Here is a 72,089-nt window from a genome sequence, read left to right on the forward strand (position 1 = left end):
ACACTCTTCCTCTATATGTCTCCAAGAGGGTGAACTTGTTGTTGTATTTTGCCATACCCACACAGCTTTTAACTGATATTCCCAGTAATACAACTGGAAGTCAAGTAGAGTAAGTCCTCCTTCTGAGTATGGTTTGCAGTTGTGAGTTTCACTCTGAGGGGTTTCCCTTTCCACAAAAATAAAGAAACATTCCTATTAAGTTGTTTGAAAAAAAAACTTTGGGAATAGGAAAAGGCAAGGTTTGAAAAAGGTACAATAATGTTGGTAATATATTCATCTTTACACAATTGACCCACCCAATAAGAGAAATTGGTAAATCCCACCATCTATCCAGTTCTTCCCCAACCTTTTTGTGAAGTGGAGTATAGTTCAGTTGATGTGTCTTAACATTATCAGAAGGAATTTTGCAACCCAAGATATGTAATTTCCTTAGTTCTCCAAGAAAATGGCTGGTCTAAGATTGGGACCTGCATAGCTACCCTGTTAAAAGGCATAATTATACTCTTCGATAGGTTTATTTTATGTCCTGAAAAGGTCCGATATTCTTTCAGGATGTCAACTAATGCTCGGAGTGACATTTCTGGTTTAGTGCAGTAAAGCAAAATGTCATCAGCATATAGCGAGATCAGATGTTCACGCCCACCTTTACAAATACCATGGATGGATGGATGAAATCTAAAATCTTCTGCCAGTGGCTCTATAGCTCCCCAAAAAAGGAGAGGACTAGCGGGACAACCCTGTCTTGTGCCACGTGATAGGGAGAACTGGGAGGAAACATTTCCATTAGTCAGGATCTGAGCTACCGGACATTTGTACAGTAATCTAATCAGACCTACATACTTAGGTCTAATATTCATCCTCTGTAAAACCTCAAACAGGTGGTTCCATTCTATGCGGTGTAATGCTGCATCTAATGAAGCCTCCACTACAGGTTCTTGGTCATTCTCTACATAATGCATAGTATTAAATCATCTTCTGATACTTTCAGGAGATGAGCGGTTTCTTACGAAGCCTGCTAAGTCCATATCAACCAAGTCAGGAAGAACCTTATCTAGTCTAAGAGCTATGAGTTTTGCAAGAATCTTATATGAAGTGCTCAATAAAGATATTGGTCTATATGATCCACAAAGCAGAGGATCTTTCCCAGGTTTTAACAAAAGTGTGATCAGTGCCTGTTCAAGTGTGTCTGGGAGCTTTTCTGTCTCTATGGCATAATTAAATTGCAAAGAGGCTCATTTAGTTTGGGTAAAAAGGATTGATAGAATTCAATAAGGAAGCCATCTCTCTGGTGATTTTCCCTCAGCAGTGTTGAAAATGGATTCCCTAATTTCCCCGGATGTAATCTCTTTCTCCAAGTGCTCTCCATCCTCATCAGTTAAAGTTTGTGAATTGAGTTTGTTCAAAAACTCATGCATTGTGGCAGGGGCATCCCCTTCAGACTTTTGTACTTTACAATGTTTCATAAAACTCCCTAAAGACTAGATTAATTTCCTCAGGACTGTGAACAACTGTGTTATTGGGCAGCTTAATAGAGCTAATATCTCTACTAGCTTCCTCTCGCCTTATCTGCCAAGCAAGCAACTGTCCTGCTTTATCTTCATGTTCATAGTAGTTTTGCTTTGTTCTCCAAAGAGCGTTTTAGGCTTTGTGGGTCGTCAGGGTGTTATATTCCAATCGGTTTGAGTCAAATTTTTGTTGAGTTGAGTCGTCAAATGTTATACTATGTTTATTTTCTCTAATTTCTTTATCCAACAAATCTACTTGAGCCTTATACAGCAACTTGTCCTAAAAGCTAATGTTAGATAGCTAAGTTATTTTGTCAGTACAATTTATCTTAAACTAAATTATATTATTTGCCCCCGCAGATATGCATGGAGAGCTGTGCATAAAATTAAGGGAGAGGCAGAGTTGTGATTGGTGCTAAAAAAATATGTCATTATGAGTGTTCAGAAATATTACAAATGTGGGATTATTTAGTAAGTTTGTGCCAGACCTCCACCTTCTTGAGGGTGGTTGTGTTTTACTGACTGGTACTGAAGCCAGCAGGTCAGAATGATCTGATATACATTTTGGGAAATAGTTACACCCAGTAGTAAACTTCCCTTGGCTACAGGAATAAGAAGTATGTCAATTCCAGAGTAACTGTTATGAACAGGGGAGTAAAATTAGTATTCTTTAACCTTTGGTTGTGAAATCTCCATAAATCCACAAGTCAAACATTTTTCATTTTTGCTTTTAACATTTTAGATGCCTGTGTGAGGTTGATACTAATAGTGACTGGGCATTTAGTACCCCAAATGTTAAGTGTCACAAAGATATAGTTATTAGGTGCAGACATCTTTAAAGAAAATAAGAAATAGGGAAGAAGATAGAAACAAAATTGCGTTGAGTGTATACAAAAGTATAAAATAGGAAACATCTCCTGAGCTAATACCCTGACCCTACCAAAAACCCGCCCAACCCCATCCCCAATCTAGGGAGTTAAATAACTCATACTCTTAGACGCTATTCTTTAAGCTAGATGTACAGTTGAAGTCAGAAATTTACATACACAGAGGTTGGAGTCATTAAAACTCATTTTTCAACCACTCCACAAATGTCTTGTTAACAAACTAAAGTTTTTACAAGTCGGTTAGGACAGCTACTTTGTGCATGACACAATACATTTCTCCAACAATTGTTTACAGACAGATTATTTCACTTATAATTCACTGTATCACAATTCCAGTGGGTCAGAAGATTACATACACTTAGTTGACTGTGCCTTTGAACAGCTTGGAAAATTCCAGAAAACCTGAAAGGCCACCCAGCAAGGAAGAAGCCACTATTCCAAAACCGCCATAAAAAAAAGCCAGACTACGGTTTGCAACTGCACATTGGGACACATTGGGTAATTTTTGGAGAAATGTCCTCTGTTTTAATGAAACAAAAATAGAACTGTTTGGCCATAATGACCATCGTTATTTTTGGAGGAAAAGAGGGAGGCTTGCAAGCCGAAGAACACCATCCCAACCGTGAAGCATGGGTGTGGCAGCATCATGTTGTGGGGGTGCTTTGCTGCAAGAGGGACTGGTGCACTTCACAAAATAGATGGCATCATATGGAAAAAGAGTTGTGTGGCTATATTGAAGCAACATCTCAAGACATCCATCAGGAAGTTAAAGCTTGGTCACAAATTGGTCTTCCAAATGGACAATGGCCCCAAGCATACTTCCAAAGTTGTGGCAAAATGGTTTAAGGACAACAAAGTCAAGGTACTGGAGTGGCCATCACAAAGCTCTGACCTCAATCCTATATAGGACATTTGTAGGCAGAACTGAAAAAGCATGTGCATTCCTTTTGTATTGTGGGTAGTTGTCTTTGTTAGGGGCATTATAGCCTAAGTAAGCTTCACGGTCGTTTCCTTGTTCTTTGTTTTGTTGGCAACATTTATCAAATAAAGATATGTACGCTCACCATGCTGCACCTTGGTCCGGTCATTTTCACGACGACAGCGATCGTGACACTCTTCGACTATTATTCTGACATTTCACATTCTTAAAATAAAGTGGTGATCCTAACTGACCTAAGACAGGGATGTTTTACTAGGATTAAAATGTCAGGAATTGTGAAAAACTGAGTTTAAACGTATTTGTCTAAGGTGCATGTAAACTTCCAACTTCAACTGTACCAGCTATGCATAGCATCGCTCAAATTAGGTAATTCTAAATGATATGTATATGGCATTAGAAGTGCATTGACTGTTCCTTGTAACATGAAAATATTGTTAGACAAGTAATAAAATACCATTTGAATCAAAGAGACAGACATCGGCAACAATAATGACCGGACTATTTAGCCCCACTTGAGCATGTCTCAACAACAACAAAAACAGAGGATGTGTTCAGAGTCACCAACAGAGCCTACCCGCACACCCAAATTTCAACCAATCGGCATTCCCCAATGCGCCCTGTAAAAGCATGCCGCGCGGCGACAAAAGCGGTGACCACAAATGCACCCAAGCAGCACAGGAAAAAGACATCAAGCTATGATGAATAAATTAAAACCTTTACCAGACGATAACTACCATCCCTCAAATATAAAATAGGGACAAGTAGATAAACAATCACCATCCTCCTGAGTTCACCCTCCCCTCAAAATATTATATATATATATATATATATATATATATATATATATATATATATATATATATATATATATATATACATACACCCATGTAGGCACATACACAACTGTAAAGCGTTCAGCTAGCTGGCAATTAGACGGCCAGCCAGTGAGTAGTTTATCCCTGTCTCGGTATCACTAACACCAGCATACATCTCTAACAATAAACAAGCCAGCAAATGTAATAGTACCTAACATTCCCTTATGTAATATAAACAACATAGTTAGGCTTGAAACCCAGTCAAAAGCCACATAACTATTTAACCAAACCTGACTGGACCTTATGTGTAAAATAAAAGTATACAGTGCCTTGCGAAAGTATTCGGCCCCCTTGAACTTTGCGACCTTTTGCCACATTTCAGGCTTCAAACATAAAGATATAAAACTGTATTTTTTTTGTGAAGAATCAACAACAAGTGGGACACAATCATGAAGTGGAACGACATTTATTGGATATTTCAAACTTTTTTAACAAAGCAAAAACTGAAAAAATGGGTGTGCAAAATTATTCAGCCCCCTTAAGTTAATACTTTGTAGCGCCACCTTTTGCTGCGATTACAGCTGTAAGTCGGTTGGGGTATGTCTCTATCAGTTTTGCACATCGAGAGACTGCAATTTTTTCCCATTCCTCCTTGCAAAACAGCTCGAGCTCAGTGAGGTTGGATGGAGAGCATTTGTGAACAGCAGTTTTCAGTTCTTTCCACAGATTCTCGATTGGATTCAGGTCTGGACTTTGACTTGGCCATTCTAACACCTGGATATGTTTATTTTTGAACCATTCCATTGTAGATTTTGCTTTATGTTTTGGATCATTGTCTTGTTGGAAGACAAATCTCCGTCCCAGTCTCAGGTCTTTTGCAGACTCCATCAGGTTTTCTTCCAGAATGGTCCTGTATTTGGCTCTATCCATTTTCCCATCAATTTTAACCATCTTCCCTGTCCCTGCTGAAGAAAGCAGGCCCAAACCATGATGCTACCACCACCATGTTTGACAGTGGGGATGGTGTGTTCAGGGTGATGAGCTGTGTTGCTTTTACGCCAAACATAACGTTTTGCATTGTTGCCAAAAAGTTACATTTTGGTTTCATCTGACCAGAGCACCTTCTTCCACATGTTTGGTATGTCTCCCAGGTGGCTTGTGGCAAACTTTAAACAACACTTTTTATGGATATCTTTAAGAAATGGCTTTCTTCTTGCCCCTCTTCCATAAAGGCCAGATTTGTGCAATATACGACTGATTGTTGTCCTATGGACAGAGTCTCCCACCTCAGCTGTAGATCTCTGCAGTTCATCCAGAGTGATCATGGGCCTCTTTAGAGGGACGGCCAGGTCTTGGTAGATTTGCAGTGGTCTGATACTCCTTCCATTTCAATATTATCGCTTGCACAGTGCTCCTTGGGATGTTTAATGCTTGGGAAATCTTTTTGTATCCAAATCTGGCTTTAAACTTCTTCACAACAGTATCTCGGACCTGCCTTGTGAGTTCCTTGTTCTTCATGATGCTCTCTGCGCTTTTGACGGACCTCTGAGACTATCACAGTGCAGGTGCATTTATACGGAGACTTGATTACACACAGGTGGATTGTATTTATCATCATTAGTCATTTAGGTCAACATTGGATCATTCAGAGATCCTCACTGAACTTCTGGAGAGAGTTTGCTGCACTGAAAGTAAAGGGGCTGAATAATTTTGCACACCTAATTTTTCAGTTTTTGATTTGTTAAAAAAGTTTGAAATATCCAATAAATCCAACAACCACTTCATGATTGTGTCCCACTTGTTGTTGATTCTTCACAAAAAAATACAGTTTTATATCTTTATGTTTGAAGCCTGAAATGTGGCAAAAGGTCGCAAAGTTCAAGGGGGCCGAATACTTTCGCAAGGCACTGTATGAGATGAGTATGTAAACAAAGTGGCATAGTTTAAAGTGGCTAGTGATAAATGTTTTACATAAAGATACAGTAGATGATATAGAGTACAGTATATACATATGAGATAATATAATGTTTACATACCCTACATTATTTAAGTAGCATTGTTTAAAGTGGCTAGTGATACATTTTACATCAATTCCCATCAATTCCCATTATTAAAGTGGCTGGAGTTGAGTCAGTGTGTTGGCAGCAGCCACTCAATGTTAGTGGTGGCTGTTTAACAGTCTGATGGCCTTGAGATAGAAGCTGTTTTTCAGTCTCTCGGTCCCAGCTTTGATGCACCTGTACGTACCTCGCCTTCTGGATGATAGCGGGGTGAACAGGCAGTGGCTCGGGTGGTTGTTGTTCTTGATGATCTTTATGGCCTTCCTGTGACATCGGGTGGAGTAGGTGTCCTAGAGGGCAGGTAGTTTGCCCCCGGTGATGGGTTGTGCAGACCTCACTACCCTCTGGAGAGACTTACGGTTGTGGGCGGAGCAGTTGCCGTACCAGGCGGTGATACAGCCAGACAGGATGCTCTCGATTGTGCATCTGTAGAAGTTGCTTTTGGTGACAAGCCGAATTTCTTCAGCCTCCTGAGGTTGAAGAGGCTCTGCTGCACCTTCTTCACAATGCTATCTGTGTGGGTGGACCAATTCAGTTTGTCTGTGATGTGTACGCCGAGGAACTTAAAACTTACTACCCTCTCCACTACTGTTCCATCGATGTGGATAGGGGGGTGTTCCCTCTGCTGTTTCCTGAAGTCCACAATCATCTCCTTAGTTTTGTTGACGTTGAGTGTGAGGTTATTTTCCTGACACCACACTCCGAGGGCCCTCACCTCCTCCCTGTAGGCCGTCCCGTCGTTGTTGGTAATCAAGCCTACCACTGTTGTGTCATCCGCAAACTTGATGATTAAGTTGGAGGCGTGCGTGGCCACGCAGTCGTGGGTGAACAGGGAGTACAGGAGAGGGCTCAGAACGCACCCTTGTGGGGCCCCAGTGTTGAGGATCAGTGGGGTGGAGATGTTGTTACCTACCCTCACCACCTGGGGCGGCCCGTCAGGAAGTCCAGTACCCAGTTGCACAGGGCGGGGTCGAGACCCAGGGTCTCGAGCTTGATGACGAGTTTGGAGGGTACTATGATGTTAAATGCTGAGCTGTAGTCGATGAACAGCATTCTCACATAGGTATTCCTCTTGTCCAGATGGGCTAGGGCAGTGTGCAGTGTGGTTGAGATTGCATCGTCTGTGGACCTATTTGGGCGGTAAGCAAATTGGAGTGGGTCTAGGGTGTCAGGTAGGGTGGAGGTGATATGGTCCTTGACTAGTCTCTCAAAGCATTTCATGATGACGGAAGTGAGTGCTACGGGGCGGTAGTCATTTAGCTCAGTTACCTTAGCTTTCTTGGGAACAGGAACAGTGGTGGCCCTCTTGAAGCATGTGGGAACAGCAGACTGGGATAGGGATTGATTGAATATGTCCGTAAACACACCAGCCAGCTGGTCTGCGCATGCTCTGAGGGCACGGCTGGGGATTCCGTCTGGGCCTGCAGCCTTACGAGGGTTAACACGTTTAAATGTTTTACTCACCTCGGCTGCAGTGAAGGAGAGTCCGCATGTTTTGGTTGCGGGCCGTGTCAGTGGCACTGTATTGTCCTCAAAGCGGGCAAAAAAGTTATTTAGTCTGCCTGGGAGCAAGACATCCTGGTCAATGACTGGGCTGGTTTTCTTTTTGTAATCCGTGATTAACTGTAGACCCTGCCACATACCTCTTGTGTCTGAGCCGTTGAATTGTGATTCTACTTCTACTACGCTTAGCTTGTTTGATTGCCTTGCGGAGGGAATAGCTACACTGTTTGTATTCGGTCATGTTTCCGGTCACCTTGCCCTGATTAAAAGCAGTGGTTGGCGCTTTCAGTTTCACGCAAATGCTGCCATCAATCCACGGTTTCTGGTTTGGGAATGTTTTAATCGTTGCTATGGGAACGACATCTTCAACGCACGTTCTAATGAACTCGCTTACCGAATCAGCGTATTCGTCAATGTTGTCGTTTGACGCAATACGAAACATATCCCAGTCCACGTGATGGAAGCAGTCTTGGAGCGTGGAATCAGATTGGTCGGACCAGCGTTGAACAGACCTCAGCGCGGGAGCTTCTTGTTTTAGCTTCTGTCTGTAGGCAGGGAGCAACAAAATGGAGTCGTGGTCAGCTTTTCAGAAAGGAGAGCGGGGGGGGCCTTATATGCGTCGCGGAAGTTAGAATAGCAATGATCCAAGGTTTTTCCAGCCCTGGTTGCGCAATCGATATGCTGATACAATTTAGGGAGTCTTGTTTTCAGATTGGCCTTGTTAAAATCCCCAGCTACAATGAATGCAGCCTCCGGATATGTGGATTCCAGTTTGCAAAGAGTCAAATAAAGTTCGTTCAGAGCCATCGATGTGTCTGCTTGGGGGGGGAATATATACGGCTGTGATTATAATCGAAGAGAATTCCCTTGGTAGATAATGCGGTCGACATTTGATTGTGAGGAATTCTAAATCAGGTGAACAGAAGGACTTGAGTTCCTGTATGTTGTTGTGACCACACCACGTCTCGTTAACCATAAAGCATACGACCCCGCCCCTCTTCTTACGAGAAAGATGTTTGTTTCTGTCGGCGCGATGCGTGGAGAAACCAGCTGGCTGCACCGACTCCGATAGCGTCTCTCGAGTGAGCCATGTTTCCGTGAAGCAAAGAACGTTACAGTCTCTGATGTCCCTCTGGAATGCTACCCTTGCTCGGATTTCATCAACCTTGTTGTCAAGAGACTGGACATTGGCGAGAAGTATGCTAGGGAGTGGTGGTCGATGTGCCCGTCTCCGGAGTCTGACCAGAAGACCGCTTCGTTTCCCTCTTTTACGAAGTAGTTTTTTGGGGTCGCCGGCTGGGATTCATTCCGTTGTCCTGGGTGAAAGGCAGAACACAGGATCCACTTCGCGAAAGTCATATTCTTGGTCGTACTGATGGTGAGTTGACGCTGCTCTTATATTCAGTAGTTCTTCTCGACTGTATGTAATGAAACCTAAGATGACCTGGGGTACCAATGTAAGAAATAACACGTAAAAAAACAAAAAACTGCATAGTTTCCTAGGAACGCGAAGCGAGGCGGCCATCTCTGTCGGCGCCGGAATCTAAGTGAGTTTCAGAGATTGTCAGAATATGAATGTCATCTGTTACTAGCAAATTATTGATTTCATGAACCTTGTTTCTTAAGCTACATATGTTATTTTTAGCACTTTTCTGAGATGGTTGATTGATTCAATTAGCAGAAGTGCTTAGCAGAAGTAGACATGCTCATGTTATTTATGTTAGTGCAGGTTGTGCTGCACACAGTGGACACCCTACTAGGGAACACCACCTCATTGCTAACAGTACAACTCTGGTTCATCGGCACATGATTACAGCATACAATAGCTGTAGGATCAGCAGAGGCATTCAAGGCAGTAAGAGTGGCATAAATTAGGTTACTTGCATTCTGTCTTCCAATTCCCCTGGGATAATTTACATTTGCTGAAGCATTATGACAACTCAGCGATACAATGGTAGGGATTAACTGAACTGGGGTCATTTATAATTAATTGTCTCAACACAGCCTTATAATGCTGTGAATGGAGCCAGGAACCCAAATGACGAGCTTTGTTTCCAGAAAGTATCAAAATTGTCAATAAATGTTACACCCACAGAGCTGCAATAGTCTCCTAGTCAGGACTAAAAGTCTGATGAAGTGTTCAATGCCATGATTTAGGGAGGGCACAGGGCCAGATGTTATGGGGCATTTGTTGGTGTCAAGCAGAGACCTAATCAGTTCTTTAAAATCCATCTTCAGCTGTTCTGAACTGCCCTTCATAATGTCATTGAATCCCACATTAACTATGATAGAAGACATTTCCTGTTGCATGTTTAAAATGTTTGGAAGCAGCCTAATGATGTTCTGTACTTGTGCTCCTGGATAGCACACAGTTTTTGCTCCAGGGACTGATACATTTCTCACTATTGAACTGCAATGGCCGGAGAAGGGGATGGAGAATTCCGCCCATTCCTACCCCTCACACAATTTGCTCAGACCAGAGAGAGCGAAAGAGAGAGAGGGGGGAGCGAGAGAAAGGGAGAAAGGGGAGAGGGAGTGAGAAAGGGGAGAGGGAGGGAAGGAGAAGGGGGGAGTGGAAGGGAGGGAGAGTGAAAGGTACTTTAAACATGGACTCGGTACAAGCACAACACGCTGCCTTATGGTTTTAACAATAGTGGGGGTGTGCTGGGGAGTTTTACCCACTGTGAGACATGGACACAGAACAAACAGGCTTGTGGTCACCGTCAGAGCCAAGGGGACTCACAGAGGATTTACAGCTGAACTGAGTTACTTTAAGCATCAACGCACATATGCACCGCACCACACACACACACACACACACACACACACACACACACACACACACACACACCACTGAGACAAGCCAAGTCCCACTGCAAACACCCACAAACATGCTGTCTGTATCGGAAGACTCCTACACACACACAGACACACAGACTCACACACAGACTCCCCCACTGGGCCTTGGCCCTGGTGGGAGTGAGAAAGATATGTCTCTGTTTACCCGTCTGCTTGCACGTTACTAATGGCCTTCTGCTGGAAGAGCTCCTTTACTTGGTATTACTACTACTACTGCACCACTGTATAAATACTGCTCTGCCTCAGTACTTAATTACAAGTAGGCTTTCCTTTGAACACTGTCCTAGGCCTGAATCATGACCTGAGATGTAGCCTACGCACGTCCTGTAACTCAAATGTTGTGTAAATCAAGACATTGAAATCAATTGAGTACCACAGTAGGAGTCATAATACCCAGAAAACCTAGCAGTAAAACCAAGAAATGGTTCCAATCGTTTTTCCACCATTCTTTTTTCTGTATGGGATTTTAGAACTGCTTCATATAAGGTCTGTGTTTTGTGTAGGCTTACCCTGGCTTGACATTTTGATAACCGTCTAAATCTCTCTCGGACAAGGTAACTTTGATCAATATAGTTGCTCGTAATTATCCCCCCCAAAATGAAACGCTAATTAGTCGCTAATGTGGCTTTCATACAGAACTACACATCCTGTCGCAAGCTTTGACGTTCTCACTCAAGGCTCGGTGGGAAAAACTCTCCACATTTCTCCATGCAAACTTTCATCAACAAGTATCAAGTAACCTAGCAAGTAGATATTATAGCCTTTTTAGATTCTCATGTAAATAATTGATATTGTGTATTTCTCGTGTGTATTATTATTTTTAGCATTTATCAAATTACCTAGCTAGCTACCTTAGCATTTTTTAATTACAATAATCTTTTGAATTACCCTCTGGCCTTTGTAGCTAACCTTAGGTCTCTCGGTTGATCAGAAGCAAGGATGGTTTTGTGCTATGTACCGGATTGTAACAACTACTCCATTAAGCATACATTTCCATTTGATTGTTTTCCAACCTCTGTAAGCGAGAGGCATCGCTGGAGCTGTGTGATAAGGTAACCCCTGTTTGTGAGCTGCTAACAAAGCTATTTTGGCTAAATCAAAGATCTGTGGTTATCTAGATGATTGTGAAAATTTGCTAGATAACACGTTACCTTCCTTTAAAGTACAAATAAAACCAGCATAGGCTAGCATAATGACTGTTGTGACTTTGTCCTTTGTGAGCTAGCCATCTAGTTAAGGTTAGCTCATGGTTTGCGTAGTCATACTTTTTCACATGGTGACATACTAGCTAACATTAGCCCACCAGGGCAGGGATATAGCTAGATAAATATTGCCTTGTTGGCTAGCTAGTTAGGCACCTTGCTTGGCTAGTTGGCTACATTGGCTAACATTAGCTAGTTAACGTTGCACCGTATCTCACGTGGTGTAGTCTGACTTTCCCAACAGGCGCATGTGCCTAATGTTAGCGATTAGTGCTACGAGCTAACGTTAAATATCCCTGCCCTGGTGGACTAGTTAGCATGTCACCACCCGTGGGGTCTGACTACACAAACGATGAACTAGCATAACTAGATAGCTAAACATTTGCTAAATATCCCTAAATATCCACCATGTGGAAAAATAACTACACGAACAGTGAGCTAACGTTAACTAGCTGGCTACTGTACCTAGCTCACAAAGGACTTGTTCCACGAGTCCGGTTTTGTTCCACAAGTACATGACTAATCAAATAACCTGTGACGTCAGTTATACATGTCAGCAAGGATGATAATTAAGCTAGCTTGAGGCTAGTACTTTTCAGACTGGGCTAGTAGACAATGTGCCAAACTAGCCTGACACAACAGGGAAATGGCTATAAATAAAAATAAATAAAAAATTTAAAACAGGGAAATGGCTAGTAGAAAATGTGCCAAACTAGCCTGACAGAGTAGTGAAGTTTTGCATTCCACAGATGTAGTACCTGAATGTTACCCGGGCAAGTAGAAATCATGGTCTGCTGGCCAGTGCCCAAAATCCTTATGTTGTTATGTTATGTTGCCTATCACTGTTGGTCCTCCTCAGTGACCTCACGGCTGAGGGTTTTAACTTTCCTCTTGAGAATTAGAATCAGAAGTACAGTCGTATAGCTCATCGCAATACTTCACCTCTTTGATCAAATAGCACCCTAGACTCTCCTGATCATCTAATTGAGCATTCCAGATAATTTCTCCATCCCAGCAGAAATGTAGTAGGATTTTTAGATGTACAGATAGACCAAAGCCAGTCCATATCAGTCAAGTCCGTGTGTTATGGTATTTTAATATATATAATCAACTTAGCTAGCTAGTAAAAGTGACTTTCAGATGGGCAGACCTGAAAACCACAGTGACAACACTTGGGTCAGCAGCTGCCATTTTCTGTTGGGAAAGAGAAATGGCCCTGTATTTAACAGAAAAGGTACTGTAGCTCATCCACCATGGCAGAAGAGAAAGATCCAAATTGTTGCTTGGGAAACAAAAACAAACAATGAGGCTCACCTCACGAGAAGCAGTGCATGGTCAATACTACCCTATTCAAGGAGATCTGCTCGAAGTGATCAAAGTGTGCTCTCTCACTCTGGGGGTAAGACATAATTTAAACATTACCGATATAAATTCCCACTGTGCCCATGATAAAATGCTATCTGAATTGTGTTGTACTACAATGAAACTGAGGAGATGGACTCCACCAGCCTTCATGATTGAACTTACGTTAATTACATTACTTTAGTTAGCTGCTTTGAACAAAACTTGAATGTAATATAACCTATTCTAGGACCCTATTGTTTGTGTATGATCTTTATTAATTGTTCACTTGTTTTTCAACAATGCCAGGTACAGGCAGGGATGACTGCAGCCTTCAGCAAGTAACATACATATAAATTCCCAATGTGCCCACGATAAAGTGAACTACTACTTTAGTTGGCTGCTTTGCGCAAAACTTGTATGTAATATAACCTATTCTGGGAACCTAGTGTGTATGTATGAACTTTGTGGAATATTTTTTGACCATTGGCTTCCCTGAATAGAGGTACTGACAGAAGCAGCAATATGAGTTTGTCAGAGGTCGTCAATCTGGATGGGGATGGAGGCTTTGGTGGTCCACACAACGAAGAAGCAGATGTCCCTTCCAGTGATGTGGAGCTGATCTTGGACCTCGTGCCATTAAAACTTCTTCGGGATCTGTGTCCCTTCCACGGGACGGTTGAGCTAACGTAGGCTAATGCGATAAGCATGAGGTTGTAAGTAACAAGAAAATTTGCCAGGACATAGACATATCTGATATTGGAAGAAAGCTTAAATTCTTATTAATCTAACTGCACTGTCCAATTTACAGTAGCTATTACAGTGAAATAATACCATGCTACTGTTTGAGGAGAGTGCACAATTTTGAACATGAAACGTTATTAATAAACAAATTAGGCATATTTAGGCAGTCTTTGAAACAACATTTTGAACAGAAATGCAAAGGTTCATTGGATCAGTCTAAAACTTTGCACATACACTGATGCCACCTAGTGGCCAAAATTTAAATTGCAACTCTTAAGGATCCACCCCTTTTTTTCAATTTTCACCTAAAATGACATACCCAAATCTAACTATCTGTAACTCAGGCCCTGAAGCAAAAATATACATTTTCTTGGTACCATTTGAAAGGAAACACTTTGATGTTTGTGGAGATGTTAAAGGAATGTAGGAATATAACACAATATATCTGGTAAAAGATGTCTGATACAGACAGGGATGACAGGGAGGGCAGCGGTTGTTCTGGCCCTGGTACCACTCTGAATAAATAAATACTGTGCCTTTGAATATTTGTCTCTGGTCGTGCAACTACAATACAGGCTAGATGTCTAAACAAAGACAGTTTTGAATGTCAGTACATTTTTTTATTCATTCTCATCAATGACACCATTCTAGAACTGAGCTATCATTCATCTAAGTCTGGTATCCGGGGTAATCTGGTTAATTATTATATAATTACTTAAGTGTCTATTTTCTTGTAGAATGTTGACAGCTGTATAGAACACATTGTATTAATAAGATGCTCAAACTTAATAGCTACACCCACCGACACAGGATCAACTTTATCCCTCATGCTGGCCCTGACCAAACAGTTAAGATGCCCCTTACTATAGATGCACTTCTCCACATGGCCAGACTTATAGTGGTCTTCTCCCCTTTAAATGCTCTTATGCTCATCCTTGAAAAATGCCATAACGTCAGAAACGGACATCAAAGTCGACATGCTGTACAAACAATTATCTAGACTAAGTAATACAAGATAATTTTTTGATCTACTGCTCTACTAACTAGCTAGCTAGTGTAGTCAGTGGCTAACTAAGCCAGAGAAAGGTGATGGAAGAAGTTCAACACTTTATTCAAATCATTTTAATACAGCACATGAATTCATCATGGATTGGACACAGATCTCTCTTCGGCGAGCCCAAACCCCCTGATACAGTACATGACCAAAATTATGTGGAGAACTGCTCGTCAAACATCTCATTCCTAAAGCAGGGGCATTAATATGGAGTTGTTCCCTCTTTTGCTGCTATAACAGCTTCCACTCCCCTGGGAAGGCTTTCCACTTAATGTTGGAACATTGCTGCGGGGAATTGCTTCCATTCAGCAACAAGAGCATTAGTGAGGTCGGGAGCTGATGTTGAGCGATTAGGCCTGGCTCGCAGTCGGCATTCCAATTCATCCCAAAGGTGTTCGATGGGGTTGAGGTCAGGGTTCCATGCAGGCCAGTTCTTCCACACCAATCTTGACATACCATGTACTGGAACTAAGGGGCCTAACCCAAACCATGAAAAACAGTCCCAGACCATTATTCCTCCTCCACCAAACTTTACAGTTGGTACTATGCATTGGAGCAGGTATCGTTGTCCTGGAATCCGCCAAACCTTAGTGCTGATTTTGACACCACCGATCACCACAATTTTTTGGAGAGATAGAAAACCCTAATTGGTCGACACGGACAAGTTCTTGCCTGGTTTCGATCTTATCTGTCGGAAAGATATCAGTTCATCTCTGTGGAAGGTTTGTCCTCTGACAAATCAATTGTATGTTTTGGTGTGCCTCAAGGTTCTGTTTTAGGACCACTATTGTTTTCACTATATATTCTACCTCTTTCACTGCTATGCGGACGACACACAGCTGTACATTTCGCTGAAACATGGTGAAGCCCCAAAATGTCATACCCTGGAAGCCTGTGTTTCAGACATTAGGAAGTGGATGGCAGCAAATGTTTTACTTTTGAACTCGGACAAAACAGAGATGCTTGTTCTAGGTCCCAAGAAGCAAAGAGATCTTCTGTTGGATCTGACAATTCATCTTGATGGTTGTAGTCGTGTAAAATGAAACTGTGAAGGAAATTTGATCATATTACTCCAGTGCTAGCCTCCCTACACTGGCTTCCTGTCAAGGCAAGGGCTGATTTCAAGGTTTTACTGCTAACCTACAAAGCATTACATGGGCTTGCTCCTACCTATCTCTCTGATTTGGTCCTGCCGTACATACCTACGCGTACGGTCACAAGACGCAGGCCTCCTAATTGTCCCTAGAATTTCTAAGCAAACAGCTGGAGGCCGGGCTTTCTCCTATAGAGCTCCATTTTTATGGAATGGTCTGCCTACCCATGTGAGAGACGCAAACTAGGTCTCAACCTTTAAGTCTTCACTGAAGACTCATCTCTTCAGAAGGTCCTACGATTGAGTGTAGTCTGGCCCAGGGATGCGAAGGTGAACGGCAAGTCACTGAACTGCCAAACTGCCCTTGCTCCTTCTGCCTGGCCGGCTCCCCTCTCTCCACTGGGATTCTCTGCCTCTGAAACTATTACGGAGCTGAGACACTGGCTTACTAGTGCTCTTCATGCCTTTCCTAGGAGGGGTGCGTCACTTGAGTGGGTTGAGTCACTAACATGATCTTCCTGTTTGGTTTTGCGCCCCTTCTGGCTCGTGCAGTGGAGGAGATATTTGTGGGCTATACTAAGCCCTGTCCACCACTCCCCCCCGCCCCCTACACCACTAGGGTCAGTTTGTTATATCTGGTGTAATTCTCCTGTCTTATCTGGTGTCCTGTGTGGATTTAAGTATGCTCCCTCTAATACTCTCTCCCGGAGGACCTGAGCCCTAGGACCATGTCTCAGGACTACCTGGCCTGATGACTCCTGACTGTCCCCAGTCCACCTGGTCGTACTGCTGCTCCAGTTTCAACTGTTCTGTCTGCGGCTATGGAACCCTGACCTGATCACCGGACATGCCACCTTGTCCCGGACCTGCTGTTTTCGATTCTCTCATTTGATTTGAGTGCTCAGGGTCCCATCTAGCTAAGAATTTAGCTCCAGTTTTTGACATACAGTGGGGAGAACAAGTATTTGATACACAGAACTACATTTTTGGTACAGAAACCTTTGTTTGCAATTACAGAGATCATACATTTCCTGTAGTTCTTGAGCAGGTTTGCACACACTGCTGCAGGGATTTTGGCCCCCTCCTCCATACAGACCTTCAGGTTTCGGGGCTGTCGCTGGGCAATACAGACTTTCAGCTCCCTCCAAATATGTTCTATTGGGTTCAGGTCTGGAGACTGGCTAGGCCACTCCAGGACCTTGAGATGTTTCTTACGGAGCCACTCCTTAGTTGCCCTGGCTGTGTGTTTCGGGTCGTTGTCATGCTGGAAGACCAAGCCACGACCCATCTTCAATGCTCTTACTGAGGGAAGGAGGTTGTTGGCCAAGATCTTGCAATAAAATTGCCCCATCCATCCTCCCCTCAATACGGTGCAGTCGTCCTGTCCCCTTTGCAGAAAAGCATCCTCAAAGAATTATGTTTCCACCTCCATGCTTCACGGTTGGGATGTTGATCTTGGGGTTGTACTCATCCTTCTTCTTCCTCCAAACACGGAGAGTGGAGTTTAGACCAAAAAGCTCTATTTTTGTCTCATCAGACCACATGACCTTCTCCCATTCCTCCTCTGGATCATCCAGATGGTCATTGGCAAACTTCAGACGGGCCTGGACATGCGCTGGCTTCAGCAAGGGGACCTTGCATGCGCTGAAGTATTTTAATCCATGACGGCGTAGTGTGTTACTAATGGTTTTCTTTGAGACTGTTGTCCCAGCTCTCTTCAGGTCATTGACCAGGTCCTGCCGTGTAGCTCTGGGCTCATCCCTCACCTTCCTCATGATCATTGATGCCCCACGAGGTGAGATCTTGCATGGAGCCCCAGACCGAGGGTGATTGACCGTCATCTTGAACTTCCATTTTCTAATAATTGCGCCAACAGTTGTTGCGTTCTCACCAAGCTGCTTGTCTATTGTCCTGTAGCCCATCCCAGCCTTGTGCATGTCTACAATTTTATGCCTGATGTCCTTACACAGCTCTCTGATCTTGGCCATTGTGGAGAGGTTGGAGTCTGTTTGATCGAGTGTGTGGACAGGTGTCTTTTATACAGGTAACGAGTTCAAACAGGTGCAGTTACAGGTAATGAGTGGAGAACAGGAGGGCTTCTTAAAGAAAAACTAACAGGTCTGTGAGAGCCGGAATTCTTACTGGTTGGTAGGTGATCAAATACTTATGTCATGCAATAAAATGCAAATTAATTACTTAAAAATCATACAATGTGATTTTCTGGATTTTTGTTTTAGATTCCGTCTCTCACAGTTGAAGTGCACCTATAAAAATTACAGACCTCTACATACTTTGTAAGTGGGAAAACCTGCAAAATCGGCAGTGTCTCAGATACTTGTTTTCACCACTGTACATGAATTGTCAAAGAGTGAAATTCTGAGCTAGTTCCCTTCCAGTGATGTTGCCTATATACTGAAGAAGGTCGTCAGTAAATGGGTGAGTGAAATAGGTGGGCTGCACATTTTAAAAACAAAACTGCACATTTTAGTGGCCTTGTATTGTCCTGATATGCCACACCTGTCAAGTGGATGGATTATCTTATTACAATGAGAAATGCTCACTAACAAGGATGTATACAAATTTGTGCACTTTGAGAACATTTATGGGACCTTTTATTTCAGCACATGAAAAGACATATTGCGTTTATATTTGTGCAGTATAAAATGGCTCAATATTACTTTGACAGTAAACTATACCATCCTAACACTGCTCTGGGGATGGTAACAATGAATGCAGGGGTGCCCCACTGGCAGGTAGGGAAAATGTGTGGGACACTGCATGTGTAAGGCCTATGCCATCCTGCAGAGAACCCACACCAAGACCTTGAGGTAAGACATGAAACTCACACAGGATGATCTGCAAGATTAAAATGCATCTTTATGACATGATCCCGCCTAGATTATGAAGACAGTTGGAGTAAAGGATGTTTAAGTAGAATGAGTATCATTTTCTAGTATAAAAGATCGGTAAAGAATCCAGCTACGAACTGGTCCGTTTGTCACAACTTGGGAAGCTCAAGAGAGACGGTGTGGCAACATTACCATAACGCTGTTTATATAATAGCCGCAGATATGACGTTTACATCTAATTGTTGTATAAGCTGAATGAGTGAGTATGATACTGTTTGTATTATTGTATAATATGATTGTGGACTGTTTAATGAAGAAAATTACAATTCCCTTTTGATTTGAACTAAATCAGAGGACTGCCCCTGAGCCCAGTTAGGGATAGACATCCTGGGACAGCCCTCTTCGGCCCTTCCGAATAAAACCCACACTCGGGTTTTCGATCAGCAGACCATGTTTTTCTCCATTAGGGGAGAACAAAGGTTGTAGACCAAGCTTATCTCAATTACGAGATGGCTAAAGGTTGTAGAATCTTTTAACCATACCACGTGGTTAAACTCTTAGACTATCGATACCGACAGAATGAGAATAAGTCTTTGATATTAATTACTAGTCTGCAGCTAGGAATTCGGTATCATTGAACCCGAAGAATGACAACCGCCGAAACATCCATTCTATAACGAATGTCACTTTGAACTATGCCTTCTAACCAAGACAGAGAGACGGACAATTCTACGTAAGACAAACTTTTCACCAGCGATCAAGACGACACACTGAGCGTAAATATATATATTGATTGCAATTGTTCCCGAATGAGTGAGCGTTCATGTGTAAAGGATTAACATTTGAATTGTTATAATTAACTCCGACTTCTTTGTCTAACAAGCCGCCATGCCGGTTCAGCCTACTAGGGCACATTCTATCATTTCATGTAACCACATTTACCAAGTTTGTTTATGCATTTCTGTGAATTACTTAATAAATAAATTATAGGACAATTGATGTGTGGATGACTCATAGTGAAGACTGGGTTCGTACAGATAAGCAACAATTTACGATGTTTGGAATTAGACTAACGCGAGGTAAAATAAATAAATCATTAATCAGAAGACTATTGATCAGATATGAAAATATCTGAACGGTTATATTGGGAAAATATAACTTTGTAATCTGAATACTTTCCTTGGTTCCCCAAATTCCTAGTTACAATTAAATGATTAAGTTTAAATCGAGTAACTAATTAGAGAATCTTTCATATAAACAAAGTCTTCAGTTAATGATAGTAAAGACAAAACAGGACCATGATAGTTTGTTGGTAATGTGGACACCAAGGAACTTGAAACTCGTTCTGTCGATGTTAATGGGGGACTTGTTTAGCACGCCTTTTGCTGTAGTCAACGATCAGCTCCTTTGTTGTGCTCACATTGAGGGAGAGGTTGTCCTGGCACCACACTGCCAGGTCTCATCATTGTCAGTGACCAGGCCTACCACTGGTGTTGTGGTGCACCTCAAACTTGGTGTTGGAGTCATGTTTTACCACGCAGTCGTGGGTGAACAGGGAGTACAGGAGAGGCCCCAGGGTTGCGGATCAGTGTGGCAGACTTGTTGCCTACCCTTACCACCTGGGGGCGGCCCGTCAGGAAGTGCAGGATCCAGTTGCAGAGGGAGGTGCTTAGTCCCAGGGTCCTTAGCTTTTCCAACCACAATGTAGCTGGGAAACCGGTCACCCTCAAATGGTGCACCTTTAGCCCCTTGTCAGCTACACTGGGGTGGAACTAGTGAAAGCAATGTCCAAAAACATTGCCTGAAACTTGATTTTCAAAAATAACTGGAAATTGAGGAATCTGCTTTTAAACTGATGCACCCAATGTGGTAGGATTCTGACCCATATTGCAACAGACTAGATGGAACTACCAAAGCCTTCATTTCTACACTGCTGGGTTCACATTTGCTATAAAGCAGTCACATTAAAATGTAGAAAATCCATTTTGGCCCGAGTGTGATGTTCACGGAACTACGCTATTCTATTGAATACCACATTCAGCCAACTCAAACCTTGCCTCATTATTACAAACTTCAATTTTCCCCTGAAGTTCTACTTATTGATATGAAATGCTGAGACCAGACCATTCAATGCCTTTCACATTTTATTAATCCAAAGAGTGCAGTAGATCTTCACATTCGTTTGCTGGTCCTCTTGTATGACATGCCAGACAGAGTCATGGTCTGAAAAGAGAAAGCATCTGTAATCATTACACGCAGATGCTTGCTGAGGCGCGCGAGCAGTGTGGGTGCAATGATTGAATAACACGTACATTTATTTTGCGACGCGAGCGGTGGGGTCAGCATGTAATTAGAACATTGGCGGCAGCAAACTGTTGAATTGCGTTCACGGCACTGTCATAGACTAGCCATTTTGTTAATGGTATAAATTAACCCTGAAATTGTCGCTTCGTGAAACCCCCAGCCATATGCCCCAGACTCACGTTGACGAGGGTGTTTGCGTCTGTAAGTTCTGTGACATATTCGATCCCATTCAGGATGGCCGTCAGCTTGTTACCTTCCCTCATCACCACAGACTGAAACAGGAGAGGTCAACGGTTAGATCTGAAAGCAGTGGTCACCAACTACAGTCAACTAGGACCAATTTAACAGGCCCAAGTTGGATGGCCATATATGGAGAAGAAAAAAAAGTGACAATGCGCATCAGGTGTGTGAGTTGGTTTTGAGACGCAACTGTGCGCCCAGTCCCTGGAGAGCAGAGGAGATTCTGCCAACGAAAGTCAGTCCTCCCGCAACATCACTGGGACCTGAACTAAGCCCACATCAGCTGAACTTATAGTTTAGTTAGATACTTGCTGTATATGTAGGGAGATAGATAAACCCAGGCTACATGTATGAAACTCATGGTTGGGTTGTGACATGCGCCACCCACATTGACTTTCTCCCCGGTCGGCGACTCGAGCTCCGTCTCCTGGCCAATGGTGAAGGAGTTGGTGAGGATCTTTGTCCCCGTGGTGACAGTCACCTTGAAGTGGTCTCCAGTCTCCTCAATCTCAGAGATGCTCTTGATGTCTTTGCCCTCCTGGATAAGCTCATCAGGGAGACCTACATGTTTGCGGCAGCGAGAGAGTCATAGACGGTGCTTTTTACTACTACAAAAAGTTAATGAAGTGGGACATGAACACTTAATTATTACTACTGAAGTAAAGCGCTGATGCACTATAATATGGCAACACAATGATCTGAATGCATTCCCAGCTAGCACATAACATTCTGAGGACCATACATTTTAGGGCTTGGTTATTTTGCATACCACATTCTGGTAATGGTGCAGGACAGTTGCTTGGCTTTGGAACATTCTCATTAAAGGAATTTGCCAAATGTTAATTTCTTGGCATTTCATTATTTGATCAGAATATTTCCTGAAAGTTCAAACATTTTAATTTAAGGTAAAGTTCTAGGAACATTAGTCATTTTACATTGGGAATGTTCTCAAGTTGTTCAGCTGACTTTAAATATTCTCCTGTGGGAATGTCAGTACTTCAGCATAATGGTCTGTAGGTTCTCATAGTTAGTCATGTTCTCAGAACACTAAAGAACTTGCCATACAAAAACAATGAACATTAATCAAGACACATTCTGTTCTCAGAACATCCAAGGAAACTAATGTGCTACCTGGGTTTGCTACTCAGAAGTAACCATTGCAGTCACCATTGAACATCATTACTGAAAGGACTACAACTTCTGAAATGAACACCCCAAGTCTAATCAAATGTACAAACCCAACAGCAAGACTTACCAACAGCCTCCATGAAAGACTCAAAGTTGTCATGTGACTCCATCTGGTATTTTCCTGAGAAAGACATGGTGACTATAAGACAGTGACAGTAGAGTCAGCCACAGCTCCCTGCTTGTCTTTATACCCCCATCTATCCACCCCAGCCCTGCACTCATTAACTAACTAAAGGTGTCTTCAATTGAGAACCCCTCCCCCTCATATCTTCTCTGCTACTTGCCTGTAGGCACAGATCTAGGGTCAGCTTCCCAGCCAAGGGCAACTAATCTACATCGCAATGGTCAACTTTATTGTACTCCACTTCTCATCCTCTCTTCTTCTACTTTGGCGGTGTGAGTGATCATTGATCTGATTTGATAAACAAGGCTTCCTCGACTCCTTAGAAAAATGATAAGCAGTCTCATCATTGTAATACAAGTGTATGGATCAATCAACACATTTCAATTTCAACTTGACTTTATCTCGCTATACACCTGTGTTGAAATTAAACTAGGCTACATTGCACTTTGAGTTGAGAGGTGTATTTTGTTTCCCTGCACTATAAAAAAGTTGAATCAATGTACAATTGTAAGGCAGCAGACTGCAATAGGATTGTGAGTTTGCAAAAATGTTTGGCATATAGCTGAACCAACATACATTCTCAAGTTGAATTTTAATGTTCACTCAACTTTTCATTTGACGTTGAGTGAACATACAATTCAACTTGAAAAATTGGAATCCAGCCAGAGAACGTTATTAATCACCCCCAACCTGCACTGACAATGACTGCCAGGAAATACTTCTATTTGATGTAGGTAGTCTCAATAATAACTGGAATAGCCATCTCAGTAACAGATGCAAAAAGTCCAACTAATAACAGATTGGATTACTTTAGAAAAATTTATTTTACTTATGTTGGTGTAGCTTAAGATAATCAACCAATCAATGTACATGCAAAAACACAGGTCTTAAAAAAAAAGAATTCAACGTACAATTGTAAGGCAACCAGCTGCAATAGGGTTGTGAGTTTTCTCCACATCTGGGAATATAGCTGAACCAACATACAGTGTTGACTTCCAAAAACAAACATGAAATTGTAATTAGACTCAACAAGTTTTTATACATTCAGCTCACTGTGAGCAAATTTGTTGAGTGAACAAACGTTCACCCATTAGCTACATTTATTTTCCATCTGAAGTCCAACAAACTCAGAGAATAACACTGATTAATCAGTTGGTTAAGTGAAGACACTTGCCAGTCGGTCAGCGCATGTTCGGAGTACACGTCCTGGTAATCGTTCTAGCCCTGCGGCCTTGTGAATGTTGACCTGTTTAAAGCTCTTACTTACTTCTGCTACGGAGAGCGTGATCACACACTCGTCCGGAACAGCTGATGCTCTCATGCATTTTTCAGTGTTACTTGCCTCGACGCGAGCATAGAAGTAATTTAGCTCGTCTGGATGGCTCGTGTCAGCTCTCGGCTGTGCCTCCCTTTGTTGTCTGTAATAGTTTGCAAGCCCTGCCACATCTGACGAGCGTCAGAGCCGGTGTAGTACGATTCGATCCTAGTCCTGTATTGACATTTTGCCTGTTTGATGGTTCGTCGGAGGGCATAGCGAGATTTCTTGTAAGCTTCCGGGTTAGAGTCCCACTCCTTGAAAGCGGCAGCTCTACCCTTTAGCTCAGTGCGGATGTTGCCTGTAATCCATTGCTTCTGGTTGGGGTATGTACGTACAGTCACTGTGGGAACGACGTCGTTGATGCACTTATTGATGAGGCCAGTGACTGATGTGGTGTACTCCTCAATGCCATGGGAAGAATCCCAGAATATATTCCAGGCTGTGTTAGCAAAACAGTCCTGTAGCTTAGCATTTGCTTCATCTGACCTCTTTTTTATTGACCGAGTCACTGGTGCTTCCTACTTTAGTTTTCACTTGTAAGCAGGAATCAGGAGGATAGAAATATGGTCAGATTTGCCAAATGGAAGGCGAGGGAGAGCTTTGTACTTGTCTCTGTGTGTGAAGTAAAGGTGGTATAGAGTTTATTTCCCCCTCTGGTTGCACATTTAACATGAATGAGGTAAAACCGACTTAAGTTTCCTTGCATTAAAGTCCCCGGCCACTAGGAGTGCCGCCTCTGGATGAGTGTTTTCCTGTTTGCTTATGGCCGTATACAGCTCATTGAGTGCTGTCTTAGTGCTAGCATTGGTTTGTGGTTTTAAATAGACAGCTACAAAGAATATAGACGAAAACTCTCTTGGTAAAGAGTGTGGTCTACAGCTTATCATGAGATACTCTACCTCAGGCGAGCAAACACTTGAGACTTCCTTAGATTTCGTGCACCAGCTGTTGTTTACAAATAAACATAGACCGCCACCCCTTGTCTTACCAGAGGCATCTGTTCTATCCTGCCGAAAAAGCGTAAAACCTGCCAGCTGTATGTTATTCATGTCATCGTTCAGCCACGACTCAGTGAAACATAAGATATTACAGTTTTTAATGTCCCGTTTGTAGGATATACTGTATGTGCTCGTTGCTCGTCTATTTTATTATCCAATGATTGTACTTTGGATAATAGGACCGATGGTAAAGGCAGATTACCCACATTACAAGGCACCCAGACCTACATACCCATCTCTTTCTCCTGCGAATGACTGGGGTGAGGGCCTTGTCGGGTGTCTGGAGTAAATCCTTTGCGTCCGACTCGTTAAAGAAAAAAATATATTCTTCCAGTACGGGGTGAGTAATCGCAGTCCTGATATCTAGAAGCTCTTTCTGGTCATAAGAGATGATGGCAGAAACATTATGTACAATATGAATTACAATTAAAGCGGATAAACACACACAATAGCACAATTGGTTAGGGGATCGTAAAACGGCAACCATCTCTTAGATAGATCACTGGTAGAAAACTGTTTACTACATCCCAAAATATATACTTTGTAGATAATTGGCCCTCTTTCTGGGACTCCCCCACAAACAGGACCAAGCCTGGCCAGCTGAGGATTGATTGACTCCATCCTAGCTGGAGGGGTGCTCTCATCTTATCTATCGCATAGACAGGGCCCTAACTCATCTAGCTCCACAATGAGATAGAGGGCAGGCCAGGCAGCAGGCAGGCCAGGCAGCAGGCAGGCCAGGCAGCAGGCTGTTAGCCAGCCTGCCAGCTTAGTGGAGTCTGCCACTAGCACTGTCAGTGTAGTCAGCTCAGCTATCCCCATTGACATTGTGTCTGTGCCTCGATCTATGTTGGGCAAAACTAAACATGGCGGTGTTCGCCTCAGCAATCTCACTGGAGTAAAGACTTCCTCCATTCTGGTCATTATTGAAAGAGATTGTGATATCTCACATCGCAAAATAGGGCTACTGAATGTTAGATCCCTCACTTGCAAGTCAGTCATAGTCAATGAACTAAACACTGATCATAATGTTGATGTGACTGGCCTGACTGAAACATGGTTCAAGCCTAATGGATTTACTGTGTTAAATGAGGCCTCTCCTCCTGGTTACACTAGTGACCATATCCCCCGCATATCCCACATAGGCGGAGGCGTTTCTAATATTTACGACAGCACATTTTTATTGACAACAAAAAACGACTACATTTTTGTCTTTTGAGCTTTTAGTCATGCAGCCTACTCAATCACTTTTTAGTGGGTTTTGTCCAACATGTCTCCGGGCCTACTCATTGCCACAGTCATACCCTGGATCTAGTTTTGTCACGTGGAATAATTATTGTGGATCTAAATGTTGTTCCTCATAATCCTGGACTATCGAACCACCATTATATTACGTTTGCAATTGCAACAAATAATCTGCTCAGACCCCAACCGAGGATCATCAAAAGCCATTCTAGAAATTCTCGGACAACCCAACAATTCCTAAATGCCCTTCCAGACTCCCTCCACCTACTCAAGGACGTCGGAGTACAAAAATCGGTTAACCACCTAACTGAGGATCTAAATTTAACCTAGCGTAATACCCTAGATGCAGTCGCACCTCAAAAAATCAAAAGAAAATTTGTCACAAGAAATTAGCTCCCTGGTATACAGAAAATATCAGAGCCCTGAAGCAAGCTTCCAGAAAATTGGAACGGAAGTGGCTCTCCACCAAACTGGAAGTCTTGGAAAAGACAGTACTGTGCAATATCAAAGAGCCCTCACTGCTGCTCGATCATCCTAGTTTTCCAACCTAATTGAGGAGAATAAGAACAATCCTAAATGTATTTTTGATACTGTCACAAAGGTAACTAAAAAGCAGCATACCCCAAGAGAGGATGTATTTCACTTCATCAGTGATGAATTCCTGAACTTCTACGACGAAAAGATCATGATCATTAGGAAGCAAATTACGGACTCCTCTTTGAATCTGCGTATTTCTCCAAAGCTCAGTTGTCCTGAGTCTGCACAGAACTGCCAGGACTTAGGATCAATGGAGACACTCAAGTTTTCTAATCCGGTATCTCTTGACACGAGAAAATAGTAATGTCCTCTAAACCTTCAAGCTGCGTACTGGCCCCTATTCCAACTCAGTAGTTTAAAGAGCTACTTCCTGTGTTGAGCATAATGGATGGCTCTCTATCCTCCGGATATGTACCAAACTCTCTAAAAGTGGCAGTAATAAAGCCTCTCTTGGAAAAGCAAAACATTGACCTGGCCGATATCGAATATCCTATTCCTCTAAAGAAATAATAACAATAATATTGCCCAGCATCTCTCTGCCTTCCTGAAGACAAATAATGTACATGAAACGCTTCAGTCTGGTTTAAAACCCCATCATAGCACTGAGACTGCACTCATGGTGGTAAATTACCTTTTTAAATGGCGTCAGACCAAGGCTCTGCATCTGTCCTCGTGCTCCCAGACCTTAGTGCTGATTTTGACACCACCGATCACCACAATTTTTTGGAGAGATAGGAAACCCTAATTGGTCGACACGGACAAGTTCTTGCCTGGTTTCGATCTTATCTGTCGGAAAGATATCAGTTCATCTCTGTTTGTCCTCTGACAAATCAATTGTATGTTTTGGTGTGCCTCAAGGTTCTGTTTTAGGACCACTATTGTTTTCACTATATATTCTACCTCTTTCACTGCTATGCGGACGACACACAGCTGTACATTTTGCTGAAACATGGTGAAGCCCCAAAATGTCATACCCTGGAAGCCTGTGTTTCAGGCATTAGGAAGTGGATGGCGGCAAATGTTTTACTTTTGAACTCGGACAAAACAGAGATGCTTGTTCTAGGTCCCAAGAAGCAAAGAGATCTTCTGTTGGATCTGACAATTCATCTTGATGGTTGTAGTCGTGTAAAATGAAACTGTGAAGGAAATTTGATCATATTACTCCAGTGCTAGCCTCCCTACACTGGCTTCCTGTCAAGGCAAGGGCTGATTTCAAGGTTTTACTGCTAACCTACAAAGCATTACATGGGCTTGCTCCTACCTATCTATCTGATTAGGACGCAGACCTCCTAATTGTCCCTAGAATTTCTAAGCAAACAGCTGGAGGCAGGGCTTTCTCCTATAGAGCTTCATTTTTATGGAATGGTCTGCCTACCCATGTGAGAGACGCAAACTAGGTCTCAACCTTTAAGTCTTCACTGAAGACTCATCTCTTCAGAAGGTCCTACGATTGAGTGTAGTCTGGCCCAGGGATGCGAAGGTGAACGGCAAGTCACTGAACCGCCAAACTGCCCTTGCTCCTTCTGCCTGGCCGGCTCCCCTCTCTCCACTGGGATTCTCTGCCTCTGAAACTATTACAAGGGCTGAGACACTGGCTTACTAGTGCTCTTCATGCCTTTCCTAGGAGGGGTGCGTCACTTGAGTGGGTTGAGTCACTAACATGATCAGGACTACCTGGCTACAGGACAATAGGCAAGCAGCTTGGTGAGAAGGCAACAACTGTTGGCGCAATTATTAGAAAATGGAAGAAGTTCAAGATGACGGTCAATCACCCTCGGTCTGGGGCTCCATGCAAGATCTCACCTCGTGGAGCATCAATGATCATGAGGAAGGTGAGGGATGAGCCCAGAGCTACACGGCAGGACCTGGTTCATGACCTGAAGAGAGCTGGGACAACAGTCTCAAAGAAAACCATTAGTAACACACTACGCCGTCATGGATTAAAATCCAGGCCCGTCTGAAGTTTGCCAATTAGAGAATCTTTCATATAAACGAAGTCTTCAGTTAATGATAGTAAAGACAAAACAGGACCATGATAGTTTGTTGGTAAGGTGGACACCAAGGAACTTGAAACTCGTTCTGTTGATGTTAATGGGGACTTGCTTAGCACGCCTTTTGCTGTAGTCAACGATCAGCTCCTTTGTTGTGCTCACATTGAGGGAGAGGTTGTCCTGGCACCACACTGCCAGGTCTCATCATTGTCAGTGACCAGGCCTACCACTGGTGTTGTGGTGCACCTCAAACTTGGTGTTGGAGTCATGTTTTACCGTGCAGTCGTGGGTGAACAGGGAGTACAGGAGGGGCCCCAGTGTTGCGGATCAGTGTGGCAGACTTGTTGCCTACCCTTACCACCTGGGGGCGGCCCGTCAGGAAGTGCAGGATCCAGTTGCAGAGGGAGGTGTTTAGTCCCAGGGTCCTTAGCTTTTCCAACCACACTGTAGCTGGGAAACCGGTCACCCTCAAATGGTGCACCTTTAGCCCCTTGTCAGCTACACTGGTGTGGAACTAGTGAAAGCAATGTCCAAAAACATTGCCTGAAACTTGATTTTCAAAAATAACTGGAAATTGATGAATCTGCTTTTAAACTGATGCACCCAATGTAGTAGGATTCTGACCAATATTGCAACAGACTAGATGGAACTACCAAAGCCTTCATTTCTACACTGCTGGGTTCACATTTGCTATAAAGCAGTCACATTAAAATGTAGAAAATCCATTTTGGCCCGAGTGTAATGTTCACAGAACTACGCTATTCTATTGAATACCACATTCGTCCAACTCAAACCTTGCCTCATTATTACAAACTTCAATTTTCCCCTGAAGTTCTACTCATTGATATGAAATGCTGAGACCAGACCATTCAATGCCTTTCACATTTTATTAATCCAAAGAGTGCAGTATATCTTCAAATTCGTTTGCTGGTCCTCTTGTATGACATGCCAGACAGAGTCATGGTCTGAAAAGAGAAAGCATCTGTAATCATTACACTCAATAAATCCATGCCAGTACACTATGCTTACCAAAACGGACGCGCTCGTTCTCACATTGATTTTGTTCACCCACACTAGAAGCGATCAGGACATGCAGGTTGAATTATCAAAACAAACTCCGAAACCGTTATATTTGGGGCAAAAAGCATTTCATATTTATGTCAATTTAGCAAATTTGTCCTAGTATATAAACATTGGGTTGTTATTTTACCTGAAATGCACCAGGTCCTCTACTCTGACAATTAAGCCACAGAAAACCGAATGTTTCTCATCATCTCGCCTCCTTTATATGGCGGTTGACAGCCAACTTACTACAGCCAACTTACTATTACATTACTACGACTGACCAGAGTTTTAGCACCTGGCCACGCAGATGCTTGCTGAGGCGCGCGAGCAGTGTGGGTGCAATAATTAAATGTACGTGTTACTCATTTTGGAAAGCGAGCGGTGGGGTCAGCATGTAATTAGAACATTGGCGGCAGCAAACTGTTGAATTGCGTTCACGGCACTGTCATAGACTAGCCATTTTGTTAATGGTATAAATTAACCCTGAAATTGTCGCTTCGTGAAACCCCCAGCCATATGCCCCAGACTCACGTTGACAAGGGTGTTTGCGTCTGTAAGTTCTGTGACATATTCGATCCCATTCAGGAAGGTAGTCAGCTTGTTACTTTCCCTCATCACCACAGACTGAAACAGGAGAGGTCAATGGTTAGATCTGAAAGCAGTGGTCACCAACTACAGTCAACTAGGACCATTTTAACAGGCCCAAGTTGGATGGCCATATATGGAGTAGGAAAAAAAAGTGACAGTGTGCATCAAGTGTGTGAGTTGGTTTTGAGACTGTGCGCCCAGTCCCTGGAGAGCAGAGGAGATTCTGCCAACGAAAGTCAGTCCTCCCACAACATCACTGGGACCTGAACTAACCATAGTGACCCCACAACAGCTAAACTTATAGTTTAGTTAGATACTGGCTGTATATGTAGGGAGATGGATAAATAGAGGCTACATGTATGAAACTCATGGTTGTGTTGTGACATGCGCCACCCACATTGACCTTCTCCCCGGTCGGCGCCTCGAGCGCCGTCTCCTGGCCAATGGTGAAGGAGTTGGTGAGGATCTTTGTCCCCGTGGTGACAGTCACCTTGAAGTGGTCTCCAGTCTCCTCAATCTCAGAGATGCTCTTGATGTCTTTGCCCTCCTGGATAAGCTCATCAGGGAGACCTACATGTTTGCGGCAGCGAGAGAGTCATATACTGTGCTTTTTAGTACCAGGATGGAGTTGTCATGCAAGATATTCATTTTTTAAGCAATGAAATGACGTCATGTTATTGTATATAAACTGTTGCTCGTGGTAACGTGGCATCGCGCTCCGAGAATAAATTATGTTACCTATTATTGATAAGACTGGTCTCCGTCTATTTTATGCAAACAAGAATCTTACAAATTCTCATAAAATAGATTAAGGGAATTAAATTAATGAAAACACATTGGTATAATTAAATTACAGTAACAATTGGTCCTTTGAGCGGATTCCACAAACTTGCCTCTGTCGTCCGAAGGGAAAGCCGAAAGCCATGCACGGACAGATCTGGACTCGTTATTTAAAGACCTGGCCTCTGGATTGAGGTTTAAAAAAAACAGTCCGGTATTGATCTAAAGGCGACAGAGAAGGTGACGGAATCGAACCGGCATTGCTTTTCCCAGTCTACAGGACGAAGGTAAATAGTCTTTATTCTCGAATTTGGGAGGAATTATTTAAGACATTTTTGATTGAATGTTGAACTAACGGGAGACGAGCGTTATATGGAACAGAGAGACAAAAGAAACATTGATTTCGGTCTAAAATGGAGAAAGAAATATGATTTTTATGGCCGTCTAAATGTAGAGAAACTGGAATCACTTATAAAACAGATACATAAGGAATGTGGAAAAAATTTGAAAAAGCAGAATAAACAGGGGTTATACACAGCCGGAGTTTGGCTTTCAGAAGCAAAAAAGGGAGTTGAGGGTGAAAATAGGAGGAAATCCAAAAAGAGACAAGATGTTCTGCCCTCCGCTCCCGCAGATGAAAAAGTTAGCCAATTGGGCAGGGGTGAGGGTAACAAACTATATCCTTCTCAAGTATACCAAGAATACAGAGTTAATCTTGTCGATGAAATAGTGGTTGTGAGAATACGGCTGCAGGAGCTACCTGCAATATCACCACCCATATGTGTGAAGCCTGCTGAAGCCGAGGGGGGGGATAATAGAGGTAGAAAAAGGAAAAAAGTCGAGAAAAGTGGATAAGGTGAGTCAAAAGAAAAAGTTTAAATGTTTTAATTGTAACGAAACTGGACATTTCGCCCGGTAGTGTAACACTCCCTGCAAACGTCACCACCAATATTGTAATTTAACTAAGGGGAAGATCAGAGGCGACAATCGGGGGGAAAAAAGGGGTCATATACAAAGAGAGCGAGATTAATGAGAAACCTCGCTGAGGAAAAGCTTGGGCTTTTAAATTAGGGCTATTTTCTGTTGTCCCGATGCCGGAATTACGAATACAGACAATTGTAAAATGGGTCTATTTGCAGAGAATCTTAGTCATTTACATGGCGTTGGTGGTATAGTGGTGAGCGTAGCTGTCTTGCAAACTGCAGTCCAGGGTTCGGTTCCCAGCCAAGGCGTTAACAAAAAAATCTGAGTTTTTGATTGTAATTAAACTAATTGTTTGTATTGCCTAGAAAGTTATAGTCACTAGTATTTGTATAAGATATAAACTGAACGTTTTAAATGGTTTGTTTGGTTCAAATTGAAAGACTAATACATTCAACTTAAAATAAGGACGGAGCGAATTTTGATGCAAGACGATGTCAGTTCACTAAATGATCTGTTTGAATAATGTATTGGGAATAGAGTCGTAATTAAAATGCTGAATCAAAGACGAGACAGTTACTTAAATCTAATGAATTCTAAATAATAACGAAGAGACAATTACAATAGATTTGTGCCCATCAAAATGTTCTTATAAATGTATCGAATTGAGAGATGTTGATTGATGTTGTAAGTTCTATTTTCAAGATTCAACAGATGTGATAAATTAGGTTTGGTTTATTGAACCCGTACTACTGTTGCTGCAGGCAGCCAACAATGATTTACAATTCATTGAAAATCGTTGCGGCTTGGGTCTAGTTTGAGCGCTTGTTGATGACATCACTCGCAAGGCACTTTTGTCACCACGGAAATTATGTTGTGACTGGGGGTGACGGGGAAACTTGTTTGTGTCTTTTAGAAGGAAAATGCGTGCATTATTGTTTTGAGTCACTTTTCAGAAGTTGATCAAAAAAATTGTAAGTCGTCAGGGTAGTCAGGAAAGATGCTAAAATCTAGCAGCAGATTCGCTAGGTGGGCATCATTGATTTGTGGCGTTTATTTGGACTGTATTTGGCTATGAGGAAAGGAGATCTAAATGTCTGAATCGTAAAACATAGTGATAATGGATTCTGATGGTTATTGATTCCTGGTTTGATTGTTTAAGTAACACCAGTGATGAATTTGAGCACTATTTCCATTATGTGGAACAATGTTATGGTATTAACCTCTAGCGTCGAGCAATCCCGTATCCGGGAGTGTAATCATAGCCTCAAGTTCATTACCATAATGCAACATTTCCTATTCATGAAAATCGCAAATTAAATGAAATTAATATATTGAAACACAAGCTTAGCCGTTTGTTAACAACACTGTCATCTCAGATTTTCAAAATATGCTTTAACCAAAGCTACACAAGCATTTGTGTAAGAGTATTGATAGCCTAGCATAGCATTAAGCCCAGCATTCAGCAGGCAACATTTTCACAAAAACAAGAAAAGCATTCAAATAAAATCATTTACCTTTGAAGAACTTCGGATGTTTTCAATGACGAGACTCTCAGTTAGATAGCAAATGTTAATTTTTTCCAAAAAGATTATTTTTGTAAGAGAAATAGCTCCGTTTTGTTCATCACGTTTGGCTAAGAAAAAAAAAAACGAAAATGCAGTCAACACAACGCCAAACTTTTTTCAAAATTAGCTCCATTATATCGACAGAAACATGGCAAACGTTGTTTAGAATCAATCCTCAAGGTGTTTTTCACAATTCTATTCTATGAAAAATCATTCCTGGCAGTCGGTTTCTCATCAAAGGCAAACGGAAAAATACTGCAGCTGGAGATTACGCAATAATTGCGACGGAGGACACCAAGCGATCAAGATGTAGTCTCTTATGGTCAATCTTCCAATGATATGCCTACAAATACGTCACAATGCTGCAGACACCTTGGGAAAAACGTGGAAAACGTAAGCTGACTACTAGCTCCTCCACAGCCATATAAGGAGTCATTGGCATGCAGGGCTTTCAAAAAATGGGGCACTTCGTGGTTGGATTTTTATCTGGGTTTCGCCTGTAACATCAGTTCTGTGGCACTCAGTTTTGGAAACATCAGAGTGTTTTCTTTCCAAAGCTGTCAATTATATGCATAGTTGAGGATCTTTTCGTGACAAAATATCTTGTTTAAAACGGGAACGTTTTTCATCCAAAAATTAAAAGAGCGCCCCCTATATCGAAGAAGTTAATGTTGAAAAGCAACCTCTATAGTAAAAAACAATTGCATATGTTTTGGGAAATTAGCTAGGTTGAATTTGGTTATTTGAGCTTTTCCCCTGATACATAGACATCTGTAACAGGGGCATCAGTTGTTGTTTCTTGAGGAACATGCAGACTGTGTTTTGTTTTATTGAGATGTAAACATGAGTCTCTGAGTAATATTGTCATCTGAAGCATTATAGTAGGTAGTTTTTGTATAGTATGTTTTTTGCTGATTAACCTCTCTGCGCACGGAACCCGCTAGCGGGCTGAAATTCCACAACATACCGTGGTCACTACATAAATAGGCATATTAAACATTCATGAAAATACAAGTGTCTCACCTGTATCGAAAGCCTAGAATCTTGCTAATCCAACTGCGTTGTCAGATTCTAAAAAGGATTTACTGCGAAAGAATCCGATGCGATTATCTGAGCATAGAGACCCATAATAAACAACTATTTCAACCAGCACAGGCGCAACAAAATCACAAACTGCAATATGTCACACCCTGACCATAGTTTGCTTTGTATGTTCTTTGTATGTTCTTATTAAAGATGTATAAAAATAAACACGCTGCGTTTTGGTCCGCCTCTCCTTCCCAGGAAGAATCTCGTGACAGAATCACCCACCACAACAGGACCAAGCGGCGTGGTGACAGGCAGCGGAAGCAGGAGCAGCGCAAGGAGGAATGGACATGGGATGACGTTTTGGACGGAAAGGGTTGCTACACATAGGAGGAGATCCCGGCGGGAAAGGATCGCCTCCCATGGGAACAGGTGGAGGCAGCTAGAAGAGCAGAGGCAGCCGGAGAGAGGAATCGGCGATACGAGGGAACACGGCTGGCAAGGAAGCCTGAGAGGCAGCCCCGAAAATTTGTTGGAAGGGGCACACAGGAAGTATGGCGAAGCCAGGTAGTAGACCTGAGCCAACTTCCTGTGCTTACCGGAGGGCGAGAGAGACCGGGCAGCCACCGTGTTATGCTGTGGAGCGCACGGTGTCCCCAGTGCGGGAGCATAGCCCGGTGCGGTACATACCAGCTCCGCGTATCGGCCGGGCTATAGTGAGCATCAAGCCAAGTGCCATGAAGCCGGCTCTATGCATCTGGTCTCCAGTGCATCTCCTTGAGCCAGCTTACATGGCACCAGCCTTGCGCATGGTGTCCCCGGTTCGCCTGCATAGCCCAGTGCGGGCTATTTCACCTCGCCGCACTGGCAGGGCGACCGGGAGCATTCAAGCAGGTAAGGTTGGGCAGGCTCGGTGCTCAAGAGCTCCAGTGCGCCTGCACGGTCCGGTCTATCCGGTACCACCTCCACGCATCAGCCCTCCGGTGGCAGCTCCCCGCACTCGCCCTGAGGTGCGTGTCCTCGGCCCAGTACCACCAGTGCCGGCACCATGCACCAGGCCTACAGTGCGCCTTGTCTGTCCAGCGCTGCCAGAGCCTTCCTCCTCTCCAGCGCTGCCAGAGCCTCCAGCCTGTCCAGCGCTGCCGGAGTCTCCCGCCTGTCCAGCGCTGCCGGAGCCTTCCTCCTCTCCAGCGCTACCGGAGTCTCCCGCCTGTCCAGCGCTGCCAGAGCCTTCCTCCTCTCCAGCGCTGCTGGAGTCTCCAGTCTGCCCAGCACCGCCTGAGCTACCCGTCGGCCCAGCGCCATCAGAGCCGCCAGTCTGCAAGGATCCGCCAGAGCCGCCAGTCTGCAAGGAGCCGCCAGTGCCGCCAGTCTGCAAGGAGCCGCCAGTGCCGCCAGTCTGCAAGGAGCCACCAGAGCCGCCAGTCAGCCAGGAGCCGCCAGTGCCGCCAGTCAGCCAGGAGCCGCCAGTGCCGCCAGTCAGCCAGGAGCCGCCAGTGCCGCCAGTCAACCAGAGCCGCCACCGCGGACAGATGCCCACCCAGACCCTCCCCAATAGGTTCAGGTTTTGCGGCCGGAGTCCGCACCTTGGGGGGGGGGGGGGGGGGGGGGGGTACTGTCACACCCTGACCATAGTTTGCTTTGTATGTTCTATGTTTTGTTTGGTCAGGGTGTGATCTGAGTGGGCATTCTATGTTGGATGTCTTGTTTGTCTGTTCCTGTCTTTGTGTTTGTTGCACCAGATAGGGCTGTTTCGGTTTCTCACGTTTTTTATTTTGTATTATACATTGTTCAAGTTATAATCTTTATTAAAGATGTATAAAAATAACCACGCTGCGTTTTGGTCCGCCTCTCGTTCCCAGGAAGAATCTCGTGACACAATAAAATAAATTGTTTACCTTTGACTATCTTCGTCTGTTTGCAATTCCAATGCTGATTGTTACACAATGAATGATCTTTTGTTTGATAAAATCTGTTTATATAGCCTAACACGAAACATTTTATGAACCGCTTGTGTAGTGAATTCCGTCTCATTCCATTTTCGACGACACATTCCAGGTAAATCACCCACACAGAACGTGCCTTTTCCAGTCATGTTGGGTTTCACTGCAATCAACTGGTTTGTTTGTAACACAATCAAACCTGATGGGCCATTTCGCGGGACGTATTGACTGAAAGAAACCAATTTGAAGACGATTTGCCCGCTGTTTCGTTGATTGACTGTCTTTTAACCCAATGACCACTGATCGTCTTGAAATCTAGCTGGGTAGATAGCCAATGAGCTGAGCTAAACGGCAATACACCATGTTTATGTGTTGCAAGACCAACCCATGTAGTAAGCTCCAGCATAAAGAGAGTCATGCACTATTGAATTTTCATACCGGAAGAAGCTACGCATTTACGTATTGTTTGGTGAATGCGCAGATTCAGCTGTTTATATATCAATTATTATGGCGACTAAGTCAGGGAAAGCTAAATCTAAGTCTAGATATACAGATGTACACAGAACTTTAGAATAAATTGATTGGGAAGGTGAGACAGAGATTGTTGTAGGACACTTCATTTAGCGATTGTGGAGGAATATTTTTTGAACGGGAGAGGATATCGTTTTGGACTGGTAAGTTCTTATCATGCTAATGCCCTTGTTTGAAATTAATAATATAAAATATTATTTGTGATTTTTTTATTTATTTTAGAAGCAATATATAAACATTTAATGTCATGAAATGTGAGATGCGTGTGTCTGCCGCCCCACCCCAACCCACATGAAATAGCCTATTTGAGGCTGTTGAGGAGAGTGCAGGACCACATCAATGGCCAAATGGAAATAGTAGATACAGCTGGTCTGTTGTAATATAATAGAGACAGTAGATCTAGCTGAAATGTCATAATATAAAAGAGACAGTAGATCTAGCAGGTAATAGTAATGTATTCAAACTTCAACTCTCTATATATATATCTGTTTATTATACCTGTTGATACAAGGCTCATATGTGAAACTATTCTAACTGAACATTTTCTTTCACAGTGACACTGACCCCGAATGGGAGTCTTATCCGGTGTCCTGTGTGAATTTAAGTATGCTCTCTCTAATTCTCTCTTTCTCTCTCTCAGAGGAACTGAGCCTTAGGACCATGCGTCAGGACTACCTGGCAGGCTGTCCCCAGTCCACCTGGCCTTGCCGTTGTTCCAGTTTCAACAGTTCTGCCTGTGACTATGGAACCCTAAACTGTTCATTTTTACTCTTGAGGTGCTGTCCTGTTGCATCCTCTACAACCACTGTGATCTCCACCCGGCACAGCCAGAAGAGGACTGACCACCCCACATAGCCTGGTTCCTCTCTAGGTTTCATCCTAGGTTTTGGCCTTTCTAGGGAGTTTTTCCTAGCCACCGGGCTTCTACACCTGCATTGCTTGCTGTTTGGGGTTTTAGGCTGGGGCTATATAAATTGATTTAATTTGATAGAGGACTGAGGGTCATCCAAATATTGAAAGTGTGTAAATAGTTACCCATGTTATTTTGTAAATGTATATATATATATTTTCATGTTTTTTTTATCAATAATAAAAATAAAAAATGTAATCATTTATTTTTCTACATTTTTTTTGGGGGGGGGGTGTGTGTTAGAATACCATTTTGGTATACCTTCACCAATTTGGCCACTTGGGTACATTTGGGCTACTTGTGTGGGACACCTGGGTGACTTCATGATACATGTTCTGTAGCCCACTCATTTTGGAAGTTATCATTCTGAAACTTTGCACAAGTACTGTTGCCCTCTTATATTTTTCACTCAAATTGTCCCCATCATCCGATCTGAATGTTTGTTTTATCTTGTTCATTTAAAGAGGATGATACAAAAATAAAAAATAAAAACGTATGTTTTTTTTCATTGTTTTATCTAAACCAGATCTATTGTGTGTTATTCTCCTACATTCAATTCACATTTACACCAACTTCAGAGTGTTTTCTTTCAAATGGTACCAAGAATATGCATATCCTTGGTTCTGTGCCTGAGCTACAGGCTGTTAGATTTGGCGGAAATTGTCTTCAGGCGGAAATTGCACAAAGTAGGGGGGGGGGCTGCAAGAGTTAACTTGACACCAACCCTCAAACGCACAACACTTAAATGTATACAACCCTCTCGTAGAGGGCGCCCGTACTGTCAAATTCAACCTTTCAGGGGCCGAACCCATAGATCCCGACCACATGGAACCCACAACAGGTGGATGATCTCCGGGAACCAGTGTTGTCTGGTCCAATCGGGGGGCACCAGAATCAACCACAGACCCTCCTGACGGAGTATCCTCACAGTGGCATGAATCAGGTCCACCGGAGGAAATGCATAGAGCCAAAGCATCCGTTCACAATGGAGCGCCCAAATTGATAACAGACGACAATGCGTGTTTTATCGTAATGCGATACAACGGCCCTGCCGAACCGGTCCCACCTGGGAAGATATGTCACCCTGAGTGACAAGAAATGCGCACTGCTCCATATGAGCAAATAATGGGCCTGTTGATGTACGCCACTGCCATCCTATTGTCCTACATTACAACACATGCTGACCCTCCAACATCATAAGGAACCTCAAAACAGACAGTAGCTCTAGGTAATTGATATGCCATGCTTTTGCAGTGTTGACCAAATCCATTTTTCAGAGTAGCCCACACACAGGGCTCCCCAACCCAGTAAGGATGCATCTGTCGTTATCACTCTGTGGGACACTACCTACTCCATGATATCCCTCTACAACACCAGTCCCAGGTCCCTTCAAAGAGTCAACGCCCTTAGGCACAACTGACCTTGAGCAACCGATGAGCTATCGATGGCAGTAGCAATCATCCAGCACTGAACCAGGCTCATCAACCGAAGTCTCAGAGGCTCCACAGCTATCATAGAGGCCATCAAACCCAATATCCCTGCTGCGAGGGAGAAGACGGCCAATCCACCCCCAGGCAAGAGTATATCATCGCCGGAATCCAGAGAAACTGGACTGAGCCTCACTCGGCTGGGATGACACCCCTATCAACTCCTACCACCGCTGCTGCTCTCTCCCGGCCTCAGACAACCCCATTCCTGTGGTCGCTTCACTGGAATACCCTTTGCCAGCAGCCTCAATCTTTCTCACAAAGTCATCCCGACGACCAATCGAAGTTGAACCCAGACAAGGGTTACAATATCTGGTCAGATCCAAATTCTCCTGGGCAAACAGGACAGGACTCGTGAGTATCTTTAATGTTCATTGTGAAACCACATGCCATAGAGCTCGGTCTGAGGTGGAAATTCGTCTGGTTAGCCATTTTGAACATATGCTTACCACTGGCTATCTTACTTAACCTTTCTGATCTCCCCATCCCGGATCCGGGATCGTGAATACAGACTCAAGCTCATTACCATAACGCAACGTTAACTATTCATGAAAATCGCAAATGAAATGAAATAAATATGCTAGCTCTCAAGCTTAGCCTTTTGTTAACAACACTGTCATCTCAGATTTTCAAAATATGCTTCTCAACCATTGCAAAACAAGCATTTGTGTAACAGTATTGATGGCTAACGTAGCATTTAGCATTAGCATTCAGCTGGCAACATTTACACAAAAAAACAGAAAAGCATTCAAATAAAATCATTTACCTTTGAAGAACTTCAGATGTTTTCAATGAGGAGACTCTCAGATAGCAAATGTTCAGTTTTTCCTGAAAGATTATTTGTTTAGGACAAATCGCTCCGTTTTCTGCATCACGTTTAGCTATGAAAAAACCCCTGTATCCAGGATTGTGTAAATCTATCAGCAAGCTCATTAGCATAACACAACGTTAACTATTTATGAAAATCGCAAATGAAATGAAATAAATATGCCATCTCTCAAGCTTAGCCTTTTGTAAACAACACTGTCATCTCAGATTTTCAAAAGATGCTTCTCAACCATAGGAAAACAATCATTTGTGTAAAAGTAGCTAGCTAGCGTTAGCATTTAGCGTTAGCATTAGCGTTAGCATCCAGCACGCAACATTAACAAAAACATAAAAGCCTTCAAATAAAATCATTTACCTTTGAAGAACTTCTGATGTTTTCAATGAGGATACTCTCAGTTAGATAGCAGATGCTCAGTTTTTCCAAAAAGATTCCTTGTGTATTAGAAATAGCTCCGTTTTATACATCACATTTGGCTACCAAAAAAAATCCGAAAATTCAGTCCTCAAAACGCGAACTTTTTTCCAAATTAACTCCATAATATCGACTGAAAACATGGCAAACGTTGTTTAGAATCAATCATCAAGGTGTTTTTCACATATCTCTTCATTGATACATCGTTCTTGGACACATGCTTTCTCCCCTGAATCAAATGGTAAAGTAGAAGCAGCTGGCAATTGCGCACCGAATTCGACGCAGGACACCAGGCGGACACTTGGAAAATGTAGTCTCTTATGGTCAATCTTCCAATGATATGCCTACAAATACGTCACAATGCTGCTAAGACCTTGGGCGAACGACAGAAAGTGTAGGCTCATTCGTTGCGCAATCACAGCCATATAAGGAGAGAATGGAAAACAGAGCTTCAGAAATTCTGCTAATTCCTGGGTGATGCATCATCTTGGTTTCGCCTGTAGAATGAGTTCTGGGGCACTTACAGACAAAATCTTTGCAGATTCTGAAACTTCAGAGTGTTTTCTTTCCAAAACTGTCAAGAATATGCATAGTCGAGCATCTTTTCGTGACAAAATATCGCGCTTAAAACGGGAACGTTTTTTATCCAAAAATGAAATAGCGCCCCTAGAGCTCTAACAGGTTAAGCAAGGAAGCACTGTCTACAGTGCAGAAGCAGAAAGCGGTGGGGTTTTAGCAGGGGTTGGAACCGCAAATTAAAGTGATCTATACTGTTCCGGAACAGAACTGCTATTTTAAAAACATGAGAACCGCTTAACAATGTTATTTGATGTTCTGGACAACAAAAAAATTGTCCCACGAAAATCACTTATGCAAAGCTCTGTCTGTCACTCAGAAACGTATTTCAGTCTCTGCCCGATCCTGCCAGTTGAACATCTTTACCAGTGAGTGTGTGTGTGTAGGCCCCTTCCCCACCGAAGCAGTAGCCTACTGACGTTACAAGCATGATTCAGAAATTAGGGAGAGAGATTTTTCATTGGATTAACCTTTTCAATGCTAGTTAAGGATAATATAGTTATATTTATTAACTACTAAGAGGTCAAATGTATTTTTATTTTCATTCTGTTGCCGCTCTACACACACACTCTTGTTAGCCAGCTAGCTAGATTGCTGGTCCAACGTATGCATGTAAATAGCTTGCCTACTGCATAGCAAGCTGCTCTATCCACAATGATTAGTGATTTAATGTCGAGCTAAAGGTAAAAAAATATATTTCAGAGACTTAAAAGGGAACAGAAAGGAACAATATAAACCGTTACTTTTCTGGGGGTTCTGAACCGGTTCAGAACTTTATTTTACTATTCGGAACAGTGGAATAAAAAATAAAATTAGGTTCAGAACGAAACAATTGGAAAATAATTTTAGTTTCAACCCCTGGTTTTTAGCAAACACAAATCTTACCTAAGCAAGGATCATTAGCTACACAAGCAGAACAAAAAGTAATTAGCTTTTAGCTATCACAAAAACGATACCAAGACCCAAAACTTGCAACATCTAGGGTGCGAGTACTCGCTAGCATGAGTCCATAGCAAATTAATGGGATCGAATGTTCACAGTGCCTGTTTTGACTTGAGTGACGCTTAGAATTCAATTTCGTCTAAATGGCACCAAAAAATGTATCCCTTTTTATTTTATCACTACAATCTGTTCTTAGAACGAAACTGAAAAATAACAACTTGTGTAGAAAATAAACATCCGCACCTCGATTGTGCCAAGTGTGCTTGTCTGCATAAGGAAGTAGAGAATGAGGAAGTAGGGAATGACAACTTTGGACTATTTCTGGTCTAGCGATCGACGACAGCAGAGTACGCTGCCCAACCTTATGTAATTACAATAAGGAGATTATCCTGATTAAAATGGTGTCCGACTTGAAAAAACTCTAAATATACACATTGCTAGGTATTTGGCTAAATATACCAGCATGCCTCTCCATAGGAAAACAATGGGGGGAGCTCAGCGTTCCAAGGGTAAAAGGTATTTTGAGTACGCTGCCCAGCCTTACATAATTAGAAAGAGGAGATTCTCATGTTTAAAATGGTGTCCAATTTGTAAAAATCTAAATTTACACATTGTGAGATATTTAGAAAAATAGAGAGACATACCTATATTTCCCTATAGTGAACAATGGGACGACCTCAGAGTTCCATGAGTCATTTGTTGTTGTTGTTTACATTTTAACTACCAGCAACGTGGGCAGATCTCATTGCCAACAATAGCAAAGCAGGCGTTGTGACGTAGAACAATAAGCTGGGAATAGAACGTTCGGAAGACGAGTTGGTGCCACGGTGCTCAATAGAACTAATAGGAGCTGGCAGGGTGAAAAATGCCCTAAATTAGGCCTGTTTTTCGTGATTACTTCAAAGCTGGGACAAATGGTAAAATTATGAAACTGGGCTCCATGGCGGATGCTATGAACTCATTTTTAGCAGAAAAAAGCATTGTTAAAATGTAAGGTGTCCAGCCTACCTTCAGGCAAAATGAAGAGCAAAGAATTGAGGAAATAAATGCGAGCCCGGTATTAGAGCCAGGAAGGAGGGGCTTCCGAGGGCAGCTCAGCATCCATTTGCCTATTGGGTGTGATTTCAGTTTTCTTCTGGTGAATATGATTGGTTATTGACTCCCCATAGTATGCTATACCGAGTGACCGACTGAAAGGGAACGTTGGAGTTATATGTGAGCAGGGCCTAAAATGGGCATCCGATAGGATAGGATGTCTATTTCACCAGCCACGTTGGCAGGTGGTCAGGGATCCACAGTGCAAGCATTTTACTCACATTCGTGAATTAAAATAGTTAAGTATCATCATATTTATAGTAAAGTAAATGCTGCAGTAGCTGTTTTCAAAGTATTTCTGCCGTTTTGTTTCATATCTGGTAAATTAAATCGCACAAAGTCAAATAACTACGAATCTTATATAGCCTATTCCACTTCACGCTGCAACACTGCCTGGCTGGAGGCTGTGCACACGCGAGGAGCTGAATGAAAGATTCATTTTTAGAAGCGCTACTAGCTAGTGTTTTAGAGTGTGTTGCCCTTATCTTCTGTGAGTTGTGCATCCCTTGAGGAGCGTACGTCTAGCATGTTGGGGCATGTATGAACAACAAGTTTAATAGATTATTTACTGCGATGTCTTAATTTTACCCTGAGATATTCCTCTTGTGAGTTATTAGCACATTTTATTAGGTAAAGTCTAACTTGCTCTGCACCAACAAAGGTAATGGAAGCTCACAAAAACAATGGTGGAAATCTAAGACAAACTGTTCACAAACACAACGATTGTGTATAGGCCTAGGTATTTGGACAGTGAAGTGTACAATTGAAATGTTGCCTCTATAATGCAGCATTTTGGATTTTAGATCAAATGCTTCATTAGAGGTAACATAACAGATTGTAACATTTTATTTGAGCGTATTTTCTTGTCTGTTTTCATACATATAGCTTCACTGTCCAAATATATGGTGTTGAGTGTTTGTTCCTGTGCGGCCTGCCTGCACTTTACATGCAATCAACCCCACGTCTGTTACATTACTCGTAAAAAAAAGCCCATATCCTTAACATAAATCATACTCGCAAAGAAAATGTCATGTGATTATAATGTGGAAAAACACAACAGGCCTGTAGATGTAATATGGTGGAGTGAAGGGGAAGGGTGCTTTTCTCAGGGACTAATGCCTCCCAGCTGCCCAGCGATGAGTGTAGTGGAGTTGGGTAAATTGCCTGGCCTGCTGGGGGCTTGTGGTTCAGCTCTGGGTAACCACTGGGGCCTCCTGGGAACAGCAACACGACCATGAAACGAAATGGTTTCTGGTTCGCAAACAAGGACATTTTTAAAAAGGACTCCGGTTTCATCATTTCACGTTCCGCGGGTCCTTCTTTCACTCTGTTTGTTTTTTGATGGCACGGGATGACTGATGATGTGTTAGACATTGTTTGAAAAGGGAAAGCGTTGTATCACCCCCTCACTCACGTTGTAGATGGTTATGAAGTCAGTCCTTATTCATCAGGTTATCCTGACAACACACACAGACACACACAGCATTTCGCTACACCTGCAAAAACATCTGCTAAACGCGTGTATGTGAACATTAAAATTTGATTTGATTTGAGCTATGTTCAATGACCCCCATTCATTTGCCTCTCACTCACCATGGTCTCTTCCATGCTACAGGGGAATTGAACCAATAGCTCTCAAGGCAATGAAATATCAGAAATGTAAGAAAATAAACAATGAATATTGGGGGAAGTGAAACTGAAAAAAGAGCCATGAAAACAGAGCTAGGAGGAAAAGGAGAACAGGGTTAAGTAGGCTCCAAGGTATGCCCCCTGCCCCCCTTTCCACTGTACAGAAATGACTATGTACGTCTGTATGCGTAACATTAACCTAGCAACAGTGTTACAGAGAAAGCACCACAGTATCCAATGTTGTGTTGGAAATATTTTGTATTTCTCAACTTTCCTTGACAGGTTTGCTTTCTGTTAATGACGTTTAGCCTAATTGTGTTCATTCTGTAGTGGCTCTGTTGTGTCGAATCTCTTAAGCACTTGTTTAGCCCATTTAAAGCTTTGTTAAGCTGCTCCAAGTATGAGTAGGTTACGAAAGGGCAAGTATTCAAGACTTTAGCTACAATCTATTTTCTTGTTTCAGTGGTCCTGTACCTTTATTATGCGTGAGTCAGATTAGGCAGAATCTTTATGACACAATCTATTTCTCTGGTCTAATATGTTTCTAATGAAAGATGAGGCTACGGCCAAACTCAGATGCATAAACACAGATGAAATTATATATGACTCACATCATTGTGCGTTTTTGTCCAGCAAAAGTACATGCATGAGAAGGCGTACTTTTTGTACGTTATTTTGTCGACAATCATCATCCGTTGTCATTCATCCACCAATGGATGACTCTCATTTAAACAGTTGTGTCTCCATTCAAAATTCTCAGACAAAACAATTACGGTGTGCAGATGGCCTGAAAACTGTGTGTAAGGCCACCGACATAAAGCCTCTCTTTGAGAGCAACCATTCAGCTATATCCACTTCATCCAGAGTAGTGCAGGAGGGCTTCAGTATCCTCTGTACCCTCAGTTTTCTCTATGCACCCTGATCCCTCTATAAAGATGCACTCCAGGATCTTAAGCACAACAAATTCCTAACATAACGTAGGAATTGAATTCGTAACATATCATACAAATTGCACAAAAAAAAAAAAAAAATGCAGGACAAAACATATCATATGAAATGGATGACGTAGTACAAAATGTGATGACATAGTACACAAAAAACAGGGACCATGAGCACCGCTCAAACAACTGGCTGAAATTATACAAAAGTTTGAGAGTGCATTCTGACATAACCGGTGACCCTTAACCAAGGCGATTAGTGCAAGCTGAAGATGCAGCAAAGAAGACGAGACAGGACGTTTGAGAAAGACCAACTACATCCAGGCTTGAATGTGCAATTGTAATGAAAAGTGAGTTTGTAAAGTTTTGTATAAAAAAAAACAGGAAGACGAGACAGTACACCATAGAAATTGTGTGGCTCCTTACTAAATTCTAAACTAGGTTGTTTTCAAATGACTCTAGATTCTATTTCTATGACTGTACCCTTAAAAGGGATAGAAAGTGAACTGAATCCACAGGGCTGAAAGCTCCACACAACACTGAAAGCTCAAATTTGGTCATAAAAAAAGAGCCAGTGTTGTTGGCTGAGTGGATTTCTACAGTGTTAATGCTGGGTGGTATTGCATTGCAGGGATACCATCGCAGGGAATAGGAAAATGTAAAGAATCTAACTGCTCACAAATCATTGTGGTTTTTCAAAGGGCTGCTAGCTTGTAGTAAACTTGCCTCTTGACCATATAATTTCAGAGGACATTCAGCAGTATAGCTTCTCTCCCTCATCCTCATTTTAAATCACTGCCTATTTTATCTTGGGGTTGTGATACAGAGCAGCAGGTATTCACATCACTGTGGATTGGCCGGGGTTGGACGAGGTCGACCTTGCTGCTTTGAGAGTGTAACATTCTCTGCTGCAACCATTCATTCCTACTGACCCCACGGGTCCGCAGCGATGCGTGCTGTAGGGAGAGGGGGAGGAGCACGGAGAAGGGGGAGGTCGGGTGATGGTTCAATGGGTAAAGGAGTTGAGAAAGCAAGAAAAGGGAGAGATGGAAAGAAAGCTTTCCTTTGTGTTGAGGCTGGGGGAGAAAACCCAACCCTCCCCTTCCCTCCCCCCCTCTCCCCTACTACCAGCTCCAGGCCACAGGGTCCATAGGGAGCACTGTAACTCCATACAAGTCAAACATCCCCCCACTCCTATTTCCATCTTGGGCCAAAGGTAGGGCTCCACGGGTGTCACAGTGGTCTGAGGCACTATATCTCAGAGCTAGAGGCGTCACTATTGACCATGGTATGTATGTCGATGTTAAAGGTCACCACATTTTGACAAGGCAATGTGGAGTGTATTTGCAGCAAAGTACTGCACTCAAAGTACTACTGTACATGTATTCCCATTCTTCATACAGAAGAATATCTATAGTTGGGATTTCATGTCAAGTCACCATGATTGTCATACATGATTGTGCTCTGAAATTTGGAAAAATACCTCATCCATCAAACTGTAGACTATGATTGCATCAGAGCCTTGAATATAGAGAGTTGGGACATTGAGGTTTCTGCATTATGATGCATTTACGTGACACTAAAACATTCTACGGCAGCCACATCAACATTACACGGGGAATATTTAAAAATGCTATATAACTGAATGTCTAGAATTAGAACAATATACAAAATTCTAAAAGTTGTCCCAATTCTCTAAATACATGGGTCTGGCTGCATTATTCTTCTGTCTCCCATCAGGGCCCCATATAGAGACAGAGCCTAACTGACCTCCATGTTTCTATTGGCCAGAGTAGGCCCACATCTACACATATCTAGCCTGGATATATTACAGTGTACAGGGAAAGCTCTGTCAATCACACAGAAACATTTCCTTGTCTGCTGAAATACACTAATTTGTCTGGAATTCTTGACCCACTTTCTGCCAACTCCAAACATTACCAAACCAAAAACCATGATTAATCTGCTATTGGAATTAATTTGAAGCGGAGCTATGCACTGTAGTTTCTGCTTATTTTTTCAACAACAAAATAATTCTGTCATAACACAAAAATATAAAGATAGATTTTTGGAACTTCAGCATAATTCCAAGATTCACCATCAACATTACAAATAATCTCTGGAGGCGGTCCTCAAAAACATGGCCACAACTGGATGCTATCCCTGCTTTCTCCACGGTTGTCAGAACTGGATATTGAATTGTCTGTTAAAATTCTCAGATTGAAAACAGCTGAAGCTGACACCAATTTAATTGTATTATTTGTCATGTTTTGAGAGTGTGTGTGTGTGTGTGTGTGTGTGTGTGTGTGTGTGTGTGTGTGTGTGTGTGTGTGTGTGTGTGTGTGTGTGTGTGTGTGTGAGTGATACAATATTTGTGTGTGTGTGAGGTACAATATTTAAATTAATATCAATTGATATTCTGTTCATATATTTTTGTTAAAAAATAACATTACAAAAGTTACATACCTATAAAGTACAGATCTTTTCGATCATATTATAAAGTTTAAGTTATAATAAATGATATATATATATATTTTTTTTTTACCTTTATTAAAGGAGGCAAGTCAGTTAAAATGATACCCTTCCCAGGCAAAAACCCTAACCTGGACGGCGCTGGGCCAATTGTGCGCCGCCCTATGGGACTCCTAATCACGGCTGGTTGTGATACAGCCTGGAAACAAAATAGGGTCTGTAGTGACGCCTCTAGCAATGAGATGCAGTGCCTTTAGATCGCTGCGCCACTCGGAAGGTTGGGGCCTCCACCCCCAACCTCCATCCCATTTCCCCAACCCCACCGAGCCAACATGTCTCCATCCAATCCATCCCCCAATTCTGGAAATTATGTTTTCCACCTCTTCCCACCCCCCTAGCATCTAGTCACTCATCATCCCCCGTACTCCCCACCCTCCCTCCCGGCAACCAGAGAAAACTCTCCCCATACCACCCCTTCCCCATGGGGCTGAAAGCGAAGAAAGTTAAACATTATTGAAATAGGTGTACACTGAACACAAAAATAAACGCAACATGTAAAGTTTTGGTCCCATGTTTCATGAGCTGAAATAAAAGATCACATATATTTTCCCATATGCACAAAAAGCTTGTGTCTCTCATATTCTTTGCACAAATTTGTTTACATCAGTGAGAATTTCTCCTTTGCCAAGATAATCCATCCATCTGACAGGTGTGGCATAACAAGGAGCATTATATCAATTGACAGATTTCCTTATGAACTTTAACTCAGTGAAATTGTCGACATTTTTGAATTTTCCATGTATATATACACTGCTCAAAAAATAAAGGGAACACTTAAACAACACAATGTAACTCCAAGTCAATCACACTTCTGTGAAATCAAACTGTCCACTTAGGAAGCAACACTGATCGACAATAAATTTCACATGCTGTTGTGCAAATGGAATAGACAACAGGTGGAAATTATAGGCAATTAGCAAGACACCCCCAATAAAGGAGGGGTTCTGCAGGTGATAACCAGAGACCACTTCTCAGTTCCTATGCTTCCTGGCTGATGTTTTGGTAACTTTTGAATGCTGGTGGTGCTTTCACTCTAGTGGTAGCATGAGACGGAGTCTACAACCCACACAAGTGGCTCAGGTAGTGCAGCTCATCCAGGATGGCACATCAATGTGAGCTGTGGCAAGAAGGTTTGCTGTGTCTGTCAGCATAGTGTCCAGAGCATGGAGGCACTACCAGGAGACAGGCCAGTACATAAGGAGACGTGGAGGAGGCCGTAGGAGGGCAACAACCCAGCAGCAGGACCACTACCTCCGCCTTTGTGCAAGGAGGAGCAGGAGGAGCACTGCGAGAGCCCTGCAAAATGACCTCCAGCAGTCCACAAATGTGCATGTGTCTGCTCAAACGGTCAGAAACAGACTCCATGAGGGTGGTATGAGGGCACGACGTCCACAGGTGGTGGTTGTGCTTACAGCCCAACACCGTACAGGACGTTTGGCATTTACCATCTTCACAGATGAAAGCAGGTTCACACTGAGCACATGTGACAGATGTGACAGTCTGGAGACGCCGTGGAGAACGTTCTGCTGCCTGCAACATCCTCCAGCATGACCGGTTTGGCGGTGGGTCAGTCATGGTGTGGGGTGGCATTTCTTTGGGGGGCCGCACAGCCCTCCATGTGCTCGCCAGAGGTAGCCTGACTGCCATTAGGTACAGAGATGAGATCCTCAGACCCCTTGTGAGACCATATGCTGGTGCGGTTGGCCCTGGGTTCCTCCTAATGCAAGACAATGCTAGACCTCATGTGGCTGGAGTGTGTCAGCAGTTCCTGCAAGAGGAAGGCATTGATGGACTGGCCCGCCCGTTCCCCAGACCTGAATCCAATTGAGCACATCTGGGACATCATGTCTCGCTGCATCCACCACGTTGCACCACAGACTGTCCAGGAGTTGGCGGATGCTTTAGTCCAGGTCTGGGAGGAGATCCCTCAGGAGACCATCCACCACCTCATCAGGAGCATGCCCAGGTGTTGTAGGGAGGTCATACAGGCACGTGGAGGCCACACACACTACTGAGCCTCATTTTGACTTGTTTTAAGGACATTACATCAAAGTTGGATCAGCCTGTAGTGTGGTTTTCCACTTTAATTTTGAGTGTGACTCCAAATCCAGACCTCCATAGGTTGATACATTTGATTTCCAATGATAATTTTTGTGTGATTTTGTTGTCAGCACATTCAACTATGTATTTAATAAGAATATTTCATTCATTCAGATCTAGGATGTTATTTTAGTGTTCCCTTTATTTTTTTGTTCAGGTCGGAAGTTTACATACACTTAGGTTGGAGTCATTAAAACTAATTTTTCAACCACTCTACAAATTTCTTGTTAACAAACTATAGTTTTGGCAAGTCGGTTAGGACATCTACTTCGTGCATGACACAAGTCATTTTTCCAACAATTGTTTACAGATTATTTCACTTGTAATTCACTTACAGTAATAATTCCAGTGGGTCAGAAGTTTACATACACTAAGTTGACTGTGCCTTTAAACAGCTTGGAAAATTCCAGAAAATGATGTCATGGTTTCAGAAGCTTCTGTTTGGCTAATTGACATCATTTGAGTCAATTGGAGGTGTACCTGTGGATGTATTTCAAGGCCTCATTGCTTGACATCATGGGAAAAGCAGAAGAAATCAGCCAAAACCTCAGAAAAAGATTTGTAGACCTCTGCAAGTCTGGTTCATCCTTGGGAGCAATTTCCAAATGCCTGAAGGTACCACGTTCATCTGTACAAACAATAGTACGATAAGTATGAACACCATGAGACCACGCAGCCGTCATACCGCTCAGGAAAGAGATGCATTCTGTCTCGTAGAGATGAACGTACTTTGGTGCGAAAAGTGCAAATCAATACCAGGAAACGGGTACAAAAGTGTCTATATCCACAGTAAAACGAGTCCTATCTTGACATAAAGGCCGCTCAGCAAGGAAGAAGCTACTGCTCCAAAACCGCCATAAAAAAGGCAGACTACGTTTTGCAACTGCACATGGGGACAAAGATTGTACTTTTTTGAGAAATGTCCTCTGTTCTGATGAAACAAAAATAGAACTGTTTGGCCATAATGACCATCGTTATGCTTGGAGGATAAAGGGGGAGGCTTGCAAGCCGAAGAACACCATCCCAAACGTGAAGCAAGGGGGTGGCAGCATCATGTTCTGGGGCTGCTTTGCAGCAGGAGGGACTGCTGCACTTCACAAAATATATGGCATCACGAGGGAGGAAAATTACGTGTATATTGAAGCAGTCAGGAAGTTAAAGCTTGGTCGCAAATGGGTCTTCCAAATGGACAATGACCGCAAGAATACTTCCAAAGTTGTGGCAAAATGGCTTTAGGACAACAAAGTCAAGGTATTGGAGTGGCCATCACAAAGCCCTGACCTCAAACCTATAGAAAATTTGTGGTCAGAACTGAAATAGCGCTTACACCAGCTCTGTCAGGAGGAATTGGACAAAATTCACCCAACTTATTGTGGGAAGCTTGTGGAAGGCTACACGAAAAGTTTGAACCAAGTTAAACAATTTAAAGGCAATGCTACCAAATACTAATTGAGTGTATGTAAACTTCTGACCCACTGGGAATGTGATGAAAGAAATAAAAGCTGAAATAAATTATTCTTTCTACTATTATTCTGACATTTCACATTCTTAAAATAAAATGGTGATCCTAACTGACCTAAGACAGGGAATTTTTACTAGGATTAAATGTCAGAAATTGTGAAAAACTGAGTTTAAATGTATTTGGCTAAGGTGTATGTAAACTTCCGACTTCAACTGTATATACACTTTTGGACAGTTAACAGTTGGGAGTTGGGGACAATTTCATCCTAAAATGTTTCCTTGGGGTTAAATACAGTCTGTGAACAAGCTTTACATTTAAAAATTGATTGTTCGGATTACAGGATGCCAAGGTCATATTTTGCCAAATTCTGTTCCAGTTAAAGGGTGGGCCGTGCTTTTTTAATGGCTAGCTCAGAATATGAGCTTTCCAAAAGTTGTTAATATACTGAGTGTACAAAACATTATGAATACCTGTTCTTTCAATAACATAGACTGACCAGTTGATTAGTGGTGAAAGCTATGATCCACAGTACTACTTACCTGCCAATGCTGTGATTGGCTGTGATTTTCGCATATTGATTTCTCTCGCCTGAGCGGCATTTGTTGTCGAAATTGGAAAGCTGTTTTGACTTTGTTGCTGTGTTATCTAGTGGGAATCGGGTCAAGCTGCCAATGTAAAAATCACTCTGTAATTTCCTGGTTGCTAAAATTCTACACTGTTTGCTCAATTTCAGTTCATCTGAGAAAACAAACATTGAATAGTGTAGGGAATCATTGTACCATCTATATCACTGTGAAATATATTTTCAATACCAGAACATTTCGTTTTTACAGTGGTTGAAGCTGGTGGATGATAACTGAAATTAAAGGCTCAAACACGAGTCTCCACCATGTTACAGGGAAATGGGATGCGGGGGAGGGGAGCGATTTGTTTTGAATGCAGCCTAGTGCTGTTTCAGTTCACCTAAATTCTGAGAAATTCTTTGGGTAGTACCTTTAAAACTGGTAATAATATGGATTCCGTGAGTATAGATGGAGGCCTCCATTGGGGTTTTGAGAGGCAGCAGGGTTGATTTTGTTAGTTTAAATGTATAACTTCAGATCCATTTATTTATAATCTTGATTGTGTTTGAGACCGATTGAGACACATTGTCTAGATATGGTCAAATATCATGTGCGTATAATGAGATGAAATGATTAGTAGATTTGAGGGACATTTGTGTTATTTCCTTCTATTGACCTGGGCCAGGGGTGCCATGGATAATTAAAAAAGGAAAGGAGAAATTAGATTGCCTTGTCTGATGCTTCTAGTGATTCTGAACAGAGCAGAGCAGATATTACCTGTTATAACTATGGCTGAGGGATTGCTATATAGCATTTTAATCATATTAATGAAATTGGAGACAATTCCCATATGTTCCAAGACAGACCAGAGATATGACCATTCTAGTCTATCAAAAGGAGCTGTTGAATATTTTGCCAAAGAACAGTGGGACTGTTCAATATTATAACACAAGAATGCATATTCAGTGGATCTTTCCCTTGTTCTTATGTTACTGTAATGCTAACAAAACAATCCCTCTATTTTGACAAGACTCTTGGAACGACTGTCTCGTGTCTACTGACTTATGACAGATGACTATCACCTACTTCCTTCTCTACGTTTCCATCACTGCTTTGGCACCCTTCTGGGACAACTAGGAGTCTGTGGAAAAACACTTTCCTGGGCAACACACAAAGCCAATGTAAACAAACACCTGTCTGCTAACATGCATATCAATTAGTCTGATTTAAATCAGCCAACATTACACCTAATCTGATACACAATTTATTCAGTTGCAGGATGCGTTAATCAGCTGTAATTGTGTGTATGGGTACATTACCGTATTAACCAATCTCATTCTTCTCTAAAATACATATCTTTGGCTCTTTGGCCTGGAGGTTTGCTATCATGTCTTAACAGCTATACTAACCATGAGCTCATGTGTTTGGCCTGTGTGGTGTCTGTGTTGATTTCTCAGGTGTTTTAAGCATAGCCACACACACACACACACGCACGCACGCACGCATGCACATACACACACACACACACACACACACACACACACACACACACACACACACACACACACACACACACACTCAGTCGGGTCACTGCGTCGTTGGAGGGGCTAATGAGAGTCTAATGCCCTGATAACACCAGGGAGTCTACTGCAGTATGGCCAAGATAAGCAGAGCAGCTCTGGACTTGGCCGGCCTGCTACAACATTGCACACTAGGATATTAGGTGTAATCTAAATCACTTGTGAAACGCTTTGATACTTCAGCAACACAGAGCCTCAATTAAATCAAAGTTAGAAGGGTGTGTGTGAGGCGATCTTGTGATGGTGGTGGAGGGGTCACTGTACAGTACTGTATTGTAGTCTAGAGGGTGTGTGTGTGTGTGTGTTTGTGTTTGTGTTTGTGTAGAAAGCATCATTAACGTCAGTAATACAGTAGGCTAGCCTTGGCTCTTCTGTTCAAACTAAATTAGTTGGAATCTTGAATCTTGAACGTCCCTGACTTCAGAGTTTGTTTTTAGGGGTGAGTGGGAGGGTAACGTAATCAGTTACTGTACCCAGATGCAGTTTATAGAGCCAAGCCTAAGAACAACAACAGTGACAGCCCTCAGAGCTAAAGGCACAACGCCCACATAAAGAAGCAATAAAAAAAAGCCACACAGCGGGTTTTAATCTGATCTGTAATGTGTTTTTACCCCACTGCCAAAGGTCACGGATGTTTGAAAATCACTCTGTGAGATGTGTTAAATTGTATGGTCCTTCCACGAAATCTCACCCAGCCAAATGGTTGTTTTTCCGACCCATAGTTAGGTCCATCAGCAGCTCATGAACTGAGTTCAGGTTACATGTAAATAAGCTGTTCCAATGACTAATGTCTTGCTGATGTTTCACTAGCGTTAACTCAGGGATGACAGAGATCTTTTTTAAAGGGGGCATCCACTGGGAGATCGATCAAACTGAACTGTTGGCGCCACCCACCGTGAACCCATTCACACACAAGTACACACATATACACACTTACACACACAAACAAACATGTAGGTACACATATGCATGTATCCACTTACAGGAACAAACATATATACACACATACAATAACAAATTCATGCATTTGCACGGACAAGCACACACACACACACACACACACACACACACACACACACACACACACACACACACACACACACACACACACACATGATCTGTCACTCTGTTTGACACAGAGCCCTATGAGCCTAAACAAAGAGGTAAAGTAGCCCTGGTTTAGGTAAACACTCGCTGCTGGCTGTCCTCTAACCCAGTGGGTCCCAAACTGTGGGGCGCGTCCGATGGGAAGCCAAGGGGGAACTCAGTCCTGCATTAAACTTACTCTTGAAAGTTGTAATAGTAGAATGCACAAGGTGCAATTTTGAGATGGGGTAGTGCATTATCAGTTCCTCTTGTCATGTTAGTCATTGCATACCTTAGAGAGCTATTTATAACAGAAATGTCCAGATCAGCTAGCCCATGTCAGCTAACGTTTTTTTCATTTAGGTTTTTTAGTCACTCAAATATCACGTGAATATACATTAGACATTTAAAACGGCACATTGTTCTTTGCACCCCATGAAAAAATTATAGAATTGCAGAAAATGACTTTTAAACCTGCAAAATTCTCTCCACCAACAAGAGGGGTGTTGACAGTTTGTGTCATGAACAGTGCTTATGCCCATAGAAATAGATATGGTGTGTGTGCGCAGGCGGGCGGGGGGGCATACTCTATTAAAGTGCAGTGCAGTTCACTAGTTCCAGTTCAAATACACTCTTTTAACTTGTTCTGGTTTTAACCACACACCAGGAGTTGACTATATGTACACAACCATTCAAATGTTTGGGGTCACTTAGAAATGTCCTTGTTTCTGAAAGAAAAGCTATTTTTTTGTCCATTAAAATAACATCAAATTAATCAGAAATACAGTGTAGACATTGTCAATGTTGTAAATGAGGCTGATGAAATTAGGCTTGTCACCGAAAACTCTCACTAACTTTTACAGATGCAAAATCGAGAGCATCCTGTCAGGCTGTATCCCCATCTGGTATGGCAACTGCTATGCCCACAAACGTAAGGCTCTCCAGAGGGTAGTGCGGTCTGCACAACGCTTGACCGGGGGCAAACTACCTGCCCTCCAGGACACCTACACCACCCGATGTCACAGGAAGGCCAAAAAGATCATCAAGGAGAACAACCACCCGAGCTACTGCCTGTTCACCCCGCTATCATCCAGAAGGCGAGGTCAGTACAAGTGCATCAAAGCTGGGACCGAGAGACTGAAAATCAGCGTCTATCTCAAGGCCATCAGACTGTTAAAACTTCTTGCTCCTACTTGAGACGTCTGCGTGGACGCTACGCTAAATGCTAAATGTACTCGTTAAAACTCAAACGTTCATTAAAATATACATGTAGGGTATTGAATTAAAGCTACACTCGTTGTGAATCTAGCCAACAAGTCAGATTTTTAAAATGCTTTTCGGCGAAAGCATGAGAAGCTATTATCTGATAGCATGCACCCCCCAAAATACCAGCACGACACGTAAACAACAGATTTTGCGGTAGCCGGCGCTACCCAAAACGCAGAAATAAAATATAAAACATTCATTACCTTTGATGATATTCTTTGTTGGCACTCCTATATGTCCCATAAACATCACAAATTGGTCTTTTTCCCGATTAAATCCGTCCATGAATGCCCAAAATATCCATTTGTATGGCCTGTCTGCATCACGAAAAAAGCTCTCTTCCAACACGCAACGTCATGTTTAAAAATGATATAAGTTGCCTATATTCTTTGACAAAAAACTTCAACCTACTTTTATAACCCAACTTTAGGTATTTGTAAACGTTAATAAGCGATCAAATTGATCACTGGGCGATCTGTATTCAATAGCAGCTACAAAAGAAAACAGTGTCCATTTTTCAATCTTCCAAAATCGATTGAGGTAGGCTGGATGAAATCAAGGATCCATTCGTAATGTGTCAATGGATTTTTGTCAATGAAAATGACGTTTTTGGCGACATTGTGTGGAAGCTGTAGGAATTGCATCCGTCTCCATATTAAATTTGGTTTCCTTTAAATAATCCATGAAAGGGGCGCATGGATACTTTTTTCAGATTTCAGTGAGCAGTTTTTCTTGCGCTTTTCGATGAAACACACGCTCTGTTATAGCCGTGATTTAACCAGTTTTAGAAACTTCAGAGTGTTTTCTATCCACACATACTAATCATATGCATATACTATATTCCTGGCATGAGTAGCAGGACGCTGAAAAGTTGCGCGATTTTTAACAGAATGTTCAGAAAAGGAGGGGGTAGGATAAAGAGGTTACAGCCATCATTAACATTGAGTGGTTGCTGCCAACATGCTGACTCAAATCTCTAGCCACTTTAATAATTAAAAAGTGGATGTAATAAATGTTTCACTCGTCACTTTAAACACAATGCCACTTTATATAATGTTTACATACCCTACATTACTCATCTCATATGTATATACTGTACTCTATACCATCTACTGCGTCGTGCCTATGCCGCACGGCCATCACTCATCCATATATTTATTTATATGTACATATTCTTATTCATTCCTTTAGACTTGTGTGTATAAGGTAGATGTTGTTAAAATGTTAGTTTACTTGTTAGATATTACTACACGGTCATAAGCATAAGCATTTCGCTACACTCGCATTAACATCTGCTAACCATGTGTATGTGACCAATAACATTTGATTTGATTTGATTTTAGATTGTTCCACAAATAAGGTGCAAGAAAACTAAAAGCTGATTTACCTAATTCAGTAGAGACCAAAGGAATTTCTAGAGTTAACCATTACTGAGACGGGGTGTGGTAACTCGGATGTCTAAAGTTTAGTAAAGATGTTAGGTACAGTGTATCAGCCTACGTGACATCAAAGAGCGCCAACCCACTTTCTGGTAGAGACTGCAGTGAAGAGTACAAAAATTGTTGCCCGCAGTAAAGTGCAGTGCGCTTTGATAATTTGCATCTAACGGCTTTAACAAAGTGGCAGCTGGGTTCATATAGATGACGTCGCCATAGTCTAGGACTGATAGGCACGTTGACGGAATAATCAGCTTTCTACTATTTATTTAGCGAGAGGCAGCAGCTATTTCTATCCTTAGCTTCTTATCCTTAGCTTCTTAACTAACTCATCAATATGCTTTTTAAAGACAGCTTTTCATCTATCCAGATGCCCAGATATTTGTAAACAGGGACATGATCAATATGGACACCATCCAAAGTACATATGCTGAAATCAGAGTTATTTTTTTGCACTCTAGAGAACAACATATACTTCGTTTTAGCTGCATTGAATACTAATTTCAGGTCAATAAAGGTTTTATGTAATACAATGAAGACAAACTTTAGTTCAGATAGAGCCTGATCAACCTTGAGGGCAATAGCATACACAACAGTATCGTCGGCATACAAGTACAGGTTAAACATTTTTACAGACAAGTCGATATTGTTAATGCAAACAGTAAATGTACAGGACCCAGAATCGACCCCTGCGGGACACCTTTCACATCTTTTTCAGATACAGAGGTCTCAGACGGAGCAGACCGTTTTTATTTACCCCCATTTAAAGCCAATGGCAGGAATGGAAGGTATAAAATTCCCAGACAAGCACGGAATCTCCTGCATTCTCTCCCCATCTCTCTTAATGAAAATGGCAGTAGACAGAGGCACACACACACACACACACACACACACACACACACACACACACACACACACACACACACACACACACACACACACACACACACACACACACACACACACACACACAAACAAACAAACAAGCGCTTGCCCATACATACCCACACATTGAGAAACCCAATCTCAGACCATGCTGTGTTTTGTGTCTGGCATGAAGAAACAGGAATCCTCTGTTATAAAATAACACTATTACTCAAACTCTGTAGACAGAAGCAGAGAACAGAGAGAGTAGCCTGTCTACATGCCTCATGTTGTTTTGAATGGAAATAGTTCAATGTCAAGTCAAACCTGACAGAATGGAGATGATAGTATCAGGGAGTTCCTCTACTGTTGGGCTGAACATGATACCATAAGTCTGGATTTGATCTATAGCTCAGAACAATTATACGTCCCAAACTTTACTTTATGTACCCAGATACTGAGAGTGGAATCCTGAGAATTATTTTCCCACTGGAAAGTAAACTCAAGGCAGGTAATCTGTAGAGGGTATATCTGCATTCAGCGTCATTACAATGTTGTTTTGCCTTGGTTGACAAGATAACAATAACAAATACAGCACTCAGGTTACCATTCTGGAAATACATCTTCTAAATCACACCATTAGGGCCATAGCACTGTACACTACTTTATGCACAGGACAATATCCTCAATAATCAAACCAGTTACCCTCTCTGCTGTAGTCTACCTCACAACCTCATTCCCATGGCACAGAACCAGGCAAGAGAGAGAAGGCGAGAGAGACACATGTGAGTGTTTAAGCCTGCTTATCTTGCGACAGAGAGAGAAGGGCCATACCTAAAACCTCCATGAGACAGAACAGTGGAAGGAAAATATACAAGTCAATCTCTCCATCAGGGAACAGGTTCACATCAATGTAAGATCTGTGTCTCACATGGTTTCAGATGAGAGGAGTGTGGGTCAGAAGCCTTGGTGTAATACATTACAGGAGCTGGACTCCATGTTCTCTTTCACATTGACTGTCAGGTGCTGGGATGATGTTCTTGAAATATAAGATTGAAATTGAATCAAATTTGCTATATCACAGTGTATTGGTGATTTTTTTTTAACCATAGGAAAAAAGAATAAAATAACAAACTGTCCATTTTGTGAGAAATTAAACATGTTGCATAGGTTACCTACAGGGTTGCAAATATTGCAGGTTCGATTTAAATTGAGCCATCCTATAGCTAAATCCTTTCCATTTGAATTCACAGAGTTATTAAATGATTGGAAACATTGAGAGTGTGAAACAATGAAGTGTATCTGGAAGCTGTAGGCCTACAACAGTAAAGCAGCACCATCCAGTACTCCTCTGACCTTTACAGCAGATGGTCCTATGTTGTGCCTGGGCTTTTCCTACTGCAGTGTTTAAAAACTGTAGAGTTGATTGACGCATTAGTGGGTCAATCTAAGAAACATAATAAAAAAAGCCCCATCAAAATCCATTAGTTTAAGCTAAAGATCTGTTTTTTGCATTGGATGCGTCTCAACCCACCGCATCCGCCGATGTCGCACTTCCGCATTTGCTGTTAAAGGTGGCAGAGCTAGAGCAGTGTTTGTCAGAACATGAGACATCCCGAAAATCGGTCCTCTCCCGAAAAAATCTGTAGCATCCAAACCTACAAGCTATGGAGGGCTCCGTTTTGCTCTATGACCACCACAAGTGTCAGGGGACTCATCAGAAGTTGTGCCAACTTCTGTTTGTAGCGTCCGAAGCGTTTGGGCTACAAACTAATGTGACCCCACTGTAGAAAGGGGAGATTCTAACAAACACAATTGTGTTTTTTAATTTTGCTCTATGACCCCCACAAGTGTCACGGGACTTGTCTGAAGGTCTGAAGTTCAACAAATATTTATGGAAGTATGAAGGTACTGTAGTTTTGTGCCTACCCGAAAAAGGGGTTAAATATGTGTACAAAAAATATATATGTATTTCCTGATCTTTCTTATATATCCAAGATATATGACAAAAAAATGAAAAACATGTTCATTATGATTTATTTTTGACTGTCTATTTTTGCATTTATGAATTTGTTATTAATTTTGTTTCTCTGGGCTATAATAGTAAAGTCCATATACAGTTGAAGTCAGAAGTTTACATACACCTTAGCCAAATACATTTAAACTCAGTTTTTCACAATTCCTGACATTTTAATCCTAGTAAAAATTCCCTGTCTTAGGTCAGTTAGGATCACCACTTTATTTTAAGAATGTGAAATGTCAGAATAATAGTAGGGAGAATGATTTATTTCAGCTTTTATTTATTTCATCACATTCCCAGTGGGTCAGAAGTTTACATACACTCAATCAGTATTTGGTAGCATTGCCTTTAAATTGTTTAACATGGGTCAAACGTTTCGGGTAGCCTTCCACAAGCTTCCCACAATAAGTTGGGTGAATTTTGTCCCATTCCTCCTGACAGAGCTGGTGTTACTGAGTCAGGTTTGTAAGCCTCCTTGCTCGCACACGCTTTTTCAGTTCTGCCCACAAATCTGTGGGGGCTTTGTGATGGCCACTCCATACATTAAGGGAACATTTTGACATTTCGTGTATGGTTAGTGAGAAAGTCCATATTGGAAATGTACGGTCCCTTACTAGACGTCCGAAAACGTTTGTAAAATTCGCGGTCGGCGTCGGGCCGTGCGGTAGGGCTGGACCTACCGGGAAGTCATCAAATTAACTTTGTCGGACATTCGGTTTCCGTTTTATAAAATAATCAAATTTTGGTCCATTTTTCCGCTATCCCGGAAATTCCCACAAGAGGGCATAAGGAATCATATGGCAATTGTACTAAACATCACGAATCACGACGAGGCCTTATCTCGAAAACAGAAAATATTTTGAAGCCGAAACTTGGTGAGCGTAGGTTTGGCATAATGGACAGTTGGCCCCGAACAAGATGGCGTCTAGGCCTCAACGTTTTTTGAGTTATGGCCATTTTTCTGGGATTAAAGGTCCAAAATGGAAATAGAGAAATTATTTTTCCACTTCACGTCAAAGTCAAGGAGCCTCCGGTGTCAATAAAAATAAAAACAGCCATTTATCTATCGTCATTTAAGAGAAATCGTACAATGACAAATTGGTGATGTTCACAAATAGGCATTTTTTTTTTCAACAGTTACAGATCCAGTTGCAGGGTGTTCATACGAATCTTTTTAAAGTGTGCTGCGGAGCTCTGCGAGATTTCTGAGATTTTCTATGATTTTCTGAAATAACACACACTCACTAAACCCTCCGTAAATAACTCAGTTCTTAACGTAAAGACTTATAACTCAGGATTCTGTAAAGGCCTACCCCAATCAGGATATGAGTTTATTTATAGCTTCCTGTGCCAACGGGAAGTGCCTTAACCTCTTAGATCTCTAGGGGCGCTATTTCATTTTTGGATAAAAAACGTTCCCGTTTTAAGCGCGATATTTTGTCACGAAAAGATGCTCGACTATGCATATTCTTGACAGTTTTGGAAAGAAAACACTCTGAAGTTTCAGAATCTGCAAAGATTTTGTCTGTAAGTGCCCCAGAACTCATTCTACAGGCGAAACCAAGATGATGCATCACCCAGGAATTAGCAGAATTTCTGAAGCTCTGTTTTCCATTCTCTCCTTATATGGCTGTGATTGCGCAACGAATGAGCCTACACTTTCTGTCGTTCGCCCAAGGTCTTAGCAGCATTGTGACGTATTTGTAGGCATATCATTGGAAGATTGACCATAAGAGACTACATTTTCCAAGTGTCCGCCTGGTGTCCTGCGTCGAATTCGGTGCGCAATTGCCAGCTGCTTCTACTTTACCATTTGATTCAGAGGAGAAAGCATGTGTCCAAGAACGATGTATCAATGAAGAGATATGTGAAAAACACCTTGATGATTGATTCTAAACAACGTTTGCCATGTTTTCAGTCGATATTATGGAGTTAATTTGGAAAAAAGTTCGCATTTTGAGGACTGAATTTTCGTTTTTTTTTTGGTAGCCAAATGTGATGTATAAAACGGAGCTATTTCTAATACACAAAGAATCTTTTTGGAAAAACTGAGCATCTGCTATCCAACTGAGAGTATCCTCATTGAAAACATCAGAAGTTCTTCAAAGGTAAATGATTTTATTTGAAGGCTTTTATGTTTTTGTTGAAATGTTGCGTGCTGGATGCTAACGCTAATGCTAACGCTAAATCCTTTGTTTGCTAGCTACTGTTACACAAATTATTGTTTTCCTATGGTTGAGAAGCATATTTTGAAAATCTGAGATGACAGTTTTGTTTACAAAAGGCTAAGCTTGCGAGATGGCATATTTATTTCATTTCATTTGCGATTTTCATGAATAGTTAACGTTGCGTTATGGTAATGAGCTTGAGGCTGTAGTCACGATACCGGATCCGGGTTTGGGAGATCAGAGAGGTTAAATGGTGTCATAGTGGCAGTTCCCAAGGGTTAAAAAGGTCAGATCTTTTCAAAACTTCATATGTGTGATTAGGCAACCCCCATAAACAGTAAGTCAGTCATTTCTCCCAACAGATGTCAAAGAAAATCTCTCACACACACAAACAGCAAGGATGGAGTGACAAAGTGCAGTGCTTAAAGACACAGAGAGCAGGCAATGGCATTACCATAATCCCTCGAGTTCAACGAGATATCCCGCTTGACCGTAGCTCGCTCGGTCTAGGCGCAGCGACCATTAGAAAAGTAGGCCCAAAATGAAGCCTGCCCCACAACGTCATTTGATTTTGGGTGACAGTGAGAGAACCGTTAGGGTGAGAAGAAAAATTCCACCACAGGAATGTTCCTAAGGTCCTTCCGATCGATCCGTACAAGCCTAACCTTGACCATGTGGCATTAACCCTTAACAGTTAAAAGAAGGTGTTTACATCAAACATTTTGCATTGATTTCTCTCCCCATAGGAATACATTGCCTGCACCCCTAAATTCAACCTGAAGCCTATATGGGTTATGAATGCCGTATGAACCTGTCTTCGGAAACAGTCCTGCAGGCCACTCACTATGAGGTCTACCTGTGTTGATTCTAAGCTTCCTGGACCAACCGGAAGTGGTTAAAATCCCCCTAAAAGTGTATATCCATACCCTGCCTGCAGTTTGATAGACATAGTGCATTCAACCCTGTGTAAATCAGTCAATTCTTAACGTAAAGACTTAAAACTCATGATTCTGTAAAAGAATACCCCAATGAGGATATGTCTTGACTTATAGCTTCCTGTGCCAACCGGAAGTGCCATAATTGGTGTCTCAGGGGCTGTTTCGAAGGGTTACAAAAGTCAGATCTGTCCAAAACTTCATATGTGTGATTAGGCAAACCCCATGAACTGTAAATCAGTCATTTTTCCCATAAAATTTCAAAGGAAAACTAAATCACACTAAAACACAACTTGGAAGGAGGGACGTATTGGGGTGCGTAGAGACAGACAGTGGCTGCAATAGTTAGCTTTGTTCGAGCTAAAAAAGAACCATCAGACCTAGAGTTCCGAAACTTTAGAAACCTGTTCTAGACCTCCGGTCGATAGTGCGTGGTGAGTTAGGTGGCTCTAGAAGGTTCTCGGACCGAGAAACAGCCTCGTACATTTGCAATGACTTCAATTCAATTTGACCATTACGAAAATGACGACATTTAGAAAAGTCTCAGAGACGCAAGGCTAGGTGCATTGAAACCGGCTCGGCCCATAGCGACGGACCCCAACGTTTCTGTCCGATAGCTCATTCAAGGACCCCGTAGCAAGTCATGGAAAAAAAGTTGATTTTCAGCACCAATTAGGGTTTTGCTCGGACACCAAATGACCTATCGAGCCGAAACTTGGGATTCGGGATCGCCTCAGCTAGGCCAACACATAACATAAGAAATGGACCCGCAGCTAGAACGTAACTACGTGTTTTATGTTTTTTTTATGGTTTGAACCGAAGGCGTTGTGAATTTTGGGCCAGCTCTGAAGTATGTAATAGTTGGCTACTAAACGAGTTGAAAAAAGTGGGTTTGGTGTCAGTTTGTATCAGTTTGGTGTCAGAATTATATCTAAATGACTGATGGACTCTTGTCCACTTGACTCTTGTCCATTTGCAATATGTTTAAACAGTGAGGTATCATCACCAAAGTGACATTCTGAAATCTACCCTAACGAGCGATTGAGATGAACCAGAATCACTGCCCAGCCATCCCCAGCCAGTCAATTTCACATTCCTGCAGGATTTTTATAGCATGACAAATTTGTGATGGTACCTGCCCATTGAACCATATTGCAAATGCACAGTGACTTTTCAAAAGTAAGAAAACATAAACAAATGGGCATAATGAAATCACCATATTTTTATTTTTGGGTTACCAGTTGCACAACAATGCACGTGCATTTGCAATATGATTCTATAGTGAAAAAACATCACCAAATGGACATGATGAAATCAATCGAGTGATGGAAATGAACAACTATCACTGCCCAGCCATCCCGAGTTCACCAGTTCAGTCAATTTTGGCCCCCAAAAAAGTGACTTTTGACTTTGACTTTTGACTTACTATTAAATCATATTGCAAATGGACAAAACATATGCCTTATGCACAAGTAAAAAAAATAAAATAAAATAATGATAATAAAATACGACTAAAGTATGTTGATACAGTTATTATACATGTGTAATTGACACAAAAATCGAAAGAATTTTGAAAAACGGTCCAGAAAGCACTTTTTTAAGGATGTGTGAAGTCTATGTTGACTTTTGACTTCCTATGAAATCATATTGCAAATGGAGAAAACATATGCCTTATGCGTATGTAATGTAAAAAAAATTCTGATAATAAAATTGGACAAAAGTATATTCATACAGTTCTTACACATGTGTAATTGACAAAAAAATCGAAAGAATTTCGAAAAACGGTCCAGAAAGCACTTTTTTAAGGGGTGATACGTTTTTGACAAAAAAATCATTTTTTCAAAATTTTGCTTTTGGATGTTGACTTGGGTTGCATTTCCAATATGTAAGGGAATACCCTCCTGAATTGTACAAAAATGAATGGCAAGATATTGGCATTGGACAAACCATATACACGATGTCCAATACCACCCAAAGCGGCGTTGATTCGTGCAAAGTATATGGCAAATGCCATATGGCAATTGCCAATTGTAACACCTCAAAAATCCAACAGGGGGCGAGTGCGCTCCACCGGGGTTTTTCATATTGGAAATGCAACCCAAGTCAACATCCAAAAGAAAAATTTTGAAAAAAGGATATTTTTTTCAAAAACTTTTCACCCCTTAAAAAAGTGCTTTCTGGGCCTTTTTTCGAAATTCTTTCGCTTTTTTTGTCAATTACACATGTGTAAGAACTGTATGAATATACTTTTGTCCAATTTTGATATCAATTTTTTTTTTTTAATTACATGCGCATAAGGCATATGTTTTGTACATTTGCAATATGATTTCATAGGAAGTCAAAAGTCAAAAGTCAAAAATGTCAAAATTTGGTAAAATACTTCACACATCCTTAAAAAAGTGCTTTCTGGACCGTTTTTCAAAATTCTTTCGAATTTTGTGTCAATTACACATGTATAAGAACTTTATCAACATACTTTAGTCATACTTTATTATCATTTTTTTTTTTTTGTTACTTGTGCATAAGGCATATGTTTTCTCCATTTGGAATATGATTTCATAGGAAGTCAAAAGTCAAAAGTCAAAAATGTCAAAATTGTATAAAAAACTTCACACACCCTTAAAAAAGTGCTTTCTGGACCGTTTTTCAAAATTCTTTCGAATTTTGTGTCAATTACACACGTATAAGAACTGTATCAACATACTTTATTCGTATTTTATTATCATTATTTTTTTATTTTTTTTACTTGTGCATAAGGCATATGATTTGTCCATTTGCAATATGATTTAATAGGATGTCAAAAGTCGAAAATTTGATTTTTTTTTTAAAACTTTAAAAACTAAAAAAAGTGCTTTCTGGACCGTTTTTCGAAATTGTTTCGATTTTAAGACAATTAATCATGTGTAAGAAGTGTATGAATATACTTTTGTAAAATGTTATTATCATAATTTTATTTTTTTTACTTGTGCATAAGGCATATGTTTTGTCCATTTGCAATATGATTTAATAGTAAGTCAAAAGTCAAAGTCAAAAGTCACTTTTTTGGGGGCCAAAATTGACTGAACTGGTGAACTCGGGACGGCCGGGCAGTGATAGTTGTTAATTTCCATCACTCGTTGTGTTGATTTCATCATGTCCATTTGGTGATGTTTTTTCACTATAGAATCATATTGCGCGTGCAACTGGTAACCGGAACAAAAAAAATGATGATTTCATTATGTCCATTTGTTTATGTTTCCTTACTTTTTCAAAGTCACTGTGCATTTGCAATATGTTTTAATGGGCAGGTACCATCACGAATTTGTCATGCTCAAAATTCAAACTATACTTTGCTCAAACTATACCTTTGTCAACTTGTATTATCATAATTTTTTTTTGTTTTACTTGTGCATAAGGCATATGTTTTGTCCATTTGCAATATGATGTCATAGGAAGTCAAAAGTCAAAGTCAAAAGTAACGATTTTCCTCCGTGCAACTGGTGATCTGAAATGTGCAACTGGTGATCTGAAATGTGCAACTGGTGATCTGAAATGTGCAACTGGTCACCCCAAAAAAAGAAAAATTGATTCTATGTTTCCTTACTTTTTCAAAGTCACTGTGCATTTGCAATATGTTTTAATGGGCAGGTACCATCACGAATTTGTCATGCTATAAAAATCCTGCAGGAATGTGAAATTGACTGGCCCGATGAACTCGGGATGGCTTTGCAGTGATTCTGGGTCATCTCAATCGCTCGTTTGGGTTGATTTCAGAATGTCGCTTTTGGTGATGTTTTTTCACTATAGAATCATATTGCAAATGCACGTGCAACTGGTCACCCAAAAAAAAAAAGTTTGATTTTTTTTGTTTATGTTTCCTTACTTTTTCAAAGTCACTTTGCATTTGCAATATGTTTTAATGGGCAGGTACCATCACGAATTTGTCATGCTATAAAAATCCTGCAGGAATGTGAAATTGACTGTCCCGATGAACTCGGGATGGCTTTGCAGTGATTCTGGGTCATCTCAATCGCTCGTTTGGGTTGATTTCAGAATGTCGCATTTGGTGATGTTTTTTCACTATAGAATCATATTGCAAATGCACGTGCAACTGGTCACCCAAAAATAAAAAAATGTTGTTTATGTTTCCTTACTTTTTCAAAGTCACTGTGCATTTGCAATATGTTTTAATGGGCAGGTACCATCACGAATTGGTCATGCTATAAAAATCCTGCAGGAATGTGAAATTGACTAGCCCGATGAACTCGGGATGGCTTTGCAGTGATTCTGGGTCATCTCAATGGCTCGTTTGGGTTGATTTCAGAATGTCGCTTTTGGTGATGTTTTTTCACTATAGAATCATATTGCAAATGCACGTGCAACTGGTCACCCAAAAAAACAATTTTGGGATTTTTTTTGTTTATGTTTCCTTACTTTTTCAAAGTCACTGTGCATTTGCAATATGTTTCAATGGGTAGGTACCATCACGAATTGGTCATGCTATAAAAATCCTGCAGGAATGTGAAATTGACTGGCCCGATGAACTCGGGATGGCTTTGCAGTGATTCTGGTTCATCTCAATCGCTCGTTAGGGTTGATTTCAGAATGTCGCTTTTGGTGATGGTACCTCACTGTTTAAACATATTGCAAATTTACAAGAGTCAAGTGGACAAGAGTCCATCAGTCAATTAGATATAATTCTGACACCAAACTGATACAAACTGACACCAAACCCACTTTTTCCAACTCGTTTAGTAGCCAACTATTACATACTTCAGAGCTGGCCCAAAATTCACAACGCCTTGGGTTCAAACCATAAAAAAACCATAAAACACGTAGTTACGTTCTAGCTGCGGGTCCATTTCTTATGTTATGTGTTGGCCTAGCTGAGGCGACCCCAAATCCCAAGTTTCGGCTCGATAGGTCATTTGGTGTCCGAGAAAAACCCTAATTGGTGCTGAAAATCCACTATTTTCCATGACTTGCTACGGGGTCCTGGAACGAGCTATCGGACAGAAACGTTGGGGTCCGTCTCTATGGGCCGAACCGGTTTCAATGCACCTAGCCTTGCGTCTCTGAGACTTTTCTAAACGTCGTCATTTTCGTAATGGTCAAAATGAATTGAAGGTATTGCAAATGTACAAGGCTGTTTCTCGGTCCGAGAACCGTCTAGAGCCACGTAACTCACCACGTACCATCGACCGGAGGTCTAGAACAGGTTTCTAAAGTTTCGGAACTCTAGGTCTGACGGTTCTTTTTTAGCTCCAACAAAGCTAACTATTGCAGCCACTGTCTGTCTCTACGCACCCCAATACGTCCCTCCATCCAAGTTGTGTTTTAGTGTGATTTTTTTTTCCTTTGATTTTTTTTGGGGAAAAATGACTGATTTACAGTTCATGGGGGTTGCCTAATCACATATATGAAGTTTTGGACAGATCAGACTTTTTTAACCCTTTGAAACAGCCCCTGAGACACCAATTATGGCACTTCCGGTTGGCACAGGAAGCTATAAATCACCACATATCCTCATTGGGGTATGCTGTTACAGAATCCTGAGTTTTAAGTCTTTACGTTAAGAACTGAGTTATTTACGGAGGGTTTAGTATGTGTGTGTTATTTCAGAAAATCATAGAAAATCACAGAAATCTCGCAGAGCTCCGCAGCACACTTTAAAAAGATTCGTATGAACACCCTGCAACTGGATCTGTAACCGTTGAAAAAAAAAAACGCCTATTTGTGACCATCGCCAAGTTGTCATTGTTCCGTTTCTCTTAAATGACGATAGATAAATGGCTGGTTCTTTTTTTATTGACACCGGAGGCTCCTTGACTTTGACCTGAAGTGGAAAAATAATTTCTCTATTTCCATTTTGGACCTTTAATCCCAGAAAAACGGCCATAACTCAAAAACCGTTGAGGCCTAGACGCCATCTTGTTCGGGGCCAACTGCCCATTATGCCAAACCTACGCTCACCAAGTTTCGGCTTCGAAATATTTTCCGTTTTCGAGATAAGGCCCCGTCGTGATTCGTGATGTTTTGCCAAATTGCCATATGATTCCGTATGCCCTCTTGTGGGAATTTCCGGGATAGCGGAAAAATGGTCCAAAACTTGTTTATTTTATAAAACGGAAACCGAATGTCCGACAAAGTTCATTTGATGACTTCCCGGTAGGTCTGGCCCTACCGCACGGCCCGACGCCGACCGCGAATTTTACAAATGTTTTCGGACGTCTAGTAAGGGACCGTACATTTGCAATATGGACTTTTTCACTGATCATACACGAAATGCCGAAATGTTCCCTTAAGGTATGGCTTTTGGATGTTGACTTGGGTTGCATTTCCAATATGAAAAACCCCAGTGGAGTGCACTGTTGGATTTTTGAAGTGTCACAACTGGCACTTGCCATATGGCATTTGCCATCAACTTTGCACGAATCAACGCCACATTGGGTGGTATTGGACATCGTGTATATGGTTTGTCCAATGCCAATGTTTTGCCATTCATTTTTGTCCATTTCAGGGGGGTATTCCCTTACAATACCTAGACTTTGTTGTCCTTAAGCCATTTCGCTATAGCTTTGGAAGTATGCTTGGGTCATTGTCCATTTGGAAGACCCATTTGCGACCAAGCTTTAACTTCCTGATGTCCTGAGATGTTTCTGATGATGATGTTTGTGGAAATACGTCACAAATGTATTTCTGTTCTAGTGCTGCCATATATTCTCCCTGTATAATAAGTGAACACGCACAAACACTCATTACTGAAATTGTCTCGTCAGCTGTCAGTGGTTCTGCAACACGTGACATCTTGGTTTATAACCAAATACAGCAACCCACACCAGGAAAGGTCTTCAAAGTCTCTTTTCAGGATTACTTACCGAATGACAGGGTGTGGAGCAGACTTGGTTATGGATAATTTGCTAAATGAACAACTTGTTGCTCTCTATCTCTTAGGAGAACAGAGGTGGCGGGCATGGAACAAAGCCATTTGTCTGATTTTATCCCCTAGCTACCAAGTCCTAGATTAAACACCCCACCAACTATCACAGAAGAAAACACAGGTCCGGAAGGTCTCAGTAGCGTGAGTGGTGTGCGTACTATTGTATATCATAATTATCTTTTTGTTTTCTCATGATTCAGTTGGGTTGCTGTCCTGGGGCTCTGTGGGATCTGTTTGTGAACAGAGCCCCAGGACCAGCTTGCTTAGGGGGCTTTTCTCCAGGTTCATCTCTCTGTAGGTGATGGCTTTGTATTGGAAGGTTTGGGAATCGCTTCCATTTAGGTGGTTGTAGAATTGAACGGCTCTTTTCTGGATTTTGATAATTAGCAGGTATCAGCCTAATTCTGCTCTGCATATATTATTTTGTGTTTTACGTTGTACACTGAGGATATTTTGGCAGAATTCTGCATGCAGAGTCTCAATTTGGTGTTTGTTCCATTTTGTGAATTCTTGGTTGGTGAGTGGACCCCAGACCTCACAACCATAAAGGTTCTATAACTGATTAAAGTATTTTTAGCCAGATCCTAATTGGTATGTCAAATTTTAGGTTCCTTTTGATGGCATAGAAGGCCCTTGTTGCCTTGCCCTTCTCGCTCTCTCTCTCTCTCTCAAGCCTTCTCTCTCTGTCTCTCTCTCTCTGCCTGTCCCTCTCTCTCTTTCTTGCTCTCTCAACCATTCTCTCTCTCTTTGTGCCTCCCTCTCTGATTGTGTGTCTCTGTCTCTCTCTCTCTCTCTTTGTGTGTCCCCCCCCAGAACATGTTCCAGCAGTCACCAACCGTAGAGCTCTGTTCCTAATCTGAAACAAAAGCTTATCTGGTTCTATCAACTAATTTGGGCAGAGAGCCAGGCCTGAGCACACAGCCTGCTCTGCTCTGAACGCCTGAGTCTGTAGGCTACTCCAAAGCACTGATGAGATCCAGATGTGCGTGTGTGTGTATGTGTCTGTTTCTGTGTGTCTGTGTGCGCGCCTGCTGCCTTGTGAAAACAAGTTGTCTGTCTCGGCCTTGATCGTGGCTTCGTCACGAGAGATGAAGGGAGGAGCTCCATCAGACTGAGAGAGAC

The 72,089-nt window shown here is 41.9% G+C and overlaps 2 protein-coding genes across 2 annotated transcripts; both read right to left on the reverse strand.

Annotated features, from left to right (window-relative positions):
* Positions 1–20,983: 20,983 nt before the first annotated feature.
* Positions 20,984–22,779, reverse strand: LOC139374171 (fatty acid binding protein 1-B.1-like). Its single transcript, XM_071115184.1, has 4 exons — positions 22,652–22,779; positions 21,785–21,957; positions 21,336–21,428; positions 20,984–21,075 (listed from the first exon to the last, which is right to left on the reverse strand). Exons 1-4 carry the CDS (start codon positions 22,716–22,718, stop codon positions 21,025–21,027), a joined length of 384 nt encoding a protein of 127 aa, XP_070971285.1. The 5' UTR covers positions 22,719–22,779; the 3' UTR covers positions 20,984–21,024.
* Positions 22,780–29,711: 6,932 nt separating this feature from the next.
* On the reverse strand, positions 29,712–36,050 carry LOC139374440 (fatty acid binding protein 1-B.1-like). Its single transcript, XM_071115480.1, has 4 exons — positions 35,943–36,050; positions 30,848–31,036; positions 30,394–30,486; positions 29,712–29,762 (listed from the first exon to the last, which is right to left on the reverse strand). Exons 1-4 carry the CDS (start codon positions 36,048–36,050, stop codon positions 29,712–29,714), a joined length of 441 nt encoding a protein of 146 aa, XP_070971581.1.
* Positions 36,051–72,089: the final 36,039 nt, after the last annotated feature.

This window comes from Oncorhynchus clarkii, chromosome 19 (assembly GCF_045791955.1).
Source record: "Oncorhynchus clarkii lewisi isolate Uvic-CL-2024 chromosome 19, UVic_Ocla_1.0, whole genome shotgun sequence".
Classification (NCBI taxonomy): Eukaryota; Metazoa; Chordata; class Actinopteri; order Salmoniformes; family Salmonidae; genus Oncorhynchus; species Oncorhynchus clarkii.

What these genes read in the sequence shown, in the direction of transcription:
- LOC139374440 (XM_071115480.1), bottom strand. Translation starts at nt 36,050, where the DNA reads ATGGCGCTGGGCCGACGGGTAGCTCAGGCGGTGCTGGGCAGACTGGAG. An exon ending in TGGACAGGCGGGAGACTCCG is followed by an intron (nt 31,037 to 35,942) that starts GTAGCGCTGGAG and finishes TGACTCTCTCGC; the next exon opens with TGCCGCAAACATGTAGGTCT. An exon ending in CGACCGGGGAGAAGGTCAAT is followed by an intron (nt 30,487 to 30,847) that starts GTGGGTGGCGCA and finishes CTCCTGTTTCAG; the next exon opens with TCTGTGGTGATGAGGGAAAG.
- LOC139374171 (XM_071115184.1), bottom strand. Translation starts at nt 22,718, where the DNA reads ATGTCTTTCTCAGGAAAATACCAGATGGAGTCACATGACAACTTTGAG. An exon ending in GTCTTTCATGGAGGCTGTTG is followed by an intron (nt 21,958 to 22,651) that starts GTAAGTCTTGCT and finishes GCAAACATGTAG; the next exon opens with GTCTCCCTGATGAGCTTATC. An exon ending in ACGCAAACACCCTCGTCAAC is followed by an intron (nt 21,076 to 21,335) that starts GTGAGTCTGGGG and finishes TTCTCTTTTCAG; the next exon opens with ACCATGACTCTGTCTGGCAT.